General features: G+C 33.4%; 6 protein-coding genes across 11 annotated transcripts; 3 read left to right on the top strand and 3 right to left on the bottom strand.

Moving 5' to 3' along the window:
* Nucleotides 1–15,148: 15,148 nt before the first annotated feature.
* On the top strand, nt 15,149–17,857 carry LOC125868337 (homeobox-leucine zipper protein HAT5). Of its 3 annotated transcripts, none has more exons than XM_049548994.1 (4): nt 15,174–15,410; nt 15,441–15,488; nt 16,120–16,517; nt 17,180–17,857. In XM_049548994.1, the coding sequence occupies exons 1-4, from the start codon at nt 15,383–15,385 to the stop codon at nt 17,579–17,581; spliced, it is 876 nt and encodes a 291-aa protein (XP_049404951.1). In that variant the 5' UTR covers nt 15,174–15,382; the 3' UTR covers nt 17,582–17,857. The 3 variants fall into 3 exon arrangements, with proteins under 3 accessions (XP_049404949.1, XP_049404951.1, XP_049404950.1); XM_049548993.1 differs by having other exon boundaries at nt 15,174–15,488; nt 16,120–16,174; nt 16,205–16,517; XM_049548992.1 differs by having other exon boundaries at nt 15,149–15,488.
* Nucleotides 17,858–26,204: 8,347 nt separating this feature from the next.
* LOC125869058 (uncharacterized) lies at nt 26,205–29,066 on the bottom strand. Its single transcript, XM_049549621.1, has 2 exons — nt 28,337–29,066; nt 26,205–26,977 (listed from the first exon to the last, which is right to left on the bottom strand). Exons 1-2 carry the CDS (start codon nt 28,861–28,863, stop codon nt 26,563–26,565), a joined length of 942 nt encoding a protein of 313 aa, XP_049405578.1. The 5' UTR covers nt 28,864–29,066; the 3' UTR covers nt 26,205–26,562.
* Nucleotides 29,067–30,236: 1,170 nt separating this feature from the next.
* Nucleotides 30,237–31,900, top strand: LOC125866565 (uncharacterized protein At1g27050). Its single transcript, XM_049546833.1, has 2 exons — nt 30,237–30,633; nt 31,545–31,900. The coding sequence occupies exons 1-2, from the start codon at nt 30,292–30,294 to the stop codon at nt 31,818–31,820; spliced, it is 618 nt and encodes a 205-aa protein (XP_049402790.1). The 5' UTR covers nt 30,237–30,291; the 3' UTR covers nt 31,821–31,900.
* Nucleotides 31,901–35,713: 3,813 nt separating this feature from the next.
* On the bottom strand, nt 35,714–42,586 carry LOC125866563 (conserved oligomeric Golgi complex subunit 7). Its single transcript, XM_049546827.1, has 10 exons — nt 42,223–42,586; nt 42,025–42,114; nt 41,780–41,899; nt 41,581–41,682; nt 41,178–41,452; nt 38,966–39,111; nt 38,356–38,554; nt 36,870–37,548; nt 36,385–36,717; nt 35,714–36,184 (listed from the first exon to the last, which is right to left on the bottom strand). The coding sequence occupies exons 1-10, from the start codon at nt 42,505–42,507 to the stop codon at nt 35,906–35,908; spliced, it is 2,508 nt and encodes an 835-aa protein (XP_049402784.1). The 5' UTR covers nt 42,508–42,586; the 3' UTR covers nt 35,714–35,905.
* Nucleotides 42,587–43,259: 673 nt separating this feature from the next.
* On the top strand, nt 43,260–49,732 carry LOC125866564 (ultraviolet-B receptor UVR8). Of its 4 annotated transcripts, none has more exons than XM_049546831.1 (8): nt 43,260–43,492; nt 44,647–44,799; nt 45,498–45,656; nt 47,373–47,531; nt 47,715–47,846; nt 47,949–48,035; nt 49,276–49,368; nt 49,459–49,732. In XM_049546831.1, the coding sequence occupies exons 1-8, from the start codon at nt 43,288–43,290 to the stop codon at nt 49,650–49,652; spliced, it is 1,182 nt and encodes a 393-aa protein (XP_049402788.1). In that variant the 5' UTR covers nt 43,260–43,287; the 3' UTR covers nt 49,653–49,732. The 4 variants fall into 4 exon arrangements, with proteins under 4 accessions (XP_049402788.1, XP_049402787.1, XP_049402786.1 ...); XM_049546830.1 differs by having other exon boundaries at nt 43,262–43,492; nt 49,456–49,732; XM_049546829.1 differs by having other exon boundaries at nt 43,264–43,492; nt 47,364–47,531.
* A 250-nt stretch (nt 49,733–49,982) lies between these two features.
* LOC125869223 (protein PTST homolog 2, chloroplastic-like) lies at nt 49,983–54,827 on the bottom strand. The gene is made up of 7 exons (XM_049549792.1): nt 53,995–54,827; nt 52,200–52,534; nt 51,914–52,131; nt 51,289–51,434; nt 51,058–51,205; nt 50,447–50,515; nt 49,983–50,346 (listed from the first exon to the last, which is right to left on the bottom strand). Exons 1-7 carry the CDS (start codon nt 54,561–54,563, stop codon nt 50,251–50,253), a joined length of 1,581 nt encoding a protein of 526 aa, XP_049405749.1. The 5' UTR covers nt 54,564–54,827; the 3' UTR covers nt 49,983–50,250.
* Nucleotides 54,828–71,559: the final 16,732 nt, after the last annotated feature.

Raw genomic sequence — 71,559 nt, 5'->3', positions numbered from 1 at the left:
AGAAAGATATTAGGTTTGAAATTGCAAAGGGTTGTAATTATATATTTTTATACGGTTTGTTGGCCATCATTGGATATGGATGCCATTGATTGCCAATTATAAAGTTAATCTATTCGTGGAATGGTTGATAATTACGTTAAGGTCTTATATATTGTTCCTTATATACGGTTACACTCCGCCAGCGCCAGGGAAGCGCTCTTCGGGCTGAGGTCCAATTCATCTCGTAGGCTTATTTTTAGTTTTATTTCGAGTTATGTTATTTGAAAAAATTAAAATTTAATTCCAGGCTTGAAATTTGAAAAATATGAGAATTGACATTAAAATTAGGAACTTGATTATAAATTGAGTGAGTTTTTGGGTCTAGGCTTATAGTAATATGGTGTTATTAGTTTCGAAATCTTATTGTGATTATTAATGTGAATAGATTGCTTTGAGTGGGAAGAACAACAAAAAGGGAAGGCTCAAGTTCCGGAGTGATTATTCGATTATTTGAGGCAAGTGGATTTCTCAACCCTTGTTAAGTGTATAGAATCGTGTATTTTCTTGTGGTTTGTGTTGGAGAGCAATGGGACTTGGTGATGTGTTGACTTGTCATATTGAATAATTCTAACGATGAAAAAGGAGAAATAAAAGGCAATGCGATTAATTATTGGTGTATGATGTGTTGAGAGTGGTTTGAAAGACTTATTGATTCATTTTTTATGATGTATCATGATTGTGTTGTCGTGACTTGCGCATTGTTATGAAAATGGTCATCTCCTCATTATTTGTGTGAACATGTCATTTGCATTGGTTCTGAGACATGGTTGTGATGAGTGTTATGTGAATTGAAGAGGATGTACCATTTCGAAGGACGTGTTGCGCGCCGCGACGAATACTATTATCGAGGAAAGTGTCGCACTCCGCGACGTCTATTATCGAGGGACGTGTCGCACGCCTCGATGAATTTTATTATCGAGGATCGTGTCGCACGCCGCGATGGATGCATGGACATATATGTCTCCCATGGGTCCCGGACTGAGAGACAACGGGTGTGTATCGTTAGGTCAGACATACATCACTATACTTGACATTGCATTTCATTGCATTGCACATCTTTATCATTGGTGAACATGATCTTGTGTGTTGGTGATCTTGTGAGTGCCTTTATGTGGAACTTGTGATTGATGAATATTGAGTTTGTTGTTGAGGATATGTAATTGTTAAAGTGTTGCTGTTGAGCTGTGTAAATTGTGAACTGTTAGGTTGGACTGATTTTATGCAGGTGGTAGTTGTGGAGGTTCGGTTGGGGTGGTAAGGAGTACCCGTATTCTATTCCCTTAGCTTGTGTTTAGAAGTTTACTTGCTGAGTACCGTGCGGTTTGGTACTCACCCCTTGCTTCTACAATTATCCCGGATTTTTGTGATACTTTCCATTCTCTTCTTTTCGGAGGCTTCTTGGAGATTGTGAGGTAGTTGTTTGTCATCTCAGCGGACCTTCTTACTCCTATTTATGATCTTGTTCTATTCAAGAAACAATGTCATTTGAGACTTGTGTTTTTCTTTTGAATCAATTGTAATACTTTAGAGGCTTGTACACGTGACAACCAAATTTTGGGGGTTTTATTAAGTTGACTTAGTTATCCGCACTTATGATATTTTGAGATTTCAATTTGTCTTACTTTCGCATTTTGTGATATTTGGATTTTAGGCAGACTTGTCTTGGTGGGATAAGACGAGTGCTAACACATGCATTTTTGAGTCGTGACACAAATGGAATAATATATTTTATCTAAATTATATATAAATATTTTAAAATTAAAAGTTAATAACGTAAGAACAGAAAATATATTTAGAAAAGTTTCTTAGGATTAAAAGAAGAATGTTTTTGAAATTGAGAGGGAAATTTGATTTTTAAAATAAAGTTGAAGAAGTAGATAATTTTCATCATTTTTATTATAAATTTTATGTTTTGTAAATTTAATTTTCAATATATAGATCAATTTACCAAATTATATCAAATAATATGCTTTTAAATATAGTTTTTCTTTATTGTCTAACTTATCAATGCTATAATTTACTATTATTAATTTCTAATCTCTCCATTTCAAAATAAGTTAATTATTATTGACTCTCTCTTTTTACTGTTCAAAATCAGTGAATTGTTTTAAGTTTAAAAAAGTTGTTAGAAATTTCTTTCATTTTTGCCTCTCATTTACATTTTCTAGGTGATAATTTCAAGTGATTAAATTGTTCATATTATTGATTTTACATTAAATTATTTATATATTCAAAAATAAATTGAGAATAACTAAAAGGGCAAAGTGAAAAATAATATTTAATTTATGTCTTAATTTTTTTTTATAATAAATATACATTACCTCAATAATTCACTTATTTTAAAATAAATAAAATATATAACGCCTTGTTATTTCGATCCCAAACAACTGCCAACTTGATTCTCATGAGTCATGATAATAAATTTGAAAGAATAAAAAAGGAAAGGAAGATATTTTAAAAATTGTGGTATTCAATTTAGGAAACTGAAATTTCTCATCAACAGGGCACAAACTTTTTTGCTAACTTTTTAAAAATGGTATATAGGGCAAATTGAGATCTTGTAAATCAACCACACAATGCAACCAATGAATGAGATGATTTTTTAGTATATCTATACTTCTATATAAGTGTGGATAACCATGCAGGTGACAGTCTACTATTTCCTCCGTCCCTATTTAGTTGTCCATCTTTTTTTCTTTTAGTTGTCCCTATTTAGTTATTCATTTTGACAAATCAAGAAAGGACAATAATTTTTTTCCTATTATACCCTTATTTAAAGTGAAAAGTTATCATAAATAAAGTAAATAAACTTAGGAACCTTCCAACATTAATTAGTTATCTTGAGTGAATTTATTTTGGAGGTAAATTGTACTATAAGGGTAAAATTGTAACTTCACTATGTTAATTATTTTTACCTTAATATGTGTGTCATTTCTAAAGTGGACAACTAAATAGGGACGGAGTGAGTACTTCTATATAAGTGTGGATAACCACACAGGTAGCGGTCAACATGACTGTTTCACCTGTGTGGTTCCACACTTCTCCCTTATAATTTGTTTGTTTTATTTTTTTAATTTTTTATATATTTAAAAATTGTATAAAAAATACTATAAATCATGATAATTGACAACTAAAATTAATAAATCTGTGTCACATAAACGGGACAAAAGAAGTAACATGTATTATTTAATTTGAAAACTACGTAAAAAGTATTGTAAATCTCAATAATGAACAACATATTGACTCTTGAAATTCTATTTGTGCTACATATATTGGGACAAAAAAAAGTAACATATATTATTTAAAAATTACNGTACTTCTATATAAGTGTGGATAGCCACACAGGTAGTGGTCAACATGATTGTTTCACCTGTGTGGTTCCACACTTCTCCCTTATAATTTGTTTGTTTATTTTTTTAATTTTTTATATATTTAAAAATTATATAAAAAATACTATAAATCATGATAATTGGCAACTAAAATTAATAAATCTGTGTCACATAAACGGGACAAAAGAAGTAACATGTATTATTTAATTTGAAAACTACGTAAAAAGTATTGTAAATCTCAATAATGAACAACATATTGACTCTTGAAATTCTATTTGTGCTACATATATTGGGACAAAAAAAAGTAACATATATTATTTAAAAATTACGTAAAAATTACAATAATTAATAACTTAAAATATTTAAAAATTATATCAAAATTTAATTGGCTCTCTAAATTTTATCTTTGTCACATAAAGTGAGACAAAAAAATACTCCCTCCGTTTCACGAAGAATGACCTCAGTTGACTTGGCACGGAGTTTAAGAAAATAAAGAAGATTTTTGAATCTTGTGGTCCTAAATTAATGTTATGTCAAATGTACAAAATTGTCCTTTAATCTTGTGGCCTTAAATATGCCACGTGGAAAACTGAAATTAAAATGTTACCAAAAAAGAAAGAGGTCATTCTTTTTTAAACAGACTAAACAGAAAAGGAGGTCATTCTTTTTTAAACGAAAGAAGTAACAGATTTTGGGCCCGTGTTAGCACGGACACTTATATCTAGTAGTTCAATGAATAAGGAATGCAAATCTTATTTTAATTCATTTTATTTTCCAATAATAGTACAAAAATGCCAGCAAAATTTTCAGAATTTGAAAGTTGGATTTATCTTTACCAAAGGTTTTAGTAGATATTTAATTTATTGAACCTTCTCTTACCTACCATTCTTTCACATTTTCGCTAGGCATTTTATGGAAGGTTTTTTTTAGGCATATGGAACTTTCATTCCTTACTAATATTCCCTCCGTCCCTATTTATTTGTCCATATTTTCTTTTTTAGTTGTCCCTATTTAGTTGTCCATTTTGACAAATCAAGAAAGGACAACAAATTTTTTCCTATTATACCCTTATTTACACTTCTTGAAAATTGTAAAAGTGTATGTTGTTTCCCTCCAATTTATTTTACTTGAATTCAAAAAAGTGGTTGTAATTTTGAAATGAAAAGTTGTCATAAGGGTAAAATTGTAACTTCACTGTTTTAATCATTGTTGCCTTAATCTGTGTGCCATTTCTAAAGTGGACAACTAAAAAGGGACGGAGGGAGTAATTGTTTGGCACAACTACTTTATGCGTGATATTATATGTATGTATGGGTGATAAAAGGGAGTGTTGTTCGGATCCTAAGTATACTTCATCTCTAATCCTTGAGGTGAAGTTCAAGTTACCATAACACATAAATATATATTTTAACTTGACTTCAATTGATATATATGCCCTCCATTAATTTTGGGTGTGCACAAGTAAACAATTAAACTTATATAAAATCGAACAAGTAGATACACACAACCTAAATGACGTCTCACACGAAATTCCACGTAGGACGTGTGTCTACTTATACAAATTTAAGTGTATATTTGTGCACATTCAAAATTAAATAAACATGTATGTGGGTAGGATGGATGCATGCATGAAGAGGTGGAGTTAAAAGGGTAGAAAGGGATTTATTTATTAGAAAAGTACATTGCATGCAAAGACAAATTTAAGAATCCAAATGAGAGTACTACTATTTTTTAAATATAGATATGTTAATTTTTTTTTAATCTTTAAATAATATAAACACGTTAATTACTTATTAAAAATTTTGGGTGGAACTCTTTGAATACTTTAAAAAAAAAAAAAAAAGGAGAGCTAATACTATTAAAACAACAAAAGAAATAAAATTTGAAAAAAAGAAGCTAAAGTGATAATTGTTGCTTGGTGTGTGAATATATATATACGTACAATTTACGAAATATACACATATATACATATAATTTTCTGAGGTTATCCGTGACCTCCCTACCTTAAGGGTAGTTACACCTTTGGTTGTACACAAGTATGAACTTTTTTTTTATGTATCTATAGAAGATCATAAACCACGTAAATGAAAATCTTTTTTTTGTCAGAGTCATGAATGAGATTCTTGTACACTTAATGTAACGATCGGGTTTTGTTGTTATAGAAAATTCAACGGAGAAAAATTTTGGGTCGGAAAACATTTTCGTAGTAACTTGAAATTTTCCAACTTAATCTAGATTTGGACCAAATCGGAGTCATTGAGGTGTAGGAAAATCTAGTAACAATCGGGTGACTTATTTGTGATTTTGATTACATGCATAATTAGATAAGTCGTTAAGGAACCCGTATGACTTTACGGAATTGAATTCAGGGGAGTAGAACTCCCAAAATCGATCTTAGCATGAACGGTATATTCTGAGTGTCGTTGGTTAAAGGTGTGTTGTGAAATGGGGGTCTTGGAATTATTAAAATAGCTTACTGGTTCCGTGCAAGCCGCTGAGGCGGGATTTCTGCCGCCAGGGCAGGGCAGCTGTAGCGGGGTTAGGACCGCTGTGGCGGGTTCGACGCGATTTAAAGTCGTAAATAAACCCCAAAATGACTTTATTCTGCACTTTTCGACTTTTAGAGCTAAGGAACGAACCCGAGGTGACTCTTGACAGTTTTCCACCATTCTTGAGGCTAAAGGTAAGTTTTTCACTTCCCGAATCCATTTTTTGATCCGTAGAACGTAATAGAATGAGTAATTATCGATGGGGAAGGGTTTTGATCTAGATTCTATGGTGGAAATAACATTATTTTGGGTACTTCGGATCATGGGTATGATCTAGGGTTCATCGAATTATAAGTGATTCGGGTAATTAGTGATTGTTTATTGAATTCCGTGTTATTATGATTGTTCATAGACCAAGAACAAGCGAAACGAATCCGAAAAAGGGAAGGATCAAGTTTCTTAGGGTTTCAAAGCTTGTTTCGAGGTAGGTGATGGTTGTGATTCTATGATTGTGTGATGTATATTTGTTCTTGCTTCATTATGATACATATATGTATATGAATGATGCATTATTGATCACACTTGTTGTAAATGAGATAGATGAATGATGGTTACCATGAAATCATGATTTAAATGTATGATCTTGAGAATATACTTGTGATTCTGGTGTGTTGAATGGATCGGTTGCCACATTCCGACATAAATAACTTGGATCGGTTGCCACGTTTTGGCATAATTATGGGATCGATTGCCACGTTCCGGCATAATCATTGGATCGGGTACCATGTTCCAACATGCTAACTGTTTGGGTTTGGGTTGGGTTCCATGAGAGGACCAATGACTTGTCAGAATTGTGTATTTTGAGAAATGTAAAGTTGTTCGTTGTTCGTAAATATTGATAATATTGTATATGTTTGATATATGCATGTGATTATACTATTGTATTGACTTATGTATGTTGCACTTAGTGGGATAGCTGTGTGATCCTATCAGTACACTGTGATTGTGTACTAATACTGCACTTGCTCTTTCTTTGTTGAGTACAAGGAATCTTCAAACGACTATTAACAGACATCGCTTAGAAGATCAGTGATCGCCGATCGAATACAAGGGTGAGCTAGTTCTTCTAAGCTGCCATGAGTTCTCCTTTCGTCTATGTCCACCATTTCGGACTTAGACTTTCTAATTAAGTTTTAGTTCATTAGTATGGGGTTGTATCCCTTCTTGTTTAGACTTATTGAACTTAAGGTGTTTTGGTACATTGACTTTCAGGTTCTAGGTTATTTCTTCCTCATTTGTTTTGTTAGTTGTTAGATCTTTTGAAAGTTTATGGGAACTTCAGTTTTTAGATATTATTCATATTTTCGTATCCTTAAATGCTTTAGTTTTTAGTTTAGTTGCTTGGTTTACGTTGTAGTACCGGAGGGTTAGTGTGGGTGCCAATCACGACGATCTGGGTCTTGACACTTAATCATATACAGGTCTAGAGTTCAATTCAAGGGGTGTGAATAGAGAAGTTCTTGGTATAAATCTTTTCCTCGTTAGTGTTGTCATATGCAACATGAATTCAAATCAAATGAAGAACATTTCAAGTTTCGAATATTTAATCCAAACAAAAACAAAATATGATCGATTTTTTTTAAAATTTTTCATGGCAAAAGCTCAGGGTATTAGGAATTACTGAAATTGTTCTTGGAAATCAGTTCCAGAACTAGAGGATGAGAAGAAGAAGAAGAAAGAAAGAAGAAACAGTTTGTTCTCTTATTAGTAGAATCTGAACAGAATGAAAAACTTACATTCACTAATGACACAGTCTCCCTTATATAGGGAGATTTGTTACCGTTACTATATAACTAATTAATAGTTAGTTATAACTAACTCTAATTAAACACACTAACAACCTTTTTTTTCCCTTTATCTCAACACCCCCTCTCAAGCTAGGAAGGGGAGAATATATCACATAGTCCTAGATTGGAATTAAGATAGTTGTGCTGAACTCTAGTAAGTCCCTTAGTCAGCATATCTGGCTGTTCTTGTGTTGAAATGTAACTTGTAGTAATAACTCCTTGAAGAATTTTTACCCTGATGAAATAACAATCAATATCAATGTGTTTTGTTCTTTCGTGATAAATCGGATTTGCTGTTATTTGCATTGCAGACTTGCTATCACTGAAGACACTAACTGGGAGTGTTACCTCACTTCCAATTTCCTTCATTAAACCTAGTATCCATACTAGTTCTGCTACAACAGCTGCAAGACTTCTGAACTCTGCTTCTGCAGAGCTTCTGGAAACTGTAGTCTATTTTTTTAACTTCCAAGAAACTATTGAATCTCCTAGCTTCACAAAATAACCAGTTACAGACCTTCTAGTTTGTGGACAAGATGCCCAATCAGCATCACAATAAGCACTGACCTTCTCTTCTGAACTACTAGACAAAAGAACTCCTAACCCAAGCTGATTTTTGACATACCTTACCACTCTAACTGCAGCTTCCATATGTGATTTTTTAGGATTTTGTAGAAACTGACTTAAAGTTTATACACTAAATGCTATATCAGGCCTGGTCATTGTTAAATAAAGCAGTTTCCCAACCAATCTTTGATATGCCCTTTGATCAGTAGGAGGATCATTATCTGGTTTCATGTGCTTGACATGATCATCAAACTGTTTTGAGGTTAGTTTTAGGTTATAGTCTATGGGAGCCCCAGCTGGCTTAGCTGCTCCTAACCCCAATTCAACCAATAGTTCTAAAGCATACATTCTTTGATGCATTAGTATTTCTTTGTCAGACCTTGCGAATTCAATACCAAGGAAAAATTTTAACTCTCCTAAATCTTTCATCTTGAAAGTCTCTGACAAAGTAGTTTTAGCTTCCTCTATCAACTCCAGACTATCACCAGTGACCAACATATCATCTACGTATACTAACACAAGTGTAACTCCTTTAGATGTCTTTTTAATATACAAAGAGGGATCATATCGACTCTGAACAAACCTGAACTTCACCAATACCTTTGACAACTTTGTATTCCATTGTCTAGGAGCCTATTTTAAACCATATAGGGATTTGACTAGCCTACACACCTTGTTCTCCCCCTGGCTTGCAAACCCCTGAGGCAAGTCCATATATATCTCATCAGTTAGGTCTCCATTGAGAAACGCATTATAGACATCCATCTGATGAACATACCACCTTTTCTTTGCTGCTACTGCCAGAACAGTTCTTACTATTTTCATTTTTACTACTGGAGAGAAAGTCTCTTTAAAATCTGTACCTTCTCTTTGATTGTACCCTTTTGCAACCAGCCTTGCTTTAAACCTTTCTACCTCACCTGAAGCCTTATACTTTACCTTATACACCCATCTACACCCAATAGGTTTCTTTCCTTTAGGTAAATCAACCACATCCCAAGTATGGTTGTGACTTAAAACTTCTACTTCATCTTTCATTGCCTGAACCCACCTTGAATCTTTACTTGCCTCCAAGTAATTGGTTGGTTCAGAAACTGAAGAAGAAGCTGCTAAACAAGCCATGTACTCTTTTGACAGCCTCTCATAAAACACATACTTAGACAGTGCATAAGGTACTTCTTTGTGAATGTTTAGAGAGACAAAATCAGTCATCCAAATTGGTGTCTTCCTGTCTCTAGTTGACTTCCTCTGACCCTGCATCTTATGGGACATGTCTATATCAGTTGCCTCTTGTGTCTCCTCATGTTGGTTACTCTGAGTGCCTACGACTGTATCTTGTGAATCTATAGAACCACAACCTTCCTCACCTATTTCATGAGCAACTTGACTTGTCTCAACACTTGTAGTTGTGTCAGTTGACCTATACTGCTGATCACCTAGGGGAAACACACACTGAGGCTCTTGAAGGGCCTTATTCTTCTCCTTAAATGGAAATACATCTTCTCTAAAGGAGACATCCCTGCTCACACAAAATGACTTATTTACTATATCATATAAGACATACCCATTTTGAGTATCACAAAAACCCATAAGTACAGTAGTTTTTGTTCTAGTTAACAACTTATCATGCTCATTAAGAACCTTAGCATAACACAAACACCCCACTACTCTAAGATGATCACAGTTGGGCTTCTTCCCATACAACCTTTCATATGGAGTTTGATAATGTAACACTGAACTTGGTAGTCTATTGATAATGTATACAACTGCTAACACACAATACCCCCAGAATCTTATTGGAATCTCCCCTTGAAATCTTAATGCTCTTATTACCTCTAAAATGTGTCTGTGCTTTCTTTCTGCCACTCTATTTTGTTGAGGAGTGTATGCACATGATGTCTGATGAACAATCCCAAGACTTTTAAACAAACTACTGCACAATGAATTCACAAATTCAGACCCATTATCTGTTCTTACCACTTTTACTACTTTATCAAACTGAGTTTGTACATAACTCAAAAAATGCTTCATCTGAACAAACACATCAGTCTTAAATTTCAGCAAAAACACCCAAGTCATTCTAGAGAAATCATCAACAATTGTCAAGAAGTACCTATTGCCATTCATAGTGGGAACTCTATAAGGCCCCCATAAGTCCATGTGTACAAGATCAAAGCAACAAGTAGTTTAATATTGCTAGAAGGAAATGACAATCTGGTTTGTTTCGCACTAGGATACACAGTACATTGTCTCAGTCTATCATCTATATCCAAAGACTTCTCTACAGACAAAATTCTCATAGTACATTAGTAGACACATGTCCAAACCTCTTGTGCAACAGGTCCACCTCTGCTTGCTGCTTTTTTTCTACAGAATTTGCAACCAATGTTTCTCCCTTGACTGACTTTTTAGTACTCTGATCAGCTAAAAAATATAGTCCACCATTAATCCTTCCAATTGCTCTCACCTTCCCAGTGTAAAGATCCTGAAATACACAGAAATCAGGGAAAAAACTTACTGAACACTACCGTTCTTTGACTACCTTAGACACTGAGAGTAGATTATAACTGAATTGAGGTATATGGAGGACATTAGAGACAATATTTCCCTCGGCCAAACAACTCCTACCTATATTAGATACTACAACTGTATCACCATTAGGGAGACTGACCTTCTTAACTCCCTCAGGCTGTACTACAGAAGTCTCATCAAGCATACTTAAGTCAGACACTATATGATGTGTTGCACCTGTATCTATGATCCACTGTTTAGATTTAGGAGAATTGAAGAAAACACTGCTAATACCTGCAACATTTGCCACATCTGCTGACCCAATTTCTTCAGGAGACTTGTTTGGCTTGTTTGAGTGGATCATCTGTAGAATCTGACTATACTGTTCTTGAGTAAATGCTGCTTTACTCACTTGATTCATCATAGACATCTGTACCTCAGAGTTTTCCTGATCACCTGTCCTTGACTTAGCATGAAAATCTTGTCCAACCATTTGACCAGCTAACACATTGTAAGCAACTCCTCCTTCTAACTTTTGTTTTCTCTTTGTTTTTAAATCATGAGGATATTCATTCAACTTCCAACAGTTCTCTCTACTGTGACCCTTTAGATTACAGAAATCACATTGGACATTATAGTTTTTCTTGAGTCTTTGCCCCTGACTTCTTGAGTACATAGCCATTTCAAACTCCCTTACCTGAGCAGTTGGTCTCACTCCCAATACTCCAGCACTTGTAGCGCCAGCTCTATGGCTTTCATCACTCACGATCATAGCATAAGCTTGATTTACTGATGGCAAAGGACTCATAAGCAAGATTTGACTTCTTGCTTGAACATATAACTCATTCAACCCCATCAAGAACTGAAACAGCTTTAGTTTTTGAAGATGCACCACAAATTCTTTTGACTTATCACAATCACACCCTGGTGCTGGCACTAGTGCTTCAAGCTCATCCCACAAATCTTTAAGTTTTGAAAAATACACACAAACAGATATATTTTCTTGACTCAAAGAAGCAATATTTTTATGCAGATTAAAAGTTTTCACACCATCCACTTTATGAAACCTTTCATATAAATCATCCCACACTGATTTAGTTACAGAGGCATACATTATACCTCCAAGTAATTCTTTAGCCACAGAATTCATTATCCAAGCAAGTACTACTGCATTCACCCTTTACCAATGATTTCCCAATTCATTTGGAAACTTATTTTTAGCACAAGTTCCATCTACCATACCTAACAGGGCTACTCGCATGGATCTATACCAAATTGAGTAATTCTCGATACCTGTAAGTTGAAACGATATGATTTGGACGCCACTGACATCTGATGGATTGAGAAATAGGGAATGGTTGTAATCGATCACACTAGGCTAAGACCCGCCATGACTAGTTGATGTTGCGACTTCAGTTTCTGTACTCACCATCGTGAAATTCTCCAGGTCTCAGATCTTGATTTACACTTTACACCACAATTGAAAGCTTTGAATGTAGGATCGAAAAAATTAGCAAGAAGCTCTTGCCTAGTGCTCTAATACCATGAAATTGTTCTTGGAAATCAGTTCCAGAACTAGAGGAAGAGAAGAAGAAGAAGAAAGAAAGAAGAAACAATTTGTTCTCTTATTAGTAGAATCTGAACACAATGAAAAACTTACATTCACTAATGACGCAGTCTCCCTTATATAGGGAGATTTGTTACCGTTACTACATAACTAATTAATAGTTAGTTATAACCAACTCTAATTAAACACACTAACAACCTTCTTTTTTCCCTTTATCTCAACAAGTACAAGAACAAAAGCTAAGTATTTGGTTAGAATCAAACCTTGTCAAATTTAACACTTGATTTCAAATAGAATCACTAATATTATATTGTGTTTTGGAGGATTTTAGTGCGCTAATTAATAAAACCCCAAATCCATTAGTGGAAATATCTCTAGCAACTTGCAAGGATTTTGGTTAAACATATTTATCTAGATAAAATTAGTTATGTTAGTTTAAATGAATTATGCTTATATTTTTTCGATTGTGTTGATTGCACGAACTTACTTAACATGTTTTACCTTTTTAATGTGATTTACAGACTATCATATTTGAGTAAAATTTATTCAATGTGCATCTAAAAGATATTGACTAGACGAAGTTTCCCTTTTAGAAAAAATAATAATAATCATATTAGTAATAAAGGATTTCATTGTAATGACCCTCTTGGTCACCTATAAACAAATAATACCTAGTTACGTAATGCTAGTAAAATTAAGCAATAAAGATTGTATAGGTGGATAATACATATACCACATCACATGAAAATTTGAAGAGAATATTAGTTCAACAAAAATTACTTAACGTACGATGTTCTAATACATCAATTAACCCTTTTTTTTTATGAGAAGTCCTAATCGACTATATATATCTTTCATAATTTTGGATAACAAATTATTTTTTATTTTTTATTTTCACTCCTACCCGATATCTAAAATTTGATTAGTCTGAATTCGTCTTACGAATTTCCACTTTGTTAGTAAAACATTTCTTATCATAGAGAACATCAAATAAAGAACTTATTTCTTTTTTCCTTTTGATATTTATTTATATCTCAAATACGTTGTTTAATAATATATTTTATTTTTTAATACTTAATATAGTATTAGGTACGCATATAACATTATCTTTTATATAAATATCTTTTAAATAAATATTTATTATTCAATGACATATTATTTACGTGTGTAACACGTACACCAAGTTAATACATTAAAATTAGCACACAAAAATAAAATCGATTGTTTTAGCTATTTTTTATTGATGCCCTAGTGTTTAAGTTTATATGTGATATTTATACTCTTGCATTAATTGCTGGGATGATGTATTACACGCTAATTAATGGGTAGATTTTAGCTCTCTTTAATTGTTACAATCCATTATCCACGATCGAACCGTGTGAATACCTACTCTAACACCTAAATAGAAAAATCCTTACCATTCAATTTAAAATAGATATTGCGGAAGAAAATTCAAACATGCTATAACTCTTAAAATAATGACTGAAAACTTCTCAACCTCAAGTTCCAATAGAAAATCCTTGAAGATACAATGAAAGCCTTTTGAGAATGCCATGAAAACCTTTCTTAGGAATTAGTCTAAACAGGTATAACAACTTCTAAGAATATGAACAATATGAAAACAAACACAACTCCCACCAGCATAAGGAAGAGACAAGTAGAAGTTGTTGGAGATCACCATCGACTTCACCTATGAAATGTTATTGAATCTTGCAACCAGACTATGCCAAGTGGCATAGCAAGAGTAGTATCAGTACAAACAACACGTATTGATAGGCATCATCGAATCCACCACATAACAAGAGTAGTACCAATACAAAAATGAATTTTTTTTTCTTAAATGTATATATGTAGTCCCTTATTTATAGAAGTGGGCCCTCATAACCATCAATAAGATCCTAATGACACGGCTTCATAAACTCTCTAGGACACTTGAACTTTGTGCTCTAATACCAAGTTTGTCATGTCTCGAGCTCATACTCTAGGCGTGACCGACACTCTGAACCATTGTTGATCTCAAGCGTACCTTTGACCTGCCTTACTACTACATTGAAGGCTATAAAAACATATGCGGAAGTTTATAAAAGATGAGCATGCAATGCAATACTTCATAGTTAAAAATATGCAATAAGCATATGTTTGTAAAATAACTAATACCGTAACTCATCTGACTTGTCTATGAAGCCTCTAACATATCGAAGATAGGTTATCGGAACAAGACCCCAAACTACATGAATAGTTTACTAATGACATAAGCAAACTATTAATTCTTAAGATAGATTGGAGACCTCCGAATACAAGGAGGTCGCACCAAAGTTGGATGAAGGTGATCCTAATGATGTGTCTATGATCGATCCTGAATACCTGAATCTGTGCAATGCTGAATGACGTTAGCACATAAAATGTACAATATGTAAAATAGTTGAGTGTAACAATTGTCTAAAACTGAACATACACATGGTATATTAGTAAAGGAGTTTCCTTATGTTTTATTTATTTCTCCGTTGCCCGTTTTTAAAGTTGGTTTGATAAGGATTCTCCTACCTAGATATTTGAGTAAGTATTTGCACGGCCCGATGAGTTTAGATCGTAACATGTAAATATTGATCACTATATTAAAAGCCCAAAGTAAAAATAAAAATATGAGTACAAGACTCTGGTGGGAAACCAAAAAAAAAAACTCCAAGGGCAAAATAGGAAATTTAAAATGAGCCCATCTTCCATTGCAAGAAGAAAGCTCTTCTTACCACTTTCAACTAGCTTGCTTATAAACCCCATCAATCTCCTCTTCCCAAGGAAGAATCTCTTTTTCTCTTTCACTTATTTCCTCTTTCATCTACTTATACATGCTTATTTTCTTCACTCAAATGGCACTGACCCTTCTTCATTGTTCCTTTACTTATGACATAACCTTTTTTCAAATTTCAAGATTCAATCAAGAAACCCCATTTCTCACTGCTTAAACAAACCCCATATAGTTTTTTTCACAATTCTTGCACCCTAGAAAACTTCAGGGTTGAAAGTAAAAAAGATATGGAAGTTGGAAGGGTTATTAATGAAAGTTCTAATACTGTTTTGGTTCCAAGTGAAAAACTTTCTCATTGTCTCTGGATGTCCAATTCTTCCCCCTCTTTTCATGGTAAAGAATTCTTCTCCATCCTGCTAAAAATATGTTCTTTTTCATGTAATTTTATCCGTGGCGGATTCAAGATTTTAAATTTATGATTTTTCGACCATAACCCTTTTTTACTAAGTGGATTTTTAATACAAATATAGAGTCTTTGAACTTTAATGTTATATCAAGGTTATAGTACTTAGCCTTTTAGTTTATTTTAGCTCAAAGGTTGAATTTTTTATGACAAGTGTATGGCTTGTTACTAACATTATTTAACTCTCTAACTTTTCCTTGAAAAGATCAGATTTTGCTCAATTGAATGAGTAGAATTTGGACACTTGTTTTGTTCAATTTTTGGTCAAAGTTTGAGTCTTTTTTAGCTTTAGAAGTATAAAAACTTTGATTTGGCTAGTTGATTTCTCGTATGGTCGCTCGACTAGTATTTATTATCTCAGAAAGTCACTTCTTTTGTTGAAAAAATTGGAATCAAGAAGAAAGGTTACGTTCTGAGTAAACAACTATTAGTTGAGTGATCATATATGATAAATGAACGCTACGTGGTTTAGTTTACTTGAATTGAAGTGAAGAAACTTAGTGTATTCAAGATTTTGATACATTAGTGACCTTGTTCTTTTCTTGATTTGCTCTGTTTTAGGTTCTGCATCAATGGTTAATTTCGAAGATGTTGGTCGAGGAGAAGTCACTAAAGAGAGGCCATTTTTTCCAGCAATTGACAAAGAAGAAACTAGCAATGATGATTATGATAGTTGTTATCATCAGCCAGAAAAGAAGAGAAGACTTTTGCCTAATCAAGTGCAGTTTCTTGAGAAGAGTTTTGAGGTAGACAACAAGCTTGAACCAGAGAGGAAAGTTCAATTGGCTAATGAACTTGGCTTGCAGCCTAGGCAAATTGCTATTTGGTTTCAAAATAGGCGTGCTCGATACAAGACTAAAGTACTTGAGAAGGACTATGATGTTTTGAAAGCTAGCTTTGATAAACTTAAAGCTGATTATGACACCCTTTTCAAAGAGAATGAGGATTTGAGAAATGAGGTATCTTGATCATACTTCTTGTTAAACCAGCATTCTTCATTAGCATTAGAACTTCCAAGGGGTTTGTTATGTAGCCTTGAAGAAATGAGTTGTTGTCCCTTACATGGTCTTGAACTTCATTTGGTATTAGAGTCAAACTCATCCGTATTGTTGATTTGTCCAACCTAGTTGTGTCGGGGTGTTAAAAGTTGAGGAAATAGATTGTTATCTTGTTAATGGTCTTTGAACAATCTCTCAGCTGAGGAGCTAGCTTTTGGGATTAAGTTAGGCTTCAATGTCATTTCCTTAACTTGGTATTAGAGTCAAACTCATCCGTATTCTTGGTTCATCCATAGGCACGCCAGAGTGTTAAAAGTTAAGCGAATAGCTTGTTGTCTCCTTAATGATCTTTGAACAATCTTCGTCCGAGAGGCTAGTTCTGAGAGTAAGTTAGCGCTCACCTTTATTTTCTTAACATGGTATTAGAGTCAGACTCATCCGTATTCTTGGTTTATCCGTAGGCGTGTCAGAGTGTTATAAGTTAAGCGAATAGCTTGTTGTCTCCCTACTGGTCTTTCAACAATCTTCACCTCTAGAGATAGCTTCTGGGGTTGAGTTGAGTTACGCATAACGTCCATTTTCTTAGCAGGATTTCTAATATATTCTTTGATTTTGTTGAATAGGTCCATTTGCTTACACAAAAATTGCATAGGAAGGAGAAAGGGAAGGAAAACTCAGAACAAAGTGTACCAATTAGTCCAATAGATACACAAGAGGCTCAAAAGACAACAACTCCAATAGTTGTTACCTCAGATGTACCAAGTATGCCAAAGTTAATGTGCAAACAAGAAGATGCAACTTCAGCAAAAAGTGATGTTATTGATTCAGATAGCCCACATTATACAGATGGGAATCATTCATCAAATGTATTTGAACAAGAGCCATCTGATTTTTCTCAAGATGAAGATGACAATCTAAGCAAGAGCTTTTTATGTTTCCCAGAAATTGGAGATCAAATTCAAGCTAATTCATGCAATTTGAGTTTCCAAATTGAAGATCAGCCTTGTTGGTTCTGGCAATATTGAGTTATTAGGTTTCAAGATTGGCTCAATCCTACTTTAGCGTTCCAAAGCAATCAGTATAATTTCACAAATGGAGTCTGAAGACAATTGTGTGTACACATGCACGTACACAGTCTTATCTCTATCTTGTGGTACATGTAGAGAGACTATTTCCGATAGACCCTCGTACGAATTTAGAGGTCCAAGGCATTTGCTAAATTTCTTTGAACAATAATATGTTGTACATAGGATTACTAAGTACTACTAGTTTGACTATATGAGGTGTCTCTTTGACTCTTTATTAGCTTCGTTCCAAAAAAAGTTGTGATTGGCCTTTTTTTTTTTACTTTAGCTAAAAAACAAATGGTAGTATTGCCTTTTTTTCTTCTTCTTCTTCTTTTCAGTTAATTATGATGAATTAAACATAGGTACTGCAAGTGATTTAGTTTGTTTTTAAAAAAAAATTAAAGTTAGAATCCTTTGGCCTTATTTAGAAAAGGTTATATCATGACAAGTCATTTTCTAGTATATGAACAAAAGTAAACAAAAGCATGTGCATTTTTCTTCTAGTGGGAAAGAAAGGGGTTTTGAATGGGAAACTATGGTCTAAAAAGAAACCCCTTCTACAATGGGAAAAACCATTGGATTATTAGGTATTGGTCATGTATAAAAAATAAGTATAGTATTTAAGACATTTTTTGCTTTTAGTCTAATAAATATTCCTTCGAGTTCATTTTATATGATCTTGTTTGACTAGTGATTAAAAAGAAATTAGAAAAAGATTTTTGGATAATGTATTAAAAGTGTCATTAAAACTTGTGGTTTGAATAGGCATATTATTTAATTGGATAATACATAAACATGTCTTTTAACTTGACTTCAGTTGTCATCTGCACCTTCTAACTTTGAGTGTGTGCAAGTATGCAATTAAATTTGTATAAAAATGAATAAATTAACACATTCGTCCTATGTGGCGTTCTACTGACAATTTTGTGTCTTATGTGGTGTCTTACATGACAATTTTGTGTTCTATGTGGCGTTCTACATGTATAATGTCGCGTACGACGTGTGTGTCTACTTGTTCAAATTTGTACAAGTTTCAGTATATACTTGTTTACACTCAAAGTTGAGGGTATAGATGTCAGTTGAAGCCAAATTAAATGACATATTTATGTATTATGCCTATTTAATTTGGTCTCATATGGTATTCATGTCCTTCAACTTTGAATGTGTACAAGTAGACACTTAAATTTATATAATGTTGAACAAGTAGGTACGCACATGGCAATTCGCATAAGATACAGTCGAGCTATTTGTATTCTCTCATATAAAACGTGTGTATCTAATTGTTCAATTTTATACTAGTTTAACTGTCTCAAAATTGAAAAACATACATTTCACTTAAGATCAAATTGTAAAATACGTTTATTTATGGAAAAATTACAAGAATATACTATTTAAAACTTTAGTTAACAATATATACATATACTCTTTTTTATTTACAAAACTAAGTTTTTAATTATAAACATAACAAAATATTTAATTTTTTATTTGTTAAAAATATAGTTGGTATCCGTATCTATTACCTTTTTTAGGGGAGGTTATGTGCTAATTTTATGGGATTGATAATTATTGTTTACATTTTTTTGACTTTTTCAACCACAGTTTTACTCTTTTACGTTACTTTGTTTTTCTATATATTGATTTTCTCTCTTTTAATTTTTTATTCAATCAAATCATATTATTAATGGAAGCCTTCTCTTACATTTTTACCATTATTTTCATCTAGGTAAAAAACATGTAGGTTTCATCAAGTCTACATAGTGTTTTCACAATTATAACTGCATCGTAGTTTCACCAAATATGCAACCATGTAATATATAAACATACATACATACCAATTATATAACCATCATTTTACCAATAATTATTACTATTTTATACCTTTTAAATATATCAATTATATAACCATCATTTTACCAATAATTATTTTACTACTATATATAAATATACTATTTTATACCAATAATTATTACTATTTTATACCTTTTAAATATACTACTATATATCAATAGATATTGCATAAATATTTTGAAAATCTTTATTACGGTAATAGGTTGAACAATAGTTTTCACCATGTTTGTTATTGTATCCGATAACAACAATTGCATGACTATAAGAAATTTCATCATGTTGAAATTTTTCACAACTACATATGTCAAAAACGTTTTAGCACGATCTGTAAATAAATGAAGATATTATTAATATAATTACTACAAAAATTCATATACAAAGTTCAATTTAACCATTACAAAGTCTTATTCACCAATATATACTCAAATATACATAAAACACTTTGGTGTATCTAAAGTTGATTTTTTGGTGTATTTTTCAAAACTATGAATCTTCAATGGTGGGAACGGATCAGTGACAACATATTTGAGTTTCAACTCAAAACGATCGTGTCCACACCTAATTCAGAAGCAGTAGTATTAATCAAGTCTTGGTAATTGGTGTCCACATCATATCACTCCTTCAATTTTGAAATTCAGATACTTTCCTGCGACATTACAAATATTTGTTAGTCAAAATTCAAAAAAAAATGGTGGCAGATAACAAAAATACTCATTAACACATATGTCTAATACACCAATATAATTGGACCAAAAAATACACCAACACATACATCAGGCTATTAGCTTGGTGTCAGTTCGTAGCAACAAATATACCATCATATGTACCATATCACATACTAATCCAATTTTTCAAATTGATACATACATCAGGCTATTAGTTTGGTGTCAGTTCGTAGCAACAAATATACCATCATATGTACCAGATCACATACCAATCCAAAATTTTCAATTGTATATTTTATTAGGATACCACCAATCAATATATGAACCTTTGTTTCTAATTATTATATTATATACACCAACTTAATAACTATAATACGGACAATAATGTAACATACTTTCGAACCAAATCTTATGAAACCTAAACTTTAATATAAAAAAAATTGACACTTCAGTTTACAACCAAATCATATGTAGTTATTGTAATTAAATCAAAATTTTGAGGATCCAGAACATAAACCAAATTAGATGAATTCAATTTCACCAAAATAGACTAAACCAAACGAATAACTCTCGAAAAGTATAAAATAGATATTTGTGATAAATCATACATAACCACGTAATAAAACACCATGCGAACTATTTTATACAATTACCTGATGAGTCCCATCGTCCATTGTGTTGAATTGGAATTCTTATCAAAGAAGGGGAGTTTTGTTTTGGTAGGAAACCTCTATTGGAAGATAATATATAACAAATTTGAATAAATAAAGAAGGTAAAATAATTGGAGAAATTTATGGAAATAGTGATAAGCGTGGCTAATTTGGAAATCTTTTTTTTAATTTAAATTCTACTTTTGAAAAAAAAAAATTGCTATATGAATTAAAAAAAAAGTATTGCTATTTTGGTGTAAATACGGTTCTTAATTTGTCTACTAAAAAAATCGGCCCCTTTATTTATTATATCTTTTAAATATGTCTAAGACATTTCTGTGGTGGTAAAAGTATCTATCACAAAGCAAAGTTAAAGAGAGAAAAAACCAAAACTGAAATAAACTAAAGGTACTTACTATTATAACTCAAGATTTTAAATATATCATGATATTTAGGAGGCACATACAATTTAAAGTCCGAGTCGATTGGTCATATGGTGCTGTTGCACCTTATTTTGAAATTAGTCCACACCACTTAATGGTTGTGTGTTTCTAGTTTTGAAAATATTTAGTAGGCGTTTGTATATGTAATTTTTATTTTGCAATTTAAAATTATGAGATGAAATTAACGTTTTAACGCTGGACTATACATAATCACAAATTTTCAATTACAAAAAGATGTTAGACTTAAATAAACTAAAACAAAAATTCTATACATATACAATGAAACAGAAAAGATTAATTTTTCATTTTCTTCATAAACCTTCCAAGCATGTATATATTATTTAATTTCTAGAAACGGAAAACACCAAAAAGAAGTTAACAGAAAAAGCTAATCCTTCATGATTTTTCTTTAAAATAATTTTATTATTTTAGTACAAATAATAAAATAAATAATTTCAAAATTAGCTAACCTTTCAAACTCAATAATTTTTTTAAAAAATTTTATCACGAAATTATTATTTTTATATCAAAATTTTTAGCTTGGGAAAAGTAAAAGGCAGGCAATACCCTCTTAAAGTCAAATTTTGTGGATGATTGGATTCAAAAGTGTATTTTAATATAGGCGATGACTTTTTAGCTAAGATGTTGACAATTTCTTTTACTTTAATTAACTTTATAAAATGGACGTTGTGACACACCCCATAACTTTAAATATTTTTTTAATTAAAGGAATCAACGATTTTTTTTAACATGAATATCTTTGATGATGTATTTCTTGTAACATGTTAACATGTGTAATTTGTACAATGACTTTTTCATATTTTTTTAATTCTGAAAACATATTTTAATTGCTAAAATTTAATCATGGTGTTTATTTTAATCTTTTTTTTAAAAGGATAGAAAGCACGTAGCTTTGAAGGAACAAATCAAATCAAATATTTATATTCTCAAGTCCATCAACCTATTTGTTAATTTTTAGTTTAAATGAACGGACTGAATTGAATTTGAATGGTTAAAAATAAATGGATTGGATTAAATTTTAGAGGATCAAAATAAAATAGATACATTCATCGTACATGATAATTTTGTGTTCTACATGACGTCCTACGTGTATTATACCACATAGAACACCTGTGTCTACTTGTTCAATTTAATACAAGTTGAAGTGTCAACTTATGCACACCTAAAGTTGGAGGGCATAGATGTTAGCTGAAGCCAAGTTAAAAGACATATTTATGTATTATGCCTTAAGTTTTTGTGTATATATTTTAAAAATATGAATTTTCTTGGTCAAAATTTTGCCTCCCCCAAAAGGTAAAAGAGTGAAACATTAAAGATACTATGCTCACTTGAAATGGTGTGACCTCTCTAATATTAGCTTATAATAAAGTGGATGGGAGGTAGAGAAAGGCCTCAATTGATGATACTTGCAACTCATGATGACCACTTGCATTAGGCATATATCGTATCTATACTTTTATGACAAGTCATTGTTGGTATTCAAATATGTGTCTCTTAAGTTACTTAATTGATTAAGCAAATTAAGACATCTTTTAATTGCATTTGCTTACTTCAAATCAACAAGTTATCTTTCTTTGTTGATGCAAGTTTTGTGGATGAGGAACAACTTTGTAGTAATTTCTTTATTTAAGAAGAGCCGCCTTAATGAGCTTGCGTGACTTAAAGAACCATGAAATGTCCCTTTTGTCTTCATGTTCAAAGAACTTCTAAACCACGTGGAATTAAGAGTGAAATTGAAACCAATATTAGTAAGGTTTGGAAAAGGACCGCACCCTAAATGATATCTTGAGAAATTTAAACAGAACACGTGTGATCTCACGAAGACGAGTGATTCAATTGCTCTCTTTACTCGATTGAATGAATATATACAGTTGCGTGAGGCAGCATAAGTGTACTTCATGATGGTAGAGTCTGAAAAAGGACTGCATCATAAACGATAACTTTAAAAGGCTAAATAGATCACATATGCGATCTCAATGGACCTATTAACCAAATAGCATAATCAACGGCCTCATGTCTCTGCAAATTTGAGTTTATGAGTTCTGAATTTTAGAAAAGACAGATTAACAGGTTCTGAATGAATTATTTCTACAGTTAATTTCTCATATGTCACTCAACTAACAATCATTAATGATCTCAATAGTCAGCTTTCTTCATGATTTCAACCCTTTTCAATAAAAAAAATTGATTTTTTGAGATAATAATTACTTATGTTAGAGAAAAAAGATATATGTGAGTTATTTGTGTAACACTAGGGGTATATATAAGACACTTTCCGAACGAGAGATATATTAGCCCTAAATGACAAAGTTAAGGATATATCAGACCATTTTCTCTTTTTATATTGTTTAACTTTCACTACAATAGAACCTTATTGGGCAGAACCAAAATATCATATACTTTGGAAAACAAATGAAATATCGACAAGTCAGAAACGAAGGTCGGTAACAAGATCTTACACGTGTCCAGTACCAATTTGTCCTCAAACGAATGCCACTTAAACAAATGAAAGCCCAATGGGCCCTACAATAAGATGCCAGAGTTGATGTTGATGGGCCGAGCAACGTGGCGGGCAACACATGGAGTTAGTGGGCCTATGGAGCCCAATAAGTCGCTTTCAGTTATTCTTTTACAAGGCGATGAGGATAAGCATGTAGATATTACTGTAGTTGGGGGCCCATAATTGATTAAAAATTTGGGCTTTGGTTTTGACAAGACGTGAAAGTGTCCAAAAGTGGAAGGGGCCTATTTTTATCACACGTGTAAGGTCGGTCCCATGGGACACCTAGGGATTGGCAATGGGGCGGGACGGATGCGGGATGAGTTTAAAGCTATGAGGGGTGGGGAGGTTTTAAGGTTGTGCGGGTGAGTTGAAGTGATTTTTTTAAAATTAATGCAGGGTGGGGCAGATTGCTGGTCTATGCGAGTTCAAATTTAATTTTAACCTTTTAAATGTTATAAGAGTGATAGATGGTTCAATCAAAATTAATACAACTTTTTACATGGTTTTCTCAATTGACCTCTAAAACAATAAAATTTTAAGTCATCATCTATTAAATTAATACAACTTAATGAGAAAATGAATTTTATTTTTAGTATTAAACTTAACTAGAAAAGGAAAATATTAAAAAAATTATGTGGGACGGGTTAAAATTTTTGCGGATTACGCTCAACTCACCCAGCACTGCCCCATTGCCATCTCTAGGGACACCACTACCCGTGTGTGTACCGCGTGTCACAAAGAAAGAGAACATTCTATTCACAAGGGTCGTTTGGTAGCTGATTTTTAAAGTGTCAACCAAATATCGTAATAAATTTATACACAAATAACTTATTTTTTTTATCTATCTATCAAATATCGTATAAGTTATACGAAAATTAGTATTTGAATACCTTAGTTTGTCCTACCAAACAACCCAACTGTATTTTGTCGTTTCGTGTGTTCATGAGCTGTCCTTTTGTTTATAAAGTGAAAAATTAGAGTTGTGCTCGGTCATGAATGCTAATTGAAATTGATTGTCGAATTTTGGTGAGTTATATAAAGTGATACTATTTTTTTAGATGTTTTAAAATTTATGTAAAAAATGATTGTTGAAATTAGGATTTTTTAGGAATATTATGATCGAATGTATCTTCTGGAGTAATGTAAAAACAAATTCATAACCAAACGCCTTCAAGGAGTTTTAAAATTTGTGATTTAAGGTATTTCTTGGTTAGTTGTGTGATTATAAATCACTTTATAAGAATAAAAAGAAAATTTTAAAAGCAAATTATCTTCCTGTTTGCAACAAATTTTAAAGCTGACAGAAAATAAATTACAATCACAATAAAATATGAAGAAACGTAAATTTTATTGATGAATATTGTGGGTACAATTATGTCGATCCCTTGATTCTTTTCTCATAAGATATGTATCCATGATTCAAGGGCCGTTTGTGGCGCATTTCTCGACTTAGGATACTTTGGACTTGATCTGCATAATTTGAGGGCCGTTAGTGATGTATTTCTCAAACTATGATGATTTGGACTTGATCTACATAATTCGAGGGCTGTTAGTGGAGTATTTCTCGAATTAAGATGATTTGAATTTAATCTATTTATGAATATTCCATGACTTTGTGGAATATTTGAGATCTTGATCTTTAAAAATACCCAAGAGTTTATGGGATAGTCGAGATCTCGATCTCTTTATGGAATTTTCGAGATGTCTTCTCAAAGGAATATAGTACCCTTTATATAGGGATATTGAACTAGGGTATAGGGTTGAGTAGCCTCCAAGACTTCTAATTAGAATTAAACACACCTTATAGAGTCCCAACTCGAATTGAACACGTCTTGTAAAGTCTCACAAATTTTCAATGTCTACACTTCCATCATAAAAGATCATATATATTTTCAAATAGACTAATAAAAAAGAGTTCAATATTATCCTGCTTTTTATCATTTTGGTTCTAAAGTTCCCTTTTATTTTCTTGACTAAATGAGCTATTGCAAGGTGTCTAATCGATATCTTGTCTCGTCTAATAAAATTGGATGGACATTGGACGCATGTGTTTATTCAGACTCACATATGTTACTACAAGAAGTTTTGCGACAACAATTTTGAAAAGTCCGAGCAATATGTAGGTCTCAACACTCAACACACACAAAACTAGAAGCACAAGGTGGCTGGTATAAGGTCCTTGATTTAGTTTATACTGATGATACATATAAATAACATACATACAGTGGGTTGTGTGACATACCATCCACAGGTTTTATCGAACTAATAGTTTAGCACGTTCGTTGTTGTTACTATGGGCCTTGCCAAGCTTACATGAAACAGATCAAATTTAGTGACAATTAAGCTATTGCCGTTAATTAATGGCTGTCAAAAGATTATTTTTTGTGTAGTGAGCAGGGGCGGACCCACAGTGGTTCAAGTGAACCCACTTCATCGAAAACCGAAAAGAATTGTGTGAGACAACTGAATTTGTCTTGTTGAGCCATTCTTGATTGAAGAGATGACACGATGGATCCCAGTACAAATAATAACAATATGTGAAGAAAAAGTTAAGAGTACTGATCTGTCCTAAGCCTTGGTGGACAGAGTTACCTGGTACATATTGCTGGTGGGAGGTGGGAGGTGGAAGGTACCCCGTGGAATTAGTCGAGATACGCGAAAGCTGGCCGGACACCATGGTCATGCAAACAAAAAAAAAAATTACTGATCGATTAAAGAAAGAAAAAGGACTTATCTTTCTCTTCTCCATTTCTGTTTTATACATAACGGGTTATACCAATAACCTCAAAACTTCAACAGTATTTGATATCAGCTTGATGAGCTCATAGAGCTTTTAAGACTTCGAAGGATACTCCACATGAACGTCGAAATAATGAATAGTATTATGCCAGTTATAATGGCATACTTGAGTCCAAGATTCACCAACAAGTTCACTAGAAGGCCAGCCAAGACAACACCAACAAAGTTTGCTGAAACAGCAGACCAGAAAGGCATGTTGAGCACAGAAGCTATGATGGCTCCGGTCCAAGCTCCGGTTCCAGGAAACGGAACTGCCACAAAGAGCATTAAACCAAGCCATTGAAATTCTTTCACAGGGCCTGCCTTGTCTTTGGCCCTCTCAAACAACAAATCCAAAAGCTTCGATGCTGACTTGTTCGTTCCAGCAAGGAAAATTGCTAACTTCTTTAAGTAGAGCACAATGAAGGGGACAGGAACCATGTTCCTACATATGGAGCACCAGTTCTTGATCATTAGCAAACAGAAAATAAGACACACTCCAAGTGCTACCATTTCCACTCATGTAAGGTTAACATGGTCACTATAGCTTCCCAAGTCTAACAAATGTAAAACAATGGCTATAGAGATTGTTTGATAGTTACTTAGGGGTAGTTTGGTAGAGTGTATAAGAAGAATATTGATAAGAGTATATTGGTAATGTTGAGATTATTTCTTATTGATTGTTTGGTTTGGTGTATCAAAAGGTGGTTTTGTCTTTAACCATACTTAACCATGAATTAGTAACTCTTGTATTGCTAATATCATGATTTACTATGTATTAGTTATACACCCTATAATACTGGATAGGTGGATAGGGTGTATAACTAATACATGTACTATTAGTTTTATATAGGTTGGAAATCCTATCAAACAAAGGATTAAATAATACCAGAACTAATACATGTATTGTTTTCTCGAATACATCCTACCAAACAACCCCTCAGTCATTGGTACATGTTCTTCACCTTCATGTTTTTCACAGACATCAGACTTCCAAAAAATTATGTTCTCGCCAATGCAACACCAACTTGATTATCAGCTGACAATGGTCAAATCGAATTCAATTGTCAACTGTCCTTATAGAGAACAGGATTGACTAACAAGTCTCAAGGAACTAAAGTTACATCTCTTTTCAAGAATTAGCTACTCATCAAAACACTACCTTTCACTCTCATATAAGATTACACAGACCCTATAGCTTCTGAAATCTAAACCATCGGGAAAAAAGACATCAATAGACATCAGTTTCACAGTAATTGATACTCCAGCTAGCAGTAACTAACAACTGGATGCTTGTTTGTATACACATTTTCAATAAAACATCTGAAATACCAGTAACTAACATTCAAGTTACAGCACCACAACATTCCTTTTAACTGCAAGCAACATAATACAAACTCAAGAACAGTACGAAAAAAATACTTCTAAGGATAACAGACATTCAATTCAACAGCAACAACAAACCCAGTGAGCTCCTATAAAGTGAGGCCTGGTAAACGTAGAGTATACGCAGACCTTCCCGCCTACCTCTACCTCATAGATAGAAAAGTAGTTTCCGATAGACCCTCAGCTCGAAACAGACATTCAATTCAACTACAACATACCCAGTGTACTCCTACAAAGTGAAGTTTGTGGAGGGTAAAGTGTCACAGACCTTACCTCTACCTTAAAGGTAGAGAGACGGTTTATAATAGACCCTCGGCTCGAAACAGACATTCAATTCAAGGACTTCAAATCAGGACAGTATAGCAAATGTGCAATCTTTCATCCAAATTACTGAATTTAAAGAGAAACTGAAACTTACCCAAGAACAGATAAAACGGTCAACACAGTAGGCTTAAGTTGCAACCAATAACCAACAGGAATTGCCCCACGAAGCTCAATTACAGGAAGTGTAGCCAAAGCAAACACAGCAGCCTCATCAGGCCATCCTGAACTCCTCAAAGCATTAGCAACTTTTACACCAAAACCCGAAGCCCGAATAGAGTCAGCAGCAGCTTTTGCATCCCCAGAAACTACAAACAAACCAACAGATACAGACGCCCATAACAACACCCAAAACAAGAATTTCAATGGTTTCTCCTCAGTAGGCAATAAACCCTCTTCCTCTTCAATTACTTCAAGAAAACTATCAGAAGAAGAAGCTCTAATTACCCTTTGAACACGACCCAGATGGCTAAAAGTTTGTAATATTGGAAAAGATTGAGTCTTTAAGTGAATTTGTCGATTTTGATGCAAGAAAGAGTGAATCTTGGGGAATGAGAAAGATGGGTTAGACTTTCTATAAGAGAAAGTCGATAGCTGTGGAGAGTGGGATAAAGAAATGGCCATATTGGGGATGGAAAATGTACTGTAAAGTGTAAAATACAGAGATTTTAGCTCATTTGTTTGAACTCAGCAAACTATGGAGGTGCATTTTCATGGTGAATAATGAACACGAGGAGGAGAATTTAGGATTTTGAATTTGGTATTTTGATAGGGTTTTGAAGATTTAAGTACATTTTAATATGGCTTTCAAAGCATAGGAAATACCATTAGGGAGGAGTAAACTAGGTGTTTAATATTTGTCCTGGTCAATTTTTTTTTATAGAGTTAATATCTTAAAAAAAACCGCTCAATTAAGTTAATTATTTCAAGATTATTTTTTTTGGTTTCTCGACTAATGTTCGTTAGGACGGGTGAAAAGAGTTTACATGAATCTTTTTGATAATTCGCCTAATATAGATATTAATTTTGACATTGATTCAGAGTTGAACAATCAACTTATTTTTATTCCGCCTATCGGCTAACATAAACAAGTATTGAAGAAACAATTACAAAATCTTTAAAGTAAAGTGCTATATTAGACGAGTGTCTCCCCTTTGAGATACTCCTATTTTATTTGTGAAGAAGAAGAATGATTTCACGAGGATGTATATTGATTATCAATACTTGAATGAGGCAATTATAAAAAAAACAAGTATCATCTAGCTTACATATATTTGTATTGTGATCTGATCAAATTGGAATTTGCATAAAAAAAATTCACATTGAGGTAAAGTCTCCTATAAAAAAAAAAAGGCAATTTTATATCTAGAATTTGAATCTAAAACCTCTAATTAAAAATGAATAAAATATTTATCACTCCACCACAATTCTTGTTGATTTAAAAAAAAATCACCAACCAAAACTCAGGAACATTTTAAATGTTGAAAAAAACCAAATCGTCTTAATTAGTCAAATTCAAATCTTAACACATTATTTTAATATTCAAACATGTATTTAGATACAAATATTTAAATCTTTTTAATATACAAATGTATATTTAAAATTCAGACATATTAATCTCAATAAAAACAAACAAGATCGAATGTTTACTACTGATAATATATATTTATTCAAAAAACAATCTTTCTAGTTATACACAAATTTTATTTATTTATTTGGCAAAAAAGTTATACACAAGTTTTGTTACGAATAATCCATCATTCCACAAATGTAAATAATTAATTAGTATTTAATTATTCTTTTATGTCTCTAACATAATTCCCTTTTTAATTTATCTCAAAAAAAGAAATGTTATTTTTTTATAATTAAAAATTATGTTGAGAGATAAGTCTCACATGTCGAAGATTTGGGATCGAATTCAACCTTCATTTACTTCTTAGTCATGAATTTGTATAAGTCTGGCTTAATACGATTTACATTTTCGATATGATTTATGAAAAGAATAAATAGTCCAAAATCTCTTGTCCAACTTTTTCAAAGAAACCCAAAATCATGGGCCGCAAGAGAGACAGACCCCACTTCAATCGCCACGTCCCGTACTCCTTCCCCAAGCGCCGCCGTCCAACACCAGTCACCGACGATCCATTACCGGTGCCGGAAGACAACTCATCGTCCACCAAACAACAGCCAGCTACTGTGGTGGTTATTGGGGTTCCTTCTGAATGCTCTGTGCTCGACATTAAATCTCGTTTTGAGATTTATGGATCCATCTCTCGAACTCGTATGGACCCTAATGGTCTCGCTCATATCACTTTCCGTTCCAATGATTCTGCTCAATCTGCTGTTGAAGCTGCCGAAGATTCATCTTTCCCCATTACTCTCCACTCCAAGCCTGTATGTCCCTTCTTCTCTTTTTTTCTAATATCTTCTAATTGTAGAAATTTGTGTCAAGATTGCTACTTTTTGTGTTAATTTCACCTTTTGAATTTGTGGGTCTGTTAGATGTTTGCAAAATTGAGTTTTTGAACTTGTGATTTTTGGCACCCAAGGGTGTTCCTAGTGGTCACTAAAGTAGTTGAGAGCCGTGAGATCTCAGTTGAGACAAAAAAACACTAGGGGATTGTTTCCATCTGTCGTAGCTTTGGTGGACAGAGTTACCTGGTAGTAGGAGGTGGCAGGTCTCCTGTGGGAAAGTTGCTAGCGGGAGGTGGCAGGTAACCTGTGTGAAAGTTGCTAGTGGGAGGTGGCAGGTATCCCGTGTGAAAGTTGCTAGTGGGAGTTGGCAGACATCTCTCGTATGAAATGTCGAGCAGCTGGCCCGGACATCACGGTCACAAAAAAAGTTGTGATTTTTGGAATTTGAAGTTGTGTTTGGACATGATTTTTCTTGGAAAAAAATTGAAGTTCTGTGAGTGGAAGTCTCAAAAATTTGGGAACCTGAAAATAGTTGAAGGTCAGATTCAAATTTCATGATCAAACAGATAGTCCCAAAATCTATGGCCAAACGCTAGCTATATTCTTGGTCTTAGCTCGGCCAAGAATTTTGGTATGTGGGTGTTACTTTAGCTGGTACAATTGATTTAAATTACATATATGGACAATGTAAATAGTTTTTGTACAATCAGTGTAGTATAACAGGTTGTAGCATGTATACACAGACAATGTACATAATTTTTGCACAATCAAGGTAGAGTAACACGTTGTAGCATGTTAATTACCATCCAAGATGTATAATTTGTGTATGGTTTTTTAAGGTAAAATTGAGAGCTGATGTATTGCGGCATTACTTTTGTTGGGGATGACAGGTTCAGGTAATATGGGCAACTGACCATGCATTGCAGTGGAAAGAAGGTGTGATGCGAAAGGATGAACTATCCACATCAACGGTTGCATCGAAGCTAGTTAAAGCAGAAGTGCCACTAAGTAGGCACGGAAGAAGTAATCGACTGGGATCAGCAATTGTGAACCCCCGAGATGAGGATAATGATAATGCTGGCGGTAATGTTCGTGAACATGTTAGTACAAGGCTGGTTGAGCCTTACAAGGGTAGGGAAATTGTTGCCTATGATGATATTTTGTAACTTAAGGTCGTTGTTTGAGGGATTGCCTCACTTGTAACATTTGCTATATGGCTTTAGGTAAATGTTGAGTTTTTATTGCAGATTAGTTGGGTGATTTTCAGTTCTATCTGTTCTTTCAAATAAGGTTCCTATCTTGTTTGTTTTTCTTCTGTGTGTAATACTAGCACTAAAAAATGATCATGTACGTAAGATTTTTTTTTCCATTTGAGTATGTAATTCACGTAGGCTTCTGTCTTAGAAAATAAGATGCTGGTCCTTGATTTGGATTTTGTCGAAAAGATAGATGTTACTACACTTGGGTTCCTCAATACTTGTACTTGCAGCATACCGCTTGGAAGAAGTTTGCAGCGTTGATGAGTTTTCACATTACATTTTTAGGATTCTCCTACGTAAAGGGGATGTAGAAGAATCTGCTTTTTCTGTCATGGCTTTTAGCTTGTGTAATATATAGAAGGCAGCCCCATGCCACATAATCTTGTAGAGCTGATTCACCCTGTGTTAATTATCTTTTCTGGTAAGTACTGATGGCACATTTGAAACCTTCTTGTTGACTATTTTGGAGACATGTAACTATGACACAAAAGTTGTTATATGGGTTATGAGAGTTGTGCATGATGTCTGCAAATGTTGATCAGATGTTTGTGGATGATGTTATTGTCTCGATGTTGAACAGTTTTTACTAGTAATATTGCACTACATTGATATTGAGTGGTTACAAGAGTTGGAGCATTGTATTTTGTTCTTGAAATTGTGCATCTAAGGAATGATAAGATGTCCATCTTGAATCCTAGTGACGGGAGCTATCTCAAATTTTCTTACACTCATTTTCTGAACAGTATCAATGTATCATATGATGTAAATGAAGATGATGCTTGATTACATGTTTCTTGTAGTTTGGTATGGGCCTCCCCCACCCAGCTTCTTGCTTCGTCGCTGATTTGGTAATCTCTCTCTTCCCCATAGGAAGAAATGTCATTTTGTTTCAAGCATAAATGATTTATATTCTTTCAACGTTTTCTTCCCTAGAATCCTGCCGTAACAGTACCAATTTAGCTGGGAAGGTTCATTGCAAGATAACTTGACAAGAGGAATATCTTAACTTACTGTCTCTATTCTGCTACAGATTTGCTATTTATCTTTTGCAGAATTTTATATAGAATGATTTGCATTAACATCAATTAGAAGGTACCACTGTTCACCCTTTGCTCAACAGGTATGATCATCATAAGGCTTTCTCTGGGAATGAACTAGAGAATCAGGGGTAAGAAGGGCTTCAAGGTAAAGAAGTTATTTTTGAGCTAGTATCAAAGGGCTTCAAGGTAAAGAAATTATTTTTGAGCTAATATCAAATCATACTTAACCTGTAAGACATACGACATATGAGAATATGAGATGACAATACATGTTGATGTTATTTGACCTTGTTGTGCTAAGACTGAGAGGATAATGGAGTAGTTGCTCTATAAATTTTGCTAGAGTAAACTAGATGATTTATTTCCATCTGTTTGAGTATTCAAGGATTAAAATGGCACCTTATGAAGCTTTATATGGTAGAAAATGTAGATCACCAATCAGCTGATTTGAAGTGGGTAAAACTGCCTTATTTGGGCTGCTGATATCAGTGCTAGTGGGAGGTAGCTGGTATTCTGTGGAATAGTTGAGGTATGCATAACTGACATAGACAACATGGTCATCAAAAAAAGGAAAAAGAAAGAATGTAAGGTTAGGTGGATTGTACAGCTAATGGAACTCATGGGCAAGATGTACTTCTATTGACAGAGCTGTGTTGATTGCTAGTCTTTTTAGAGATTCACACGGCCTGCTATGCGGTGCAATCTTCTTCAGCTTATTGTATATAATACCTAAGGATTAACAGTATTGTTGCTAGGATTCCAACATAAGAACTTCACTTTCAAGCCTATGGTACTCCTATTTGGGAATTATCTTACCATAGAAGCCTACAACCGCCAAGTGGAATCCGATGATCTGAAATTGATCATGTACTTCCAGGAGAGCTGCTTTTTCCTCACTATGGGATACCGACTGCAAACGAGGATGGCCAGGTCAGTTCTCAGGGTTAGGATAGTCCGTATTATGAGCCTACTCAGATCAGAACTCTTTAATCAACCTTCCCTTTTCGTGAAGAGATCCCAAGTCTCCAAGTGAATGACCAACCAATATGTTCCAGGCTTTAGGCCAATCTTTGTTTTTTAATGAATGTAATCATCTTGTTTAGAAGTCAAGAGGAGCCTAGATATTCCATTTTTGTCATTGAACAAGAAGTTCAGGAAATGTAGGTACCTCTTAAAGATTCATAGTTGAATTTGATATTCTTTTATCTGTTTTGGGATATAATATATGTACTTGAGGGCTAATTTTGCCTTTTTCCAGAGGAACCATGCATACAAGTATTTTTGTTGCAACGTTGATATATAATTAANAATTGCATGATGCAGTAGCACATTTGAAATAACTTCAGAAAAAGAAGTTAAAGGGGAATGGTGGTGGCAATGGGGAGGAGGCCTTTATCATTGTTGAACCCTCTAAGTTCAAGTCCGTGGGTGAGAAAACCACATTGAGAGCAGATTTTGGTGTTTTAATTTGGGTGTTTTAATTAGGATCCTTTTAGAGGAAATTGGGTGGGTATTGGATTATGAGGCGGATAGTTGGGTTATGGGTTAAAAAAAGGGTCAAACGGGTAGTTCAATAATATTAAGACACGTGTAAGAAACTAGGAGTCCGTTAGTGAAAGGGGTATATGTGTACCTATAATTGGACGGCAGGGGCTTATGTGGACGCAAAGTATAACGGATGGCATACACATACCATTTATTAAAGTTTGGGGGTAAATCCGTCCCTTTTCCCTATAATTAATGGAATGCCTAGAATATTTCTATTACATGCTAAAGGAATCTCGGTATTGGTGCATTAGGAATTTGGGTTAGGAAACTTGTTAGAATAAAAATCCCTACTGTTTATGCCGTCAGTGGTAGATCTAGAATTTTCATTAAAAGGGTTCGAAAAATAAAAATATAGTGCATATAATTTGAAGAGATAAGTTTCAAAACACACCTAAAATATACTATTTTTTTGAGTTTCATACCTAAACTATTGAGAGTGTTATACCACTCTCATCAAGGTTGAATGTTTTGTTCATGTGAAGTGTGATGTGACAATTTTTTAAAATTAAAGAGAGGTGTGTTTCTCAAACTAAAAAGTGATAGTTTAGGTATGAAACTAAAAAAAAGGGATAGTTTAGGTGTGTTTTTGATACTTATTTCTAATTTGAACTTGAAACTTCAAGGTGAAGTTTAAACTCCCTAACCCACTGAATCAACATCTACGCTTGAAATTAAGAGATTCAAAATCTATATATATACTATAAAAAAATACTTTATATGTAGAACAAGTTCAAGTGAACACCTTGTCAAGTGACAACCCCTAAATCCGCTATTGCATGCAAGTACATTGCTTAGATACTCCCCCACAAACTATATAAACGATAAATCCGCCATTGCATGCAAGTACATTGCTTAGATACTCTCTCACAAACTATATAAACGATCCAGCTTCTCTTCATTTCTCTTCTTTTTATTTTCCCCAAATTCTTTCTTGGATTAATATGAGGAAATTAATGACTTAAGTTCAATTGATTAATCAAGATTCTAATCATAATTTAGATAATTAATATTTCATAAACAAATTAGCAATACCCATAATCATAACAATATATTATCTTGTCCATAAATACATAATGAACTTTTCTTTCTTTCCCTACTTTTGTTTCCCTACGAGTATTTCTCTTCTTTTTGAATTAAATTACCCTTTGATTGAAATTTGGATCTTTCTTTCAGAATTACTGACAAAAATCATAGCTATCCAAGTATCTATCTTTCACATATAACATAACTTGAGAACGCACTTGTACAAAAATGTGTCAAGGTCCAGAAAGTAAACACAATTGTTATCTATGGAGAAAGGAGAAAACTAAACTCTCTACAACAAATGGGTATAGTGTTGTACCATTGCTGCAGCACAAGTGAGATGCCTTCTTGTAATAACACAGCATGACTAAGAAGTAGTCATTATTCTAAACTGATACGTCGCATCTTGCAGACGAGGTTAGCAGTAGGAAGATCAAGCTGATTCCCTGAATCTGATTTTATAAGATCCTTGAGCTGATCTTTAGGTGTTGAAAAACATGTCTGGAATGTAGCAAGACATGTAGGAATTGGCATTGATAGAGCTGAAAGTACATTGCTTAGATACTCAATATCAACAGAAAGTTGTTGTGCTCCACGATCTGTTATATACTGGATCCCTCGAAGCTGTTCCATGTAAAGTGCCGTGGCACCTTCAGCAACCTTTTCAAAAGCAAAGGCAAAGGAAATAATTGTGAGAAGAAATACACTTGGAGACACAAGTAGATCCTAATCAAACTCCGCTTCTACATGTTGCCTCCTGATATTTTCGATTTTTTATTGAGTATTCAGTTGATAGCACAGATATTTGTAGGTAAATGCTCAACACTTGATCATAAAATATTTAACTAATACATATATACCTTGAACATCCATTCAGTTGCAAAGTACTGAGCCTCATCAGCATTGGGATCGCTGTTGGAGATATTCTCTACAAGAGGCTCTAGCTGTTGGGGTAAAGTAAGGAGATATTCACCAACGCCAGTCACATAAGATTGGGGGTATGCACTGAAGGTTGGGAGGGGCCTTAGACTATGTTCTTCAATAGATGACCATATGGGCAGCCGTGACAAATCATTGAAGTGCTGCCGTATTTTTGAAATGAGAACATCATAAACAAGCTCATTGACTGCGTCTGTGAAAGCTGTAACTCGTTGAGATGCTACTGGAAGTGCGTGGAACCTGGGATCTTTAGACTGCAGAAGGCACAAAAAAGAAGTTGTCAATGTGAGATCAAATTTCCATTGTAGAAGATTTGGCAAGGATGCATTGAAGGAATAGAATTGCTAAGGAACTCAAAAGAAAGACAAACTTCCAGAAATGTATAACTATTGTGGGAACAACTGACCTGCTCCAATAAATTAAGAAGCTTCCGAGCCTTTTCAGGAATATCGACCAGTCTCACAGCTGCCACATCCAAGGCAGCCTTTCGAGCCACAGATAATTGCCCATTTCCATCATCATTGACTACATCTGGCTTGTTTTGATCAATACTTGACCCAAAAATTGAGAGAGAGAGGTTTGTACTCAACCTAGCAAGAGTAGCCTTGAGGGAAGCTTCAAAGACTGAAGATCTGCTGGTTAAACAATCAGCAACTGTGAGGATCTGCAGTGCACCTTGAACAAATGACCACTCCTCCTCACTTGATGTGAAGTCAACTTTACGTGCATTTGAAGCTGCTTCCCTTCTTTCTGCTCCTGTATCTTTCTTTGTACTAATAGCATCCACATCCAGTCCACAAACAGCTCTCAATGATTTTACATTCTCCTGCAAAGTGGAAATATACTGTAGCATGACATCATCCAGCACGAGAATTAACTCATCAACCTCAGAACCACCAGTAAAGTTGATGCATCTTTCAACTGCTGCTTCAAGAAGCAAAATGACTTGTGGAATTGACTCTTCCATCCTTCGTACAGTTTCACTAAGTTCAACTCCCTGGACTCCCACAAGAGTAACAGCAGCTCCTCTGAGATCAAGTCCTGCAATCTCACTAGAGAGAACTGCACGCTCCATCTGTCCATATCTAGATCACAAATTTAGAAGCATTTAGGATACACATTCTTGATACTGAAAAGCAGATAACCTTGCAATTACGCTCCAGATCCTCCAATGACACCAGACGAAGTACTTGAAAAACATGCTCAAGGGTCTAACAAAACCACCCAACACATTATCTTTACATGTAACTAGTCAACACGCCTGATCGTACCAGGATGATGACATATAAGCAGGAAACTTCAAGTTATTGACCTACAAGTTGACACTTATATATTACAACCAGCTCCAGCTATGCTTCATCTAGCATAAAGGTCAAGGATGTGAGAGAGAAAACAGTGTGATGTAATATCGCATATCACAAGATACTGAGTAGTCATTATTCCTAAGCGCTTGCAGAAAAGAAATGAAAGAAGAATCAACAGACCCATATTGCTACCCTCATCAAAAGCACTAAATTTTTGCAACTCAGTCACCTAGAAGAGAACGAACTTCTCCAACTCAATAATCCAAGACTTGAAAGGACTACGGCTATGTATACAACTTACGTGAAGATGGTACTCAACTCAATAACACAAGACTTGAAAGGACTAAGGCTATATATACTACTTACATAATGATGGTACTCAACTCAATCACACCACATAAATGCGTTCAATCAAATAAAAAGCCTTCGCGTGAGAGCAAGTGTACTGCTCCTCAAGAGAAAGCACCAAGAAAAATGAATAGAAAAAAATTGGTATCTGGACAAGGGGATGCCATATGCAGCCAGAAAAAATGTGAATTTGAGAAGTCAAAAGGGATAAATAACAATATTTGCTTTTTGTATGCTTACCGCCTTTTGAAAGATTCATAAGGAAGGTACACTGCCTTCAGAGCATCCAAAAAAACTTGAGGATCAGCATCTGAAAACAGGTGTTGAATGTTCCTAGCAAAGCTCCCTGTTGTATTATGAAGTTCAATAAGGGCTTCCAAATGTTTAGTCTGAATCTTGGCACCTTTTGGCAAATCTCCATTTGAAATGTCAATTATACCTGAAAGTCAATGCAAAATCTGAGGCAGAATGGATGGAAAACATCCAAGAACTTTGTTATCCGAGTATAGTGATAGTGACATCCAAAAACAACAAAATAGGGAAATTAGAGCTGAATCTTTCCATGCATAAATTGGTGATACTGACATCCAAATTGTTGATTTGCACGCTCAAAACTTCAATTTCAACACTCCATGTATATAACTACTTTAAGCCATTTATATGCTTGTGAACTAGTTGGACACCGATTCTTCAGAATGTTTGATGAAACAGAGAAGGCAGCATCATAACAGAAAGATCAGAAAACATGATAAACTTATGCTTAGATGAAACTACATGCAACTGTGCAAGAGAACAAGAAGTTATTCAGATCATGGTTCTCAAAAACTCCTAAAGAATAATAAAACCTCACCTTTGGCCAAGGCTTTTGTCTCAGGCACGGCATCCCCAATGGCAAGGTTGATCAGTGATGCAAAGCTCATACCAATAGTTGACATTGCTTCGATTAGTAGGTTTGGTACAAGAGTTCTGTATTCTTCTGGAAAGGCAAACATACACCTGCAACAAAAAAAATCTATTGTTCACTAGAGGATCATTAAATGGAGATATCAGGTTGTCTCCTCATTTTTTATTTTCTTGACCTTTTTTTTTGAGGGGGGGAGGGGGTTGGGTGGTAAAGGGTGTGTTTTGGTTATAAAGCAAGAGGTAGGTTGGTATTGTATCAAAGGCATTTTCCTCATAAATCGAGACAAGCAAAGTTAGAAGAATCCCTCTCCTCCTCTTCTCTTGTTTACCTTACTAGAATGTGGCAAACATAATATCTTTTGTATTTTAACTTCTTCATGAACTGTTTTCCAGCATGTAATCAGTTGGAAAGGCATAAGAGTGCAGTTGAAACACCAGCCTGGTTGCTTCACCAGTAACATTTTGCTTTTGGTTTCCCACCCAGTGTCCGGCTTTCTGTTTTGGTGCCCAGCTGATCCAGACTTGCACCATAAAGTCCCACTATGGGGGTAACCGCTCCCTAGCAATGACAACTTTATTTCCAGGGCTCGAAACCAAGACCTATGGTTTACACGATTGCCTCCTTATTTCTTTTTGGATACTACGATGGAAAAAAATCTAAGCAGAGAACCTTCTAATAGAATTGAGAATTCCATGCATATTGTCAAGCACTTCACTTGTTTCTTTTCAATTTTAGGAGTGAGAAAACAAATAGTTCCTTTGTCCCAATACATGTGGCATAGTTTTCTTTTTAGTTCATCCCAAAAAGAATGTCATAATATTATAGATATAATTTGACTTAAAATTCTCATTTAACCTTAATGAGATTATTTATAGCCACACAAATGTCTAAGGAGTTCTTTTAGACCATAAGTTTCAAAAGTCTTTCTTTGTTTCTTTAAATCTGCGCACGGTCAAACAGTGTTGCATGTTGCATTAATAGTTGATTCTATTTTTGGGCGTGAAGCTAGTCATAGTTATTTCTTGGTGTACCAAAACATTATTTTGATTTATCAAAATCTACTATGAATACAGACAGCTATATATGAATAAATACGAAGCAACTACTGAAATATATGAAGTAAAAATCACTAAGGCTTGAACACATACAATTCAGTGAGCACATATTTTGGAGTCATGAAGTAAAAGTAATGTCAAATAAGTGGTAAAATTGTTTCAAATTTCTGATTCAGATACAAAGATGTCTTATTATGTTTCTTATCCAAATTTGGTAACTAATCTCTTACACAAAAACATTAATTTCCTATTCCTAGTCAATAACATATACATCGATAATGATTTATTTATTACGATTTCACATATCAATTTTCCACGTGTATTTACTTTAGTGCCTGCCACTTCAAGATACCATGAGCAATGAGAAGCACACCTAAGCACTTTCATGACTGCAATGAAGTACCACTTAACTGAAATGAAGCTCCCAACCTGCAATGCACCTAAGTTTCAGTACTTTTTCGACCTAAGGTCCCAGGGTTTAAACAATGTCTTTAAAGGCTTCCTTGAGGCACCAGGAGCACCTAAGTTTCAGTACTTAGGTGCGCCTGGTGCCTCAAGGAAGCCTTTAAAGACATTATTTAAACCCTGGGACCTCCAGGTTCTTACACTAATGCCTAAACCCACCCAACAACTCCTTTTGGGACGTTTATCCATTTCATTCTTCTGATAGTAATCATTTTTATTCCTAAGTTGTACTCGAATAAGAACCGATATCTAGATGTCAGTCTAGAATATAAGCATGCTTAATCAGTAAACTCAATTAAGACAAAATTAAAAAATCTGAAAGCAAGAGAGCATATGACTTCCAATCTCTAGGAGGAAAACAAAGTAGATTTTTTCTTTCTTTTTTCATAAAAAAAAATACCAAGTGAGTTAGCTGGCCCAACATTAGTTGGTCCACAATTCAAAACTCTGGAGAATATAGCTTTCCCTCTACCCTGCTTTCACTTAAATTCCAGGCAACTAGTCAGTGGCAGGATTCTAACTCGTGACGTGCACCCCATTCACACGTCTCACATTGTGTCCTTCCCACTGAACCAAAGCCATAGGTGCAAAACTAAGTAGAAATATCTAAGAAAAAGTTGCAGAAAAGCTATTCGTACCACTTCCACTCCTGTTCAAGATAAAGCAACAATTCATCGTAGAAACTAGTCAGCCAACTTGAGAATGATATCATGGACGGTTGAAAATCCTGAGAATTTGATAGTCTATCCATTTCACTTTTCTCATTTGCAACTTTATTTGCCTGCTGCCTCAAGTCAAAATCTTCCCAAAGCCGCTTTATTGGTTTGAGGTGGACCATGGTGTAGTGCAGCTCTAACGACTTGAATCTCCCAATTCTCAGTAGAATTGCACGCATTTCTTGGGCAACATCAACCTATGAAATAGCAACAAGGGTTTTTTACTGTTTCCTTACTGGTTCATGGTGGAAGAATGCATTCATTTGTAAACATAAAATATAAGCTTTAGAAAAGGATTACAAAGGAGAAAGAGAGCTAAAGTCACCTTTCGATTGCTTAGAGCATCTGTTAATCGAGGTTGAACCACTGAGTCTAGTCTATCTTCTAAAACTTCAAGTTGCCTCCTAATATTGGCAAATTCAGCAACCTGAAAATTGCAGGAGACTTAATAAAGCAAGAACTATTTCACTGCACATGCCACACACATTGGCATGCTATGTAAAAACAAGCAAGTCGAAACTCACCTCTCCAACGGCAGACAAGCAGTGCCTCATATTAGCCAGAGTTTCTGCAGCTCGTGGAAGGTCACCACTAGCAAATACTTCCTCCACTGTTGAACTTAATTGAGTTAAACCAGCAGCATCCTTTGAACAATAAAATTCAAGTATTTCGAGGTCATAAAATCAGAAAATTAGCATGAAACTGCAATAATTGCTAGTGCAGGTAGAGTTATGATTTAGGTTAAACATTACTTCAACAAAAGTATTACCTGCAATGTCTCATATGCAGCTTCCATTCTCCGCTTGACAGTATCAACTTTTGCTAGTGTAGCTACAGATTCAGCAGACGATCCCTCAGCCTGCAATGGAATCAAAGTTGTGAGATAGGAAATGTGTCATTGCTTTAATTTCTGTGAAGCAAATGATGCAATAACAGAAAATGTAAATGTAGGGAAAAGAGAGAGAACTTTTTTAAGTTTTAGGAGGATGGCAGAGAGAGAAGAGCGAAGGGAGAGAGCATCGTCACGAAGGCGGATGACATCTCGATTGGCGCGGGGGACACGGAGGAGTGCGGCGGCGCTTTGCTCCTCCAGGGAAGCGGCGATCTCTTCGGACACCATCTGAAGCTTCATTTCCAGATCCATCAAGTGTTTGTCCAGTGGATCCTGTGGATGTCGTGACTGGCACGCTGAGTTTATCCATTTTTTGGGATCAAATTTCTCGTCGGAGAAGGAACTCAGATCCACCATCATCGTTGCCGTCGATCACTGGTAATTCCCTTTGCTTTGCTTAGAGAACTCCTCAAACACCACATTTAGGACCTGTTTGGAAAGAGAATTTTTTTGCTTTGAATTTCTGTTATATTTTGTTTTTTCATTTGTTTTAGTATTTTTTTAAAAAAAATCTAAATTTAATAAATTTATTTTTGTCAAACATGCATTTTATGTTCATATAAATTTTTTGTACTTTAGTTTTTACCATTAATTTAATTAAAATATATTAATTTGAAAAATATAAATTGATTGTTTTTTATAGGATTAAACTTTTAAATTTTAGATAATTAACTTTTATTTTTTAATTTAATACAACCTTATCATTGTACTTGTACAATCAAATAGTACACTTCTAATATATATATTCTAAATTCGACAGGAATTATTAGTTTCATCTTTGAACTATTGACAGTTTTGAAATAATCCGATCTAGCAATATGAGTGATATATACCTCTAAATTTTCACCAAGTTTAGGAGGTTTTAACACTTTTCACTCTTTCAAGAATTTGAAACTATTTGATATGTGTGACCCCGATTGTGGATAAATTAAGTTTAGTTATTTAAGTATTGAGGTATTTTTAAGTGTGTCAATAATTTAAAGTTAAAATGAATAATTAGTTTTTATGTAGAAAGAAACCTCTATTTGATAATTTAAATTAAATAGTATAGATTTACAAATAATTATCTATCTTTTAAGATTATCATAATCATCTCATTTACTGCAAAATCAAAGTTGATAAAAGTACACGATTGATGATATGTCCAAAGTGATGGAAGAAACCGAAAGAATTAAAAGCAAAGAAGAAGAAGAAATATGGAGCTGGGGAGCAGGAACAGAGGGACAATTAGGAACAGGAAAACTCCAAGATGAACACAAACCTCAACTCATCCATTCTCTTTCTTCTTTTGGTCCTATTTCTCATCTCTCTTGTGGTGGAGCTCATGTCATTGCCCTTACTCCTGGTATGCTCTGTTAATCTACTCTCAAAACTTATATTCTTGATGGGGTTTATGTTTTTTCAGTAAAGATGACACCTTTTTCGTGTGAGATTCAAATCTGTGTATTTATGTGGTTTTTACTTGATGGGGTTTAAGTTTTCTTTTTTTGGGTGGGATTAGGAGAAAGGGAAAGAATTACTAGATGGAGAATCGAACCCTTGCCAACAAGGTGAAAGTTCACGTAGACAACTAACTAAGCTATTAAGATTTCTCGTGTTTTAAGGTTTTGCAGTAAAGTTGACACCTTTTTCGTGTGAGATTCAATCTGTGTATTTTCTACTTGATGGGGTTTTAAGTTTTATTTTGGAGGGTGGAGTTAGGAGAAGGGAAAATGGGGAAAGAATTACAAGATAGAGAATCGAACCCTTACCAACAATGTGAAAGTTCATGTATCCAACTAATTAAGCTACTAAGATTTAGCAGGGTTTAAGGTTTTGCAGTAAAGTTGACACCTTTTTTTCGGGAAAGATTCAATATGTGTATTTTCTACTTGATGGGGTTTAAGTTTTATTTTGGAGGGTGGGGTTAGGAGAAGGGAAAATGGGGAAAGAATTACAAGATAGAGAATCGAACCCTTACCAACAAGGTGAAAGTTCATGTATCCAACTAATTGAGCTACTAAGATTTAGCAGGGTTTAAGGTTTTGCAGTAAAATTGACACCTTTTTCATGTGATATTTCAATGAAAAGATATTGACTTTTTTAAGAAGGAAAAATGAAAAATTTGATAGTGTCATGCAGTTAAGATGACACCTTTTTGGTGTGAGATTCAAATTCAATGGAAAAATATAGATTTTTTTAAAGAAGCAAGTAAAGGATGACATAGTATTTGGAGTTGAGCTTCAATTGAAATATTATATCAGAAAAAGATAAGAAGAGATCTTGATGGGGTTCTGATGTAAAGATGGTACTATCTTGGTGTGAGCTTCAATGGAAAGATTGCGACTTAGATTTTTTTTAATAAAAAGGAAAATACTTGATGGTGGTTAGATGAACTTTCACAGAAAGGGAAACAGAAAACGAACAAGCTTGTTGGGTAAAGATATCATCATTGGTGTGAGATTCAATAGAAAGATTTTTACTTTTCAAAGTAAAAACATGTTTGTTGGGGTTTTGCAGGTGGAAGAGTGCTAACATGGGGGAGGGGTAATTCTGGTCAGTTAGGCCATGGGGAGATGGTTAACTGTTTACATCCAAAGTCAGTAGAGTCTTTGGAAGGCGCCTTCATTACACATGCTTCTGCTGGATGGAATCACTCAGGATTTGTTTCAGGTTTCATTCTTTCTGCTTCAGCTATGAATCTAATATGACATTGGATTGTTATTTTTCATACTATCAGTTCTTTGGTTCCGAAATACTTTATTTCAAGTTACTCGGTTGGTCTTATTTGGATATTATTAATTATATTGTAATTGAAAGTTCATGCACTGACATTTCAATTATGTTTTGTATTAATTGACATGTTTTCTTCACTGCCGTAATTCCTTTTTCAAAACTACTTTGATTTGTTGCACTTGAGCCGAGGGTCTTTCGAACTGTTTCTCTACCTTCCCAGACCCCACTTGTGGGATTACATTGGGTATGTTGTTGTTTTTGGGCTTCCCAAGTTAAAGTTAACTCCTTGACGCTTAGGGTACATTGAAATGTGCAGATACTACAGCAGAAATCCGTATATCCTTGTTAGAAGCCATCTTTGTGCACTAGGTTACTCGTAAAGGTCTTTTCCTGATGATAACTGAAAGCTTTTGGGAAACAGATGATATGAAATTTTTTGTGACCATTAATAGGGGAAAAAAAAGATGATATGAACTTTTGAAACTACTTTTTGGTTTAGTATATTCCTGAATGTTATATGTTCTCTTGCTGCAATTTTGACTCTGAATAATTGTGGTATATAACTGGAGGAATCTTGTTTAGTTGAATACCTGTTTTAATTTGCCTTAAGAGTGTAAATGTTTTGCAATTACCAGATACTGGTTACGTATTCACTTGTGGAGATGGCTCATTTGGTCAGCTTGGGCATGGGGATTATATCTCAAGATGTTCTCCTGTACAAGTGTTGCACTTCAAGGCTAGGCATGTCGAGCAAATTGCTTGTGGTATGCGTCATTCACTTGTCTTACTAAAAGGTAAAGCAGGCTGAATATTGCACTTTTTGTCTAGCTGGTTATATTAACATTGTAACACTGTTGCTGCTTTCTGAGAACGCTGTGTGCTGCATCTCTGTTCTCATTTGTATAATTGGCCATAGTTTTGTCATTTTCCATAATAGTGTGATATTGCTTTGAAGCTTCTCTTAAAACTCTCGCTAGCACTATACAGCTATAATTAGATGGGTTATTGCCATGAGCTTGAAATGAAATAAAATTGTTGTGAGTTGTGACTAGTCACAGCAATCAGGCCTTTTAACATAAGAACTCCAGAGATTACTGCATGGTGAAGTAATCAAGTTGAGTATGCCAATAGTTTCTTTATTCACGTTGTGACAACAAAACTAGTATAAATTAATTCAGTGCGAAATTCTGCATTCTCTCGTACAGTTGTGGAAAGCGGAGTTCTTTAGCTAGTTCTGTACTAACCTTAACATCTGTCTGCACCATCATATCATCAAGCTGGTTTTATGAGATATATCACAAATATCATAAGCCAGTAAGAATAATATAAATGAATTATGTGTGTCATAGTTAACGACACAATTCAAGAACAGATTACTCGTTATAGTACATTACTTAATAATTTCTACGGAAAAGGGTCAAAATTGCCCCTGAACTATGCGAAATAGACCACTTATACCCTCCATTATATTTTGGAATCAAAAATACCCCCGCAGTTATCCCAGGAAACCACAAATACCCTCAAGAGTTAACACCCCAATTTTTTAGTGACGTGGCAAGCCACATGGGACTAATCCCTCCACCTAAGCATTGCCAACTAAGATTCACTACAAAAGAATTTGACTTTTAGTGGCGACAAAGTTGCCACAAAACCCCAAAATATTGCCACTAAAGGTTATGAGTGATTTTTAGTGGCGACTAAGGCTCTAACAACCATTCGCTAGTAAAACCTATTTTTTCAACAAAAAAAATATGATAATTGATTTTCGATTGCAACCTAATTTTCTAAAATAAATAACTTGCAATATCCATATTAAAAACATCCAATAATATTACGAAAAATAATCAAAATTACTTCTCGATTCAAATCTCCTACTATATATATAATGCATCATTGTACATTTTATACATTTACATATGTCATAAAAATAAAACATATAGTGTCTTCAAACTCCTACTTAATCGATATCATATTTGGTTTTTTAAAAACAATGAAGAAAAAAACACAAAATTAGAATTTAATGTTAAAAACTTTTAGTGACGATTTTCTGGGCTTTTGTGGTGACTGTTGTTGCCGCTAAAGGTCTAGTTTTTTTGTAGTGAATCCTAGTTGGCAACGCTTAGGTGGAAGGATTAGTCCCACGTGGCTTGCCACGTCAACAAAAATTTGGGGTGTTAACTCTTGAGGGTATTTGTGGTCTCTAAGAATAACAGTAGGGGCATTTTTTATCCCAAAATGTAACGAAAGGTATAAATGGTCTATTTCATATAGTTCAGGGGCAATTTTGACCCTTTTCCGTAATTTCTATATATCTGGTTTCATATCAGGCTATCACCTTGTTAGGATAGAAAAAACAGGTTGATTAGAGTTTTTCTTAAAATTGTACTCATCGATTTGGAAGCAAGTAATTTTACCACAATGCTTGTTCATACACTTGTCTCAACATAAGCATGTACATTGAATTTGTTGAAGCTGATTTTTCACTACAATCAACTTCTTAGGAGATACAGAGGATCTTATCTACGGATTTGGTTCCGGAAAACGTGGTCAACTTGGTATATCTGATGACAAACAGAAGTCAGTTAGCACTCCTCAAGTTACTTTGGGTTTTGAAAATGTCAAAATCAGGAGTGTCACTGCAAATGGAGATCACAGCACAGCAATATCCAGTAAGTTTCTAAGTGCTCTTATGTAATCCAATACAAATGATACTGGCCCAACCTTTATCTGGTCTCAGCATTGGCTACTTGATGGTTGTAGCTTCATCCCGTTAATGAATGATAATCTTATCAAGTTGGTGATACTTTTACTTGTTATATATTGCTAAGATTTTTTATCTTTTTTTTTTTAAGTGAATGGGCATTTATATATATGGGGAAGAGCATTTCATGGAGCCCCAGATGTGTATACTCCCCGCCGTGTTACTGCAGACTTATTATTCAGCCAGGTCGCATTAGGATGGAATCACGCTCTTGTATTGACAGGTATTCTGGGCTTTAGATCTCAATTATTGCTTTGAAGACACATGAAGGGAATATTACATGGTATATAGAAATATAAATACGTCCTCTTTACCATTTTAATAGGTGATGGGGAAGTATACATGCTTGGCAAGTACAATTATAATGTTCCTACTGGTGCTCAAAAAGCAAACGGGATGAAGCATATATCTGGTAATGATCTTCAATTACCTTTCTGTGTAAACTTTTGTAAAATTTTTTGGATTTGTTGTCTCTTTCTCCTGCTTCTTTAGATTGGATTTTCACAGTGGATGGTCTTTACTCTTAACTTGATTGAATCCTTGTATGAAAGAAGTAGATCTACCTCTCTTAATTAAGTTGAAAGGTGAAAATGATGCTGCAAATACTTTATACTAAACTTCTCATAAAATCATGTGTTTATATGTGGTCACGAGTTGTCATACTGACCATCCATTTGCAAATCCCTGTTTTGCCCGGTACCTTGCTTTCTAGCCTGCTTTGGTAATGCGTCACTGTGTCAAGGGTCTATCAGGAACAGCCTCTCTAACCCACTAAGGTAGTGGTAAGATCTGTGTACATCTTACCCTCCCCAGACCCCAACTTGTGGGACTACACTGGGTATGTTGTTATTGTTGGTTTGCCCGATTACTATGACCTCTATTAGTAATAAACTTATAGGAAGCACCAAAATACGGATAGTACTGCCTGCTGTGTTTCATCAAATTCAATGATATTAAAAGAGGGGAAAAGTACTTTTCCAAATATATGATGGAAAGAATATCAGATACATTCAGAAGTCCCATAGAAGAGTTAAGGTTACCTGTGTGTAGTTAATATTTGAAGAGGAAAAACAGTAGACTTCTTAACCTGAAACGGAAAGAATATCAGTTGTCGACCCAAAAGTCTATTAAAAGAGTTAATGTTTGCTGAGTCTACTGAGCTCAGTTGCATACAAAAGAACAGCAGTCCAACAATAATTTGGCTTAGTGGGAGTCAACTCTCCAAAACATAATGTCAAGCCTCATTTATTGGACACAAACTTGCAGTTCTCACCCTCTTAAATGTCTCTAAGACTTGTTATCAAATTGAAAATTTATGATTTTTGCTGTTTGATGGTGTAATCAGTCAGCCAATTAGGTCTCACTCACAAACTAGTTGGGATCGATATGAATCTTCCATATCTATTTCATTTGAATAGGTCCGTTTCATTTCAGTACTGGTAAATAGTTTTAAGGCAAATTCAGGGTCCTCTAAATCTTAACACTTATTCTTATCCACACCAAATGTAAGGTTACAACAATTAAGCCCAACTATTTAATGGTTTATTCTATCTGAATTTTCAAATCACATTGTAACAAGTATCTGCCCATGGCTCCATCACTACACAATTTGTACTCTTGATGCTGAACACAACCCCGTTTCATTTGCACAGAGGATGAAGGTGTCCTGCAAAGAGTCCTCGACTTCAATAATACAAATGTTACCCAAATTGGTGCAGGAGCTGAGCACTCTGCCGTGGTAACAGGTGAGGATCTGATGCAAATGTTTATTGTTACAAACCATCAATTGCGTATTCACTCGTCTTCACTTCTGTACTATTTTAACTTTTCAGCAGATGACGGATCAGTAATGACATGGGGTTGGGGTGAACATGGTCAGCTTGGTTTAGGAGATACAAACGATCAAACTAGCCCTCGTGTTGTAAGTTTATGCAATGAACAGTCCAGCAAACCATGTGTTGGTAGAGTTTATTGTGGCAGTGGTTTTACATTTGTTATCAGGACGTATACCTTGAATTCCAGTTTCTAATATAGCGATGTTCAGTATTTGAAATGTAATTGTTCACTATGTTGCTTATCAAAATAATCAAAAGGTATTTTCTTTATCAATTGCCTTGTTGCAAGCAATGTCAATGTACAATCTGTGTATGCAACATTTCTCCTCTAAAAATCAGCAACAAACCAGCTGAATACAACAACATACTTAGTGTAATCCCACGAGTGGGGTTGGTCTAAGGAAGGTAGGTTGTACGCATACCTTACCTATACCTCTGTGGGCTGTTTCATAGACTCTCGTCTCAAACAAACCAGCTAAATGTGTACAGTAAATAGATAGGGAAACATGATACAGAAAAGAATATCACTGCCTTGGAAAGAATAATTGATCCAAATTAGCTCAGATATTTGGAGTACATGCTCACTTTACATGGCTGAGAATCAGATTCTGTACCAGTGGTTTGTGTCAAAGAATGAAAGGAAACTACAAAATTCAACGATGGAACCTACTACTACATCGTCAATCAGATTCTTTCGTGACATTCGCTGCTTGGGAGTAATTACAAGACAACAACACATAGGATCAGTTACTAATCTATCAGTTCCTAGAGTAACTTTTCTGCGACTTGCTGTTATGTGACAATGAGAAGATTATTTTCATGTCCATTGTTGTGAACAACAGGCCTCAAAGGATCAACCTTCCATATGCCATCAACAATGAATTTGATCTGCAACAAAAGAATGAGATGACGGCAACGACTTCAAAGTTCAAAATACACTATAACCTTTAATATTAAGTTCATACTTTACATTACAGGGATTACACACCTCATAGCTGCCTGGGTACAACTTTAGGCTAACAGAAAAAACACCAGTGCGCAATTTCTCCATCTTCCTCTGTAAGTCAATACAACATATCATTCTATTAACAAAGGACAAGAAGCCCATTGAACCTATTACCACAAAATTTGTTTTTATTGTGAAAGCGGGTTTATAGAACTGCAGAGTTTTCAATATTAGGAGACACAAGTGGTTTGAAAAATTAATGAAAAAAACATTATACTGTTAAACAGATGACTTCTTGGCTCTTGTACAGAACATTGTGTAGTAGCTAGGAGAACCCACATAGGCTCAAGGACGGCCAGTTGACTATTACTTCTTATACATATATATTAAATCCTGAACACCCTTCATAAAATTTCTAGTTTTGACTACTTCCAATTAAGTTTATACAGAAACAACGTCTTGACACCAACAATGAGAAATGCATCAAATTTGTATTTTCTAACTATTTGTCAGCAAAAATTTTCCTCCTTTTTCAAAATGTTGCCTCCTAAGTATTTCTTATCACATATCTATGTCAAAAAAAGTATTTCTTATCACATATTTATCAAAAAAAAAAAAGTATTTCTTATCACATATGGGGAATAAGATCAAACCTGAGTTGTCCATCCATCAAAAGAGCCTGTTAGAAGAACCTCTGAGGCAGAGTTATGCCAAACAATCTGAGTAGTACGAAGAAACTGTAAAGCTTTCCTAGCACCATCAATCCTCTTCTGCTTCTTTGCCAGCAATTTCTCTGCATCACTGAAAGAGTAGGGTGCGGGGATTCAGTATTGGTGGGTATATAGTATAAAATGAATGATAAAGGAATGAGAAATGATACAGACGTCAATGTTAACGCCACCTTCCCCTCAAGTATTGCAAGTTTTGCGCGTATGGACCGCAATCTCTTCTGAGCATTTATGACATCATTCTCCTGGAACTCCCGTGCATCAGAAAGCTTCTGAAAATCACTAGGGGATTTTCCAAGAACCTGAGAGAACATTTCTAAACAGTGACGAGCTTCATCCCGCAAAAATACCAACCAACAGAAAACTTCAAATGCAATTCTCTCCTTGGTGGCAGGTGAAATGAAAATTTTGCTGTTAGATCATTTTCTATTCTTTGGGAGAGGATGTGGGAGTACAAGGAAGAAGCATCTGCCTATCAGGTTATTGAGTTCAAATCCCTGATAGGAGTGAATTCCCTGTGTTCTGAGAGGTCCTATAAGAAAATATCTTGAGGTAGAACAAGAACTGGGCAGACTTAAAAACATATTTAACAGAAGCAACTGACATCAATTGTTTGGGTGGAAGAATCGCATTACAGCAACAAATACAGCTAGTCAAATCTCCATGCTACATAACAAAACATAACATAACATAAAAGCATATCGTAGTAGGAAAATTAACATTATGATGCATGGCAAAAGAAAGATGCGATTCTGAACAAACAGGAGATGCAGATTTCTACCTCCATTGAACTGAACTCTTGGCTCTTGGATCTCAGGGAGCGAAGTGTTGAGGATAGCTCAAGCTCTAAATGCTGAAGACGAGTATTTATATCATTATGGCTGTTATATATCCATCTTTCCGGAGTTTCAGAACTATTCTCTGTGACGGTAAATACATCATCTCTTGAAGTTTCAGTTTTACCTCCATTTGGTCTCTTATCAAAATCTACCTCACCAACTGTGCATGGAAGGGGTCAAATTGAGGCTACAAACTATGAACATGATTAGATTCAGGGAAGCGAATACCTTCAAAATCTGTGCCTTCAGGGCATGCACGTTGAGTGCTCCATGATCTCCACATATCTGGCGTGTATTTGTGGTTAAGCTGACCTCCTGAATCACTTAAACCGCCTTTCTTGGGGCTACATGTCGTGAGGCTTCCATTTTTTCCCAGGTCAGTCCTGTATGGATCTCTACCTGTAGTACTGGTTCCAGAGCTTCTGTCATCAATGTTATCCCTACTTGAATGATTAGCTCCATATCCATATTTGCTAGTATTAATACCAAGAGATGAGATTCTCTCTTTCTCTAATCGGTTCAATATCCCTTCAACCATGCTATCTTCCTCAACCACAGCTTCTCTAACACAAAGGCAAAGGAAAGTAAGATACTACAGCAATTAACAAATTTTCACATAAACCCGATGTAATCAACGATGAATGGCAAATAAATTGGATCACAATAAACACTTAGAAAACAAAGAATCCTGCTTTTAACTTATATTTTTGGCTCAAAGTAGAAGTTTATCTACTAATAGCAAAATCTTTCGAGTGACAAACACTATTCTTTATCAACAAGAACCAAGATAAAAAATGGACAAAAGAGAGGAAACACGATAAACAATAAGCAAAAGCACATTTTGCAAGGAGGAACCTCACAGTGATCTACCAGAGGAGGAAGCTGGCTGAGAAGAATCCCCAAACGGAAAATCAGAACCAGAATCACTTTCTTGATATTTCTCTACTCAGGAAGCACTTAACAAATTTTCACATAACAACAACAACATACCTGGTGTAATCTCAAAATAGGGTTAGGATAGAGTGTATGCAGACCTTACCACTACCTTATAGGTAGAGATAGGTAGAGAGGTTGTTTACTATATACCCTCAGCTCAAGAAAAAAAAACAGTCCAAAGTATAGAGAAAGAAATAATAGAAATGAAGACACAACATACGACCTGACAAATCATCCTAAACAATAGTCATAGCAAGATACAACGATAATCAAAGTGTAAGAAAAACACAAATAATAACCAAACTCAAAGGACAACCTCCAACACTAATATATGTCCTCCATAACCACCTATCTAAGGTCATGTCCACGGAAAGCTGAAGCAGCTACATGGCATGTCTAATCACCTCTCCCTAATATTGCTTCGGCCTATCTCTACCTCTCTTGAAACCATCCATTGCCAACCTCTCACACCTCCGCACGGATGCTTTGGCCTATCTCTACCTCTCTTGAAACCATCCATAGCCAACTTCTCACACCTCCGCACGGGGGCATCCGTGCATCTCCTCTGCACATGCCCAAACTATCTCTGCCTCGATTCCCACATCTTGTCATCTATTGAGGCCATTCCTATCTTGTCCCAGATATCTTCATTGTTAATCTTGTCTCTCCTAGTATGCCCACACATCCATCTCAGCATCTTCATCTCTACTTTCATCTTCTGAACGTGGGAGTTCTTGATTGGATAACACTCCGCTCCATACAACATGGTCTGTTTAACCACCATTCTGTAGAACTTGCCTTTAAATTTTGGTGGCACCTTCTTATCACAAAGGATTCCAGATACAATAAACAATCCATGATGAATGAATGACAAACAAATCGAATCACAATAAACACTTCGAAACAAAAAAAATCCTTCTAATAACTTCTATATTTGGCTCAAAGTAAAAACTTTTCTACTAATAGCAAAATCCTTAGAGTGACACACTATTCTTTATCAACAATTACCAAGATAAACAAACACACAAAAGAGACAAAACATTATGAACAATAAACAAAAGCACATTTTGCAAGGAGGAAACCTCACAGTGATCTACCAGATGAGGAAGCCGGCTGAGAAGATTCCCCAGACGAAAAATCGGAACCAGAATCACTTTCTTGATATTTCTCAACTCTTCTTCGTAACTCCTCAATATCAAAATCCATTTCCTCAGCCTCAGGAACATTTTCTTGGTCAGTGGGAGGTTCCTCTTCTGAGTCCCAACCAAACGAATACCATCCACCCCTATTCCTAATAGCCTCAATCAAATCAACTCTTCCTGCTTTTTCCAAATCTTTCCTACTTGGAAATGCATCTGGGTTCTGAGACTTCTCCATAAAGGCTAAAATTTCAGCCTCTAACTTCATATCACCTTCACTTTGCGACCCATCTCCACAGCAACAACAACATACACTGTGCTCTTCTTTTCCCTTTCTAATTAGCTCAACAAACTTCAAAGAACACATCTTTTCACCCAAAATAAGTTCAAAACCCCCAGATTTTCTCAGAAAATGAACTCTTTTTCTTGGGTTTAGGACAAAAAATTTACAAGGGGTAGCAGGTAAACTCAAAAAGGAGCAGAAATTATAAGGTCTAGCGAACTGGGTCAAAACCATCGTTCAGGCATTTCTTCAAACAAATGGTGAACAAAACAATCCCAATAAACTTAAAACAACAAAGAGAGAAGAAGAAAGGCAAAACAAGAAAGGAACAATGCAGCAGTAGAAGAAATAGAGTAAAATGCAAACAATTGAAAGAGTTGATAACTGTGAGCAACACAGTTTATATAAAAAAAATGATTCTTTCCCACACTTCCCAATAACAATATGTGAGCTACCCAAGATCTCAATTCTGACCAGTATTTTCAAGATTTGGTTTTTCTAAGGCAAGTTTCTCTCAATATGGAGAAGGTAACAAGTGAAAATTGAACCTTGACATATAGATTTTTTTTCGTTTTCGTCCCATGTTTGATATTCATATTAAAGTCTGACTAATCTAAATTTGGGCTTATGACTCCATTCGAGGAGAAGCACTCTCTACAAGAGACAACTCGAACGAATTCGAGACCTATAGAAAAATAGTTTCATCTACTGCAACACGTCTTTTTTAACTGTGAAACTTGACATATATATGTCTATGGCCTTTGGCATCTATTTGGATTAAGATAGTGTTTAGTTTTATAGTATTTACTAATTTGGGGAAAACTCTAAAGCACATTTATTTATTATCTAAAGGAATTGAGAAAACATTTTTGGAATAAAATCTTGCATAAATAATGTTATATGGATTTTGTTAAGATGTGTGGCACTAGAAAAATAATTCTTGTTTGGTCATATAAGAAAGAAAAAAAAGGAGTTTTACACCCTATAACATTATAGAGTTCTAATTCATGTTATATAAATATTTTTAAAATAATTACATTGCATCACAAAACTTCTCTTGATTTTCAATTTCAATTTCTTGCAATTTTCTCTCTCCCTTTATCTTTTTCATCAGACTATGTTAAAACTGAGAAAAAATTGATATTTTTCATGATTTGTGGGATTTTTATTTTATATAAAAAAATACAACATAAAAAATTTATATTATATGTTTAAATTTATATCAATCTAATTTCATATAGAATGTTCAAACGGATCCGCATCTTTATTTTCTCATATAATATTTGATTTGATGTTTAAGATACATAGATCTAAAAAGGTTTGATTTGATCCATCAACTCGTTAGCAAGGGCTAAAAGTAAAAGGATGAGCCTAAAAAGCAGCTGAGTTTGTAAGCTCAAGCTAGCATGGCTTATTTAAAAAATAAAAATACCATTTAAATAAGTAGTTCTTTTATAACAATATTCCTTAATTATTATTTTTAGGAAAAAGAGCCTGAAAAATACTTTAATTTTGGTCGAAATTATTGTTACGATATCAAACTTTGTGGAGGATATTTTACCCCCTGCACTAGTTAATAGTGTATTTAAAAGGTATATATGTGTTCACGTGGACATGTTATTATTTATCATCATCATTGAGTTTTAATATACAAATCATTCTCAACGAGGTCATAAAAAATATCTCGTTTTCTTCATTGAGTTCGAATAAAGATCAAAAACCTACAACAAACCAACAATTGATTCTGCAAAACAACTCAGAAGATAAAGAAATGTATTGTTAACATCTTATGTTTTTATCCTAACGTGATAAAAATAGTGGAATCACTTCTTATGAATTCGTTGAAAATGATTCCAATTCAATTCATGAAGAGTACAAGGTAAATTCAAAAAATCTAAGTAAGTCCAAAGCCTCATCATCTATTGACTCGTTAAGTGAAGTTAAAAAGAAGTAAAATCACAGTTTAATAATTTGTCTATCGACTAACAAATTTAAAATAACAAAGAATTACCAGTATTTTATTAGCATTTCTTCCGACCTCCCTATATAATAATGAAAAAAATGTGAAAATATTTTAATAATAATTATTATTATAATAATAAATTTTCACCGACATTGCCAGAAATAGGTCCTATCAAAAATCATCATGATTCATGAGTAAGAGGAAATGAGTGTCTTCACAATCATTTCTTCAAAAAGTAGAAAAATGTACTAATCCTAGTGTACAACTGTATATAAGAAATTATATTTATATATTCTAATAATAATCCATAATAATTGAAGGTCTCTAATTTACTTTTTAAAGTAAAATATTTGACAACAACAAATTATCTCATTTTGCTTATTGACTCCAAAGTTAAAAAGGGAAGTTTTATCATCTATATATGTCCATTAAATAGTTGAGAACACAAGTACAGTATATTGTTTTGTTTTTTCAACACAAAAAGTTAAAAAAAATATTTATTGGAATTAATAATTTAGTGGCAGGGACTTTCCCATTTTGTCTTAATAAGAATATTTATATTTAACGTAATTTTGTGGATGATTTTCGATGAAAACACGTTCTATGATATGGCTATTTTTGTTTTTAGTTGTTCTTGTTTGATAGCAGTCCATATAAAGTTAATTCTCCGTTTTAAATTATTGATTGTATTTCTCTTTTTATCATTTTTTCAAGAGTACTTTTTTTGTTTATATATTAAGTGAATTATTGAGATTATTTTTTTTTTATAGTTCAAAATAAGTGAATTATGCGAAATTTTAAAAAAATCTTGGACTTTTTGTCTTCATATTTATTCTTGATTTAATGAGCTTCTTAACTACTTTACATTTTTTAAAAAAAATTATTTGAAATTAATCAAAAATATAATAGTGGAAACAGAGGCGTATCCAGGAGGGGGTCATCGGGTTCACTTATACTCATGCTCCCCTCTTGAAATCATAAATAGTAGTGTTATATTTTTAAAAATATTTAAACATAGATGTGTGAACCCACACTGAAAGCATCATATAATGTCGTGCGATGATGATTTTGTGCACCTCTCTAAGTGAGGCTAGAAATTTAAATCTTTTATTTATCTTGTTTTATTTTCCTTTCTAAAATTGGGAACTGCCTCTCTAAGTGGTTTGGATAGATAAAGAATAATTTTGGACCTATAATTTTAAAATTTTAATGATTTTCAGTGATAAGAACCTAAATGTTAAACTGCTCAAATTTATATCTTAGATCCACTTTTTTGTAATAGTGCGTCCATCATCTCAAAATCATGGATACGCTCTGAGTGGAAAGTAGTCTTTAAAGTATAACCTTACATATTTTGTTTTAAGGAGTGTATCATAATCATATTCACGTAATAATTTATATGGAGGAGTATTAATTAGGAGTTTTTTTTCAGCCATGATCACTACTAGGGGTGTCAGATGGGCGTGTTGGGTTGAAATTGGAGATATTAAAATGGGTTGAAATTGAAATTGGGTTGGGTCTTGACCAACCCAAGTTTACTTTGGGCTAAAATGGGTTGGGTTCAAAAGGGCTAAAAAGCGGGTTGAGTCTTGATCCACCCAATTTGACCCGATTAATCTCAATAACTTTAACATAGTGATATTTAACTTTTATAATCACAATTTGAATTTCAGCTCAAGATTTTTTTTTAAAAAAAGTAACAAATGGATAGATAAAATCCTAAAAGATGTTAAATAAATAATAATTAATACCTTTAAAATATAGGAACATATTTTAGTAAAGAATTTTAGAACTAGTTGAAATTGGAGATTGAATTGGGCTCAATTGAGGATTCTCTTAAAATGGGTTAGACTTGAATGAGTTGAGATTGAACCCAATTCAAATTATCTTGAGCCCAATCCTTAAAATTTTGAACGAATTGGACGGGTTACCTATGCTTGGGTTCATTTTTGACACCCCTAATCACTACTCCAATGTATATTATTTGGTGCCTAAATAATTGGAGTTGATATTCTAATTAAATTTCACGTAAATAATATTCCTTTCTATCCATATTATATGTAGTATTTTTTGCTTTGACATCGTATTTCTTAAGAAATTCGTTCACACTTTAAAAGTAAAAAGTGATTTCACTAAATTACATGTGATTAATATTTGCATCTTTATAATTTCACAAATTATGAACATTGGAATTTGAAGGTATTAGATGGCAAGAATTATCAATGGAAACAAACAAAATACTAGGTGATTTTTTTCATTTGTTATAGTTTTGGTGGACATAATTACTTGATGCAAGTGATAAATATTCCGTAGAATTAATCGAGATGTGCGAAAGCTAGCCTGAATACCTCGGTCATAAAAAAAAAATGTGTGCCTTGAAAAAAATAGTATATACTTAATATTCTCTTTAGTTCAATATAAATAAATGACAGAATTCATCTGTAATCCCTTAAAGTTAGCATCAACTTTCACTTAAACATTTCAATTAGAGTTTTGTTGTGTCATTTTGATATTTTGTGTTGACTTAACACATTTTGTGTGCTACACCGATTTTTAGTGCATGAGGAGTGCTTTTTTTTCTTCTTCTTCATTCTTTATCTCTATCACCTACTCCACTTCTCATTGTGAAAAAACTTATAAAATATGAAAGAACAGAAAAAAAAATTTGTCTATGATATAGAGCCCGTTTGGATTGGCTTAAAAAAGTAGTCCTTCTGTCCCTAATTACTTGTCCACTTTTGAATTGACACACCTATTAAGAAAATAATTATTGACATAATGAGTTTACCATTTTACCCCTATTAATTATGAAGTGGATGAATTAAAAACTTACTAATATTTTAAAAAATTCTACCTTTTTCAAAGTAATTAACTGAGGGTATAATCGGTAAAAAAAAATTGCCCTTTCTTGATTTGTCAATATGGACAAGTAATTAGGGACAACTAAAAAGGAAAAATGGACAAGTAATTAGGGACAACTAAAAAAAAAAAACGGACAAGTAATTAGGGATGGAAGGAGTAACTTTTAAGTCAAAAATAGAAAGTGAAATGACTTTTAAGTCAAAAAATAAAAAGTAGGGTACCTATTTTTGGTTTCTGACTTATGTTAAGTCATTTTTAACTTATTATAAGTCATTTTTTACCTCGTTAAATATTTTTTAACTTATTTTAAGTTATTTTTTATATTTGAAAAACACTTTCAAAAGCCCAAAATTAACTTAAAAATAAATTTAACCAACTTTTAAGTCAATCCAAACAACCTCATAGTCACAACTCACATGAATAATGAACATCATATTTAACGTTTGGTGTTTCCTATGCCAAACCCAACTACATAGCAATATTATATTCCTTATTTGTTTTTGTTTTTGTTTTTTTGGGGGGCACTTTGCCAATTTTTTTTGTGATGAACAATAACAACCAATTTAGGGGGAAAAAAACTCAATCATATAGTAGAGGCCGTTTGGACTGGCTTAAAAAAGGTAATTTTTAAGTAAAAAAAATAAAAAGTCAAATTTAATGACTTTTAAATCAAAAAATAAAAAGTAAAGAGTCTTACTTTTGATTTTAACTTATTTTAAGTTATTTTTAACTTTGTCAAACACCTCCAAAAGTTAAAAATAACTTAAAAGAAATTTGACCAACGTTTAAATCAATCCAAATAGGCTTGTAGTGGGTTAGTAGAAAGAGAGTGACAATATGAAATATATGGACTTTATCGATTTACTTGTCATGTTGCAAAATATCAAAGACACAACCAAAAAAAAAATAGATTAAGGCTTTGAAAATGTATATGAGGATTAAAAAGTTAGACATCATGAACTAATAAAATGATATAAGATAATAATAAAAAGTTTTTCTTAACAAGAGCATACATTTATTTAAAGTTTTTCTCGATCACGTCGATAGGTTAAGGACCAAAGACACGACATGTGTATTTCTGAGAATCATTCGAATATTCTATGGCATTGGTCTCGCATGAAGTTTATGTGCAACATAGTGTTGGTTATTGAGCATTTTAATAGTATTTTTTATATTAAATTTGCTCATTATTTTGGTGTCTTAATGTTGCCTAATTACTCCTGCATTTGGCCATTGACTTTGTGGTCACATAATGTTGGCAGAAACGTTCCAGTGAACGTTGGAACCTTGGCAGCATGGCACATGTTCATCAGTCATTGATGACATTAGTTACTCCTCTCATTATCTCATTCTTTATTCCTCAATTATTCTTTGTAACATATGTAACTCGTAAGGTCATTTATCTTCACTATTTATCACTCCATTATCTTCCTATTTATTACTAGGAAGACTTCTTCTAGTATAAATAGTGGTGTTCTTCACTTGGTTTGGTACATACAACACACAAAAAAAAATATAGAGTGAAAGAGTTAGTCAAAAAGAGAGTTCTTATTAGTTGAAGGGATGTGTTCTTTTTTTGTGGAGCTTTGGACTCAACTCTTGTTCAGAGTTGTTGAGTTATACTTTGTGAAGGTTGTTGTATCCTGGAGGGGACAAGTCAAAGAGGACTACTACTGGACCGGTGAAAAACATTTGTTGCAGTGGGCTTGAATCTCCTTAAAGAGAGTGAGATATCCGCGCCTCAGCCTGAAGAGATTTTTTATTTCTTCAATTCATTTTCAATTGTAATCTTGTATTTTTGTTATCTTGTAAGTTTTTCACTAACAATTTTAAGGAGATTCACTAATGGCTACAATTGAAAAAATCGCGGATGTCAAGATGGGAGACCTTAACAAGCTATTTCGGTACAATGGTAACTATTTCAAAAGATGGAAGGGTAAATTAAGTACTTTTCTATTTAAGTCTTCTCAATGTTTCTTATGTGTTAACTGAGAAGAATCCTAATAAAGTTGATGATACTTCTATGGATGATGATGAACTTATTTCTCATCATGAGAAAGTGGAAAAGTATGATGGTGATTCCTATAAGTGTCGGTATTATCTTCTTAATTGTCTATCTGATAATTTTTATGATTATTATGATAGAACTTACTCTAGTGCAAAGAAAATTTGGAAAGCATTGCAGAGTAAGTATGATACCAAAGAGGCGGGAGCAAAGAAATATGCGACTAGTAGATTTTTTCGTTTTCAAATGGTGGACAATAAATCAGTGGTAGACCAAGCTCAAGACTTTATAATGATTGTTGGAGAGCTTAGGTACAATGAGGTTAAAATTGGAGATAACCTTATTGTTTGTGACATAGTGGATAAACTTCCACCTTCTTGGAAGGATTTTCAAAAAACTATGCACCACAAACAAAAGGAAACCTCCCTTGAAACCTTGATAATGAAAATCTGCATGGAAGAAGAGGCAAGAGGCCAAGATGCACTTTTACAAACATAAGAGAACAACATCACAACTAAGGTAAATTTAATTACTTCAAATAATGTTACACCTGAAACTCACAAAATACTTCTTTGAAGCCTAAGAAGAAAGAGTTCAAGAAAAATAATGGTAGACCTCCCAAGAAAAATAATGGTGAAAATAATCAAGTACAAAATCAACAAGTTCAAGATAAGGGGCCGTGCTTTGTTTGTGGCAAAAGTGGACATATTGCTCGATTTTGCAGATTCCGAAAACGTGGTCCTAACCCTCAGGAAAACGTTATCGAAGAACCTTTTGTGGCGGTGATTACCGACATAAACATGGTTGAGAGTGTTGATGGATGGTGGGCTGATTCTGGTGCAAACCGTCATGTCTGTTAAGACAAAGACTGGTTTAAAAATATACTCATTTTAAGGAGCCCAAAACCATCATGCTTGGTGATTCTCACACAACTCAAGTGCTTAGAACGAGAGATGTCGAATTGTGTTTCACTTCTGAAAGGGTATTAACTTTGAAAGATGTACTGTATACTCCTTCTCTGAGGAAAAAATTGATGTCTAGTTTTCTTCTTAATAAAGCAGGTTTTAAACAGATTATTGAATCTGATCAAAATGTAATAGTGAAGAAGGGTATTTTTGTGGGAAAGGGGTATGCATGTGATGGGATGTTCAAACTGAATGTTGAAATGAATAAAACTTCTACTTCTGTTTACATGCTTTCTTCTATCAATTTTTAGCATGCTCGTTTGTGTCATATTAATGACCGTTATGTTGGAATCATGAGTAGTTTAGGATTAATTCCAATGGTTAAAAAGAATTTTGAAAAGTGTGAGGCTTGTAGTAAAGCCAAAATCACTAAAAGGCCTCATTTTCAAGTTGAAAGAAAAACTGATTTGTTAGAATTAGTTCATACTGATATTTGTGAACTTGGTGGAATTTTAACACATGGAGGTAATAGATATTTTATCACTTTCATTGATGATTTTTCTAAGTTTACATATGTTTTCTTGATGAAAAATAAAAGTGATGCTTTTGAAAACTTTAAAGTTTATCTCCATGAAGTTGAAAATCAGTTTAAAGAAAAATAAAATGAATTAGAAGTGATACAGGCCGTGAATATGAGTCAAATGAGTTTAATTCTTTTGTTAGATCATTGGAAATAATTCATGAAACTACTCCTCCTTACTCTCCTTCATCTAATGGAGTAGCGGAAAGGAAAAATAGAACTTTGATTGAATTGATTAATGTCATGCTTATTGAGTCGCATGCACCTTTAAATTTTGGGGTGAAGCTATTTTAACTGCTTGTTATGTGTTGAATCGTGTGCCTCATAAAAAGTCTAAATTGACACCTTTTGAATTGTGGAAAGGTTACAAGCCAGGTTTGAGATATCTAAGAGTTTGGGGTTGTCTAGCCTTTGTGAGGCTAATGGATCCCAAGATTACAAAATTGGGTAAGAAAGTTACTACTTGTGTTTTTCTTGGTTATGCTTCAAATAGTACAGCGTATAGATTTTTTAATCTTGAAGATAATATTGTGATAGAATCAGGTGATGCAATTTTTCATGAAAATAAGTTTCCTTTTGATTCTAAAAATAGTGGGGATCAAAGGATTAAACAAAATGTTTTGTCTCTACCTAGTTCTTCTACTTTTACTTTGAAAAATAAAGAAGTAAATGATTTTGAGTTAAGAAGAAGTAAAAGAGCTAGAGTAGAAAAAGATTTTGGTCCTGATTTTTATGTGTTTAATGTTGGAGATGACCCTCTCACTTTGAAAGAAACATTATCTTCACATGATTCTATTTTTTGGAAAGAGGCTGTAAATGATGAAATGGAATCACTAATTTCTAATAAAACTTGGAAGTTAGTTGATTTACCACTGGGTTGTAAAACTATTGGTTGCAAATGGGTCTTAAGAAAAATGTTGAAACCGGATGGATCTATTGATAAATATAAGGCTAGACTAGTTGCAAAAGGCTTTAAACAACTAGAAGGCCTAGAATTTTTTGATACTTTTTCTCCGGTAACAAGAATTACATCTATAAGACTTTTAATTGTCATGGCTGCAATTTTGATTTGCAAATTCATCAAATGGATGTAAAAACTATTTTTTTTAAATGGAGACCTAAATGAGGAAATTTATATGGATCAACCCGAGTCTTTTGTTGAAGCAGGCCAAGAAAGCAAAGTATGTAAACTTACTAAATCCCTATATGGCATGAAACATGCACCTAAGCAATGACATGAAAAAATTGATTCCTACATGATTGAAAATGATTTTAAAATAAATGAGTGTGATAAGTGCATATATCATAAGTCTTGGAATAATTCACATGTGATTATTTGTCTATATGTTGATGATTTATTGATCTTTGTCTCTAACATGAATGCTATTGATGAAGCTAAAAATATTCTTATAAGCCATTTTGATATGAAAGATCTTGGTGAGGCAAAATTTATTCTTGGAATAAAAATAACAAAAACATGTGATGGAATTTTCCTTGACCAGTCATATTATGTTGAGAAAATTTTGAAAAAATATAGCTTTCATGATTACAAGCATGTTGCTACTCCTTTTGATTCAAGTATTCACTTATTTCCTGTTGAAAGTGAAAATGATGTAATAAATCAAAAGGAATATGCTAGAATAATCGAAAGTTTGAGATATGTGACTGATTGCACTAGGCCTAATATTGCATATGCAATAGGAGTGCTTGGCAGGTTTACAAGCAAGCCAGGTAATGAACATTGGCATGCTATAACAAGAGTTATGAGATATTTAATTGGAACAAAAAATTGTGGTTTGTTCTATAAAAAATATCTTGTTGTACTTGAAGGCTTTTGTGATGCAAATTGGAACACTTTATGAAGTGATTCTTGTTCCACCACTGGTTATGTCTTTACTTTAGGTGGTGGTGCTATTTGTTGGAGATCAAAAAAGCAAACTATAATTGCTAACTCTACCATGGAGGCTGAACTAATTGCTTTAGTTTCATCTAGTGAGGAAGCGAATTGGTTAAGAGATTTATTATTTCAAATATCTTATTTTGAAAAATCAATTCCTCATATTTTAATTCATTGTGATAGCACCGTTGCGATTGGTAGAGTTCAAAATCACGATAAATCCATACCTATAAGAAGGAAACACAGTAATGTAAGATCATACTTGACAAATGGTACCATTAATGTTGATTATGTCAAATCTTGTGATAATCTTGCAGATCCTCTTACTAAGGCCTTAACAAGAGAAAAGGTCTGGAGCACATCGAGGAGGATGGGATTGAAGCCTACAAATCCTTGAGTCATATATGAGGAAACCCAACCTGGGGACTAGAGATCTTATAACCAGGTTCAAAGGGAAAAACTAATCATATGATGACTTATTGTGAAAAATGCACTATCTTTTTATTTCCCTCCCTATGATGTGAGTGCATTGTTTCCTGTAGTTTGTGAAGGTTGAGTTGATAAAACTCTTAATGAATATCTGTAGCCCGTATGGGTGGAGTGTTAAGCTTACAGGAACAGATTTCACCTATGTGATGTGTGGAAGTAGGTCGCTTCCGATGAGAATTTGGTTTATTCTCAAAAGCACTTATGAAACCGAAATAGCACATGGCCATGTTGGCTTTAAAGCTCATGTCAACACCTTGATTATTATGTGTGAGCAGTGATATTTTATTTCCCTTAAGCAGTTATAGTTCAAGTCTGAGACCACTACGACTCTGGAGTAGAAATTACTATGTCACTAAGTGGAGGTTCAATGCAGAGCACACCTTCATTATGCATAGTAGTCTTCCTTCAGCTGATAGACTCTCTTAGTTAATATTAAAATGAGTAGGGGATTGTTGGTTATTGAGCATTTTAATATTATTTTTTATATTAAATTTGCTCATTATTTTGGTGTCTTAATGTTGCCTAATTACTCCTGCATTTGGCCATTGACTTTGTGGTCATATAATGTTGGCAGAAACGTTCCAGTGAACGTTGGAACCTTGGCAGCATGGCAGCATGTTCATCAGCTATTGATGACATTAGTTACCCCTCTCATTATCTCATTCTTTATTCCTCAATTATTCTTTGTAATATATGTAACTCATAAGGTCATTTATCTTTACTATTTATCACTCCATTATCTTCCTATTTATTCCTAGGAAGACTTCTTCTAGTATAAATAGTGGTGTTCTTCATTTGGTTTGGTACATACAACACACAAGAAAAAATATAGAGTGAAAGAGTTAGTCAAAAAGAGAGTTCTTATTAGTTGAAGGGATGTGTTCTTTTTTGTGGAGCTTTAGACTCAACTCTTGTCCAGAGTTGTTGAGTTTGTGAAGGTTGTTGTATCCTGGAGGAGACAAGTCAAAGAGGACTACTGTTGGACCGGTGAAAAAATTTGTTGCAGTGGGCTTGAATCTTCTTAAAGAGAGCGAGATATCTGCGCCTCAGCCTGAAGAGATTTTTTATTTCTTCATTTCATTTTCAGTTGTAATCTTGTATTTTTGTTATCTTGTAAGTTTTTCACTAACACATAGGTTTGCATTAATTGTTAATATTAAACGGTATTGTTCTTAAAATTATTTTTACGAATATTAATGATATTTATCAAGTATTTATTTTAATGTCAATGAGATCATTTAATATCACACGAATATATATAACTTGTTTTGAATTAAAATTTGAAAATTATTTGATGAACCTCACTTTAAAACAAATTATAAATAAATATTGGATTTGTGCACCACACCTGCTTTTCCTCGCCATTGGAATAATAACGAATGTGAAGTCAAATGAAATAATATACAAATATTACCTTTTTTGATCAAGCCATGTAAGGATTTAAAATAGTATAAATTATAGGAATCACATATTATAAGTACTAAAGATTATTATTTTTTTAGGAAAAATGTATTATAATTTTCTATAGAGTTTCAAATTAAAAAAAATGTTTTACCTCAATTTATTTTATTTTATTTTATTGATCAGAAGTGTAGTGTTGTGTGATTCCTGCATTCTCATGTGATATTTTTACTTAGAGGATAATGTTTGTAAAGAAAAAAAGTGTATACCAAATTTAATGCGTGGATCAAATACTTTCATTTCTTTTTTTTATTAATTAATTAAAGTTTTGTAAATGTTTTTGGACTATGTTATCAAAGAAAATTATCTCGCATGTAGATAACTTTTCATGGGGGGGATTTTTACAAGTTCATAAAGAGAATTTTCTATTTAAATTGAATTAAATTGAAAATTTCAACAGATACAAATAAGAAATATGACTTTTATTTAACATTGTTAACTTCTTTTACTCTAAGAAATCAACTTAAGCATATCCCTAGAATTAACAAGGAACAATATACTAATCAAATTGCATAAAAGACCTCATTACTCTCACGCTCATCTGAAAGCTAAAGTGTACATCTTTTTGTGAGTCGCGATAAAAACTTTAACGATGCACATGAAAGTACTTCCTTCAGGCTTCACATAAATGTAACCTTTCGTCCCGATGAAAAATAAAATATGAGAGATAAGAACATGAGCACAGTACTACAAAGCACCTTCAAAATTACTATAAATGAAGTGTAATACCAATTAAAGCCCATTTGTGACTTGTTGAATCAAATTGGTCCACACCAAATGGGATGCTACAAGGCCCAATTCCACCACACCCAATGGACAAAATTCCTAGGACCATTACTAGAAAGCCCATTTGTGACTTGTTGGGCCTCTTGCATTGTTGGCCCATTTTGCAAGGAGGAGGGTGTAACTTAGGTAACTAAGGTATCATGGTCAATGTCAGCATTCCCTATCAAATAAAACAACAAATAGAGTTTTAAGACCATTATGAAAAAGCAAAAAAATTAGTGTGTCATGTAAATTGGGACATAGGAAGTATGAAGACGGAGATAATATCATTTCAAAGATGGAGGCAAAAGCGATAGTCCAAAATCGACCAATATATTCACGCGATTTCAATTAGGATTAATCATTGATACACATGGATACAATGTAATTAGTTACATTTTGAACTTAAAATGTTGCTACATTTTTAAAACTTAAATAAAATCACGGTATAGATTACCCCATCTATTCCGATTTATATGACGCACTTTCATTTTTAGTCGGTGCTATAAAGTATGATACATTTCTATATTAGTTAGTAACCGTTATTTAACTTTAAAATACTCATTTTATCCTTAATAAGAGGTTTTATAGTCACACAAACATTTGTTACTTATTTTAGACCACAAGTTTCCAAAGTCTTTTTTTTTATCTTAAACATCTGTCAAGTTAAATAACATCACATAAATTGAGGCAGTCTAAATAGCACTACTTGTGAAATTTCTCCTAAATTTTTTAATAGAATAAGCTGAAGCCATCAATTGGGCTCTTTGATATGGAAAAATTGGATGGTTGGGCCTAATTGAAAATAGACCTATTTTGGTCATCAATATGAATATTGTCTTTGGCAGAGTCAAATTTTCAATTAAGGGGTGTTAAAATATAAAAGGTAGAATCGCAGAAAGTCAAGGAATGTTAATATGCAATACATATATATATATATATATATATAAAATTAACCTTGCTACACAGAAAAATTTCCCGACAAAGAAGTGTTAATCGACATCCCTTAAATATATGTGGCTCTGCCTCTGACCTTTGAAGATATATATAATAACAATATATTAGTGGAATGTACACAATCTTACTCCTACGTTACGAAAATACAACAAAACAACACATATTAGCAATTTTAGTGCAAAAATTTTTCTTTGACTACTAAAAAAACAGCCCACTATATGTGAGTCCGGAGCCTAAAGGGAAAAAAAAATTGTCAAAAATTCCAAAAGGGCACATCACTTTTAATTCTAACCAAAAGGGCAAAATCGTTGTGTCAGCAGCGATTTTCCTTTGACAAAATGACAAAATCGCTTCCCTAGCAGCGATTTCGTCAAAAAAATAATTATTTTTTTATACAAAATCGCTGCGATTTTGTAATTTTTTTAAATTAAAAATCGCTGCTTTTTCTTTAAAAAAACTAAAACGGCACATCAAAAAAAAAATTAACCAAAAGGGCTTCTGACAAAACAAAAATAAAAATCGCTGCATATTTTCTCAATAAAAAAAAAAACTTTTTTTCTTCAAAATCGCTGCTATAGCAGCGAATTTGGTTAAGAATTTAAAAAAAAAGTTTTTTTTTTAATTTAATATTCTTTTATTATTATTTATGATATATAATTCAATTTTCCTCATGCTTCAACAATTTTATTGAGTATACTGTCGTCTTGTTTATCATTTTTATATTATTAATAAGTAATAATAGACATGAAAATAATAGCACTCGGCATGAAAAACGATGCCCCTGCAGCGATGTGTAAGGAAAAAAAATTTCTGACTTAAAATCGCTGTCACAGCAAAAAAAGAAAAAAAAATTTACAATGGCAGCGATTTTTAATTAAAAAAAAATAAATTACAAAATCTCTGCTGTAGCAGCGGTTTTTAATTAAAAAAATAAAAAAAAAAATTTAAACGAAATTGCTGCTGATGCAACGATTTTGCCCTTTTGGTTAGAATAAAAAGTGATGTGCCCTTTTGGAATTTTTGACAATTTTTTTTGCCCTTTAGGCTCCGGACTCCACTATATGTTGATTGAATGTTGATCACCAATTCACTATTATGTCAATGGGATTATGGATTTGTTAATTGTAATTTCTCTAATTTGGGTAGTGAAGTTCCAAGTGTTGCGACGTGGCATTCAACATCGTGGTATAGTAATTTAAAATTAGAAAAATAACAGCGTTCGTCAAAAATAATTACAACCACTAACCACGTATACAAAAAAATATACATAAATTATGTATAACATGTGCATATCNTAGCAATTTTTGTGCAAAAATTATTTCTTCGACTACTAAAAAAACAGCCCAATATATGTTGATTGAATGTTGATCACCAATTCACTATTATGTCAATGGGATTATGGATTTGTTAATTGTAATTTCTCTAATTTGGGTAGTGAAGTTCCAAGTGTTGCGACGTGGCATTCAACATCGTGGTATAGTAATTTAAAATTAGAAAAATAACAGCGTTCGTCAAAAATAATTACAACCGCTAACCACGTATACAAAAAAATATACATAAACTATGTATAAAATGTGCATATCATATGTATATATAAAGAATTAATATACTTTTGTGGGGTATTATTTTGTTGGATCTTACAATTAAAATTAACTTTTTTTCAAAAATAAAATATACTGTAAGTCAACTACGTACTACTCCAAATACGTTAAATTAATTAATTTTTTATTTTATTTTTAAAAGGATAACCTCATAGACCTCTCTTTCGGTTACGCTTTATAATATTTATTTTTTCTGTGGTTTACGATATTACGTTTATTTTGATATTTTTTGTAATATTCTTTAAATATTTTAAAAATAAATATAAATCAATTACGACTTAACAAATTTACCCTTCTTTATATCAATTTTTTCATATTTATCAAATCATAATTATTTTATATTTATTTCTAATAGATTTAAAGAAATATGATTACAAAACAGAAACCAAAGTAAGAGAGATACGTGTAATATCATAAACCACCGACGCTATAAATGTTATAGAGCAAAATCTCTAGATAACTCTTTGAAATTATAAAAAGAGAAAGGAAAAAAGATTTTACATATAGAGATAAACTTTGATTGTGATACTTAATATATGAATAACAAATAATAATACCATATAGTATTTTTTTTTAAGCCTTGACTGGTGTGCCTAATTTGGATAATATGTATGCATGGGAAATATCACAAAATTCAATGACATTGTGGGCTACTTATTACACTTGCATACTGCGTAAATTTAAGAGTTTTTGGCTAAAATTATTCCCCAATTATGATTCAAATATAATGTACATTTTTATATTATCTAAGTGAGCAAAAAATATCTTTATATATCTAAAAAATAATAAGAATCATCCTTCAGTCTATTTTTATTAAGAAACTGATTGAATCAATAAAAAATAATTTTTTAATTTGATCAGTCTTAGTCACGACGAGAAGATCAATGTTACCTAAAAAGAATAAGGATATGGATAGAAAATAAATATTTTATTCTCATAATTTAAATTTTGTGTGTTGTTAGTTTATATGTTTTTAGCATCATCAAGTAATTTGACTTGCAATAATACATAAGTTTTGAAATATTTATACAGTAGGTTCCGATGATTAGAAAGATTATGAGAAAAATTCATTTTAAAAATATTATGTGCAATTATTTAGAGATTCTCTTTAATAAAAAATATATATAGAACATATATACTATATATACAATGCAATTCACATTTTATACACTATATAAAAATACTGAAAATTTAGTGAAATTATGTAGGCGTTTTGTTGTGAAAATTAAATAATAATTTACTTTATTTGAAATTTTTGAAGTTGAAGTTGTATTTGGACATATTTTTTACAAAGAATATTTAGAATTTGAATATATTTTGTTTGAATATGATTTAAGCCCTCAATTTCTAAAAATTAAAAAAATCACCCAACTTGACTATCTTAACCATGTGTACATATATTCATTCGACCTGACACATTTTTTGTTGGTGGCGTGAGTTCCTTAAAAAAAATAGATAGAAGGATGAATCTTGCAACCTTTTGAATAGTGTAAGAATATTTTTTGTTCACTTATATAACATAAGGATGTACTTTAGGTTTAGGTCATACTTCAGAAATAATTTTAGCCAAAAACTCTAAATTTAACTTAATAATCAGTATTCAATTGATACGTGTTAGCTCTTTCCATTAAAATATAATATACATAATATTCTCAAATTATTCTGCTCAAGATTTGAACTATACATTATTTCATTTTGAAGATATTTGCTTTGAATATTAATTAATTATATCATGAATGAAAGAT

Source organism: Solanum stenotomum, chromosome 6 (assembly GCF_019186545.1).
Source record: "Solanum stenotomum isolate F172 chromosome 6, ASM1918654v1, whole genome shotgun sequence".
Lineage (NCBI taxonomy): Eukaryota > Viridiplantae > Streptophyta > Magnoliopsida > Solanales > Solanaceae > Solanum > Solanum stenotomum.
Note: the sequence above shows the minus strand (reverse complement) of the source record. Positions and strands in the feature narration are given on the sequence as shown.

Excerpts from the sequence above, each read along its gene's own strand:
- LOC125868337 (XM_049548992.1), top strand. The coding sequence starts at position 15,383 with ATGGAAGTTGGAAGGGTTATTAATGAAAGTTCTAATACTGTTTTGGTT. Across the intron at positions 15,489-16,119 it reads TTCTTCCCCCTCTTTTCATG|GTTCTGCATCAATGGTTAAT; the intron begins GTAAAGAATTCT and ends GCTCTGTTTTAG. Across the intron at positions 16,518-17,179 it reads ATGAGGATTTGAGAAATGAG|GTCCATTTGCTTACACAAAA; the intron begins GTATCTTGATCA and ends TTTGTTGAATAG.
- LOC125869058 (XM_049549621.1), bottom strand. The coding sequence starts at position 28,863 with ATGGCCATTTCTTTATCCCACTCTCCACAGCTATCGACTTTCTCTTAT. Across the intron at positions 26,978-28,336 it reads ACCGTTTTATCTGTTCTTGG|GAACATGGTTCCTGTCCCCT; the intron begins GTAAGTTTCAGT and ends CTCCATATGTAG.
- LOC125866565 (XM_049546833.1), top strand. The coding sequence starts at position 30,292 with ATGGGCCGCAAGAGAGACAGACCCCACTTCAATCGCCACGTCCCGTAC. Across the intron at positions 30,634-31,544 it reads TTACTCTCCACTCCAAGCCT|GTTCAGGTAATATGGGCAAC; the intron begins GTATGTCCCTTC and ends TGGGGATGACAG.
- LOC125866563 (XM_049546827.1), bottom strand. The coding sequence starts at position 42,507 with ATGATGGTGGATCTGAGTTCCTTCTCCGACGAGAAATTTGATCCCAAA. Across the intron at positions 41,683-41,779 it reads GCTTGTCTGCCGTTGGAGAG|GTTGCTGAATTTGCCAATAT; the intron begins GTGAGTTTCGAC and ends TGCAATTTTCAG. Across the intron at positions 36,718-36,869 it reads TTCTTAATTTATTGGAGCAG|TCTAAAGATCCCAGGTTCCA; the intron begins GTCAGTTGTTCC and ends TGCCTTCTGCAG.
- LOC125866564 (XM_049546828.1), top strand. The coding sequence starts at position 43,288 with ATGTCCAAAGTGATGGAAGAAACCGAAAGAATTAAAAGCAAAGAAGAA. Across the intron at positions 44,800-45,497 it reads TCACTCAGGATTTGTTTCAG|ATACTGGTTACGTATTCACT; the intron begins GTTTCATTCTTT and ends TGCAATTACCAG. Across the intron at positions 47,532-47,714 it reads TCACAGCACAGCAATATCCA|TGAATGGGCATTTATATATA; the intron begins GTAAGTTTCTAA and ends TTTTTTTTTAAG.
- LOC125869223 (XM_049549792.1), bottom strand. The coding sequence starts at position 54,563 with ATGGTTTTGACCCAGTTCGCTAGACCTTATAATTTCTGCTCCTTTTTG. Across the intron at positions 52,535-53,994 it reads TCCTCATCTGGTAGATCACT|AGAAGCTGTGGTTGAGGAAG; the intron begins GTGAGGTTTCCT and ends CCTTTGTGTTAG. Across the intron at positions 52,132-52,199 it reads TGAAGGCACAGATTTTGAAG|TTGGTGAGGTAGATTTTGAT; the intron begins GTATTCGCTTCC and ends TTCCATGCACAG.